General features: G+C 48.8%; 1 protein-coding gene across 3 annotated transcripts; it reads left to right on the top strand.

Annotated features, from left to right (window-relative positions):
* The first annotated feature begins 30,005 nt into the window (after positions 1-30,005).
* Positions 30,006-65,408, top strand: LOC100304403 (uncharacterized). 3 transcript variants are annotated; one of them, XM_008674826.4, is made up of 21 exons: positions 30,006-30,587; positions 30,706-30,768; positions 35,299-35,597; positions 35,704-35,779; positions 35,862-35,939; positions 36,019-36,078; positions 36,155-36,259; positions 48,931-49,044; positions 49,360-49,401; positions 49,556-49,660; positions 49,768-49,955; positions 50,342-50,625; positions 50,697-50,818; positions 50,945-50,987; positions 51,123-51,214; positions 60,635-60,683; positions 62,110-62,186; positions 62,285-62,407; positions 62,925-63,022; positions 63,500-63,545; positions 65,085-65,408. In XM_008674826.4, the coding sequence occupies exons 1-21, from the start codon at positions 30,441-30,443 to the stop codon at positions 65,130-65,132; spliced, it is 2,259 nt and encodes a 752-aa protein (XP_008673048.1). In that variant the 5' UTR covers positions 30,006-30,440; the 3' UTR covers positions 65,133-65,408. The 3 variants fall into 3 exon arrangements, with proteins under 3 accessions (XP_008673048.1, XP_008673047.1, NP_001159311.1); XM_008674825.4 differs by having other exon boundaries at positions 30,017-30,587; positions 49,556-49,669; positions 62,288-62,407; NM_001165839.1 differs by having other exon boundaries at positions 30,074-30,587; positions 49,556-49,669; positions 65,085-65,319.
* The last annotated feature ends 6,681 nt before the right edge of the window (positions 65,409-72,089 follow it).

The raw sequence follows: 72,089 nt of genomic DNA, 5'->3' as shown, positions 1-72,089 counted from the left end.
CGAAACCCAAGTCCATCCTTAATTGAGGGGTGTCTACCAATAGTGTAGGCATCCCTAGCAAACTTTAATTTATCAAAACCACTTTTGCAAGTCTTAAGTTGAGCATTAAGACTTGCCACCTCATCATTCAATTTAGTAATAGCAATAAGATGTTCATTACATGCATCAACATCAAAGTCTTTACATCTATTACAAATAACAACATGCTCTACACATGAACTAGATTTATTAACTTCCTCTAGCTTAGCATTTAATTCATCATTTAAACTCCTTAAACTAGAAATAGATTCATGGCAAGCAAACAACTCAGAGGATAGCACTTCATTTCTTTTAATTTCTAAAGCAAGAGATTTTTTAACACTAATAAATTTGTCATGCTCTTCATACAAAATATCTTCTTGCTTCTCTAGCAATCTATCCTTTTCATTAAGGGCATCAATTAATTCATTAATTTTGTCTACTTTGTTTCTATCTAAGCCTTTAAACAAATCAGTATAGTCTACTTCATCATCAGATGACTCATCATCACTAGAAGAAGTATACTTGGGAGTGTCCCGAATACATACCTTCTTTTCCTTAGCCATAAGGCAAGTATGGCGTTCGTTGGGGAAGAGCGAAGATTTGTCAAAGGCCGAGGCAGCCAATCCTTCATCATCGGAGTCGGATGAAGAGCAGTCAGAATTCCATTCCTTTCCAAGATGCGCCTTGCCCTTCTCCTTCTTTGTAATTCTTCTTCTTCTCTTTCTTCCCATACTTTTCTTGTTCCTGGTCATTATTATTATCGGGGCATTGAGCTATGAAATGACCAGTCTTACCGCATTTGAAGCAGGAGCACTTTCCCCTTGTTTTGTTCTTGTTGGGGGTACTCCTTGCGTCCTTTTAGTGCGGTCTTGAAGCGCTTGATGATTAGGGCCATCTCATCTTTGTTTAGCCCGACAGCCTCAACTTGTGCCACCTTGCTTGGTAGCGCCTCCCTACTGCTTGTTGCTTTGAGAGCAACAGGTTGTGGCTCGTAGACGGGTAGTGGACCATTAAGCGCATCGTCTACGTATCGTGCTTCTTTCACCATCATGCGCCCGCTCACGAATTTTACAAGAATCTCCTCGGGCGTCATCTTGGTGTACCTGGGATTTTCACGAATAAGGTTGACAAGATGGGGGTCAATTACAGTAAATGACCTTAGCATGAGTCAGACGACATCATGATCCGTCCATCTTATGCTTCCGTAGCTTCGGATCTTATTGACCAGGGTCTTGAGCCTGTTGTAGGTCTGAGTTGGCTCCTCTCCCTGATCATCGCGAACCTCCCCAGCTTGCCTTCCACCAGCTCCATTTTGGTAATCATGGTGGCATCGTTTCCCTCATGAGATATCTTGAGGGTGTCCCAGATTTGCTTGGCGTTGTCCAAGTCGCTCACCTTATTATATTCATCCCTGCAAAGAGATGCTAGCAACACAGTAGTGGCTTGGGCATTTTTGTGAATTTGTTCATTTATAATCACATGGTTATCGGTACTATCAAAATGCATCCCATTCTCCACAATTTCCCAAATACTAGGATGAAGAGAAAATAGATGACTACACATTTTATGGCTCCAAAATGAATAGTCTTCTCCATCAAATTGTGGAGGCTTTCCAAGAGGAATTGATAGTAAATGCGCATTTGAATTGTATGGCATGCGAGAATAGTCAAATGAGTAGTTCTGATTAACCGTTTTCTTTTTCAACGAAGAGTCGTCGTCATCATCATCTCTTGGTGAAGAAGAGGATGCATCGCTGTCGTAGTAGATGATCTTCTTGATGCGTCTCTTCTTCTTCCCATCCCTCTTCTTGTGACTCGAGCCTGAGTCAGTGGGCTTGTCGTCTCTTGGCTCGTTGAAGAGGGACTCCTTCTCCTTATCATTGACCACTATCCCCTTACCCTTAGGATCCATCTCTTCGGGCGGTTAGTCCCTAAGATGAAGAGTACGGCTCCGATACCAATTGAGAGCACCTAGAGGGGGGTGAATAGGTGATCCTGTAAAATTCAACACTAAATTCCAACAAGCTTGATTAAAGAGATATTAGCGCAAGTTAACAAGTCTATGAGGCGAGCTCTTGCGAACACAAATAATCACAGAGAGGAGCAACACAAGAGACACACGATTTTTATCCCGTGGTTCGGCCAAGTAACACTTGCCTACTTCCACGTTGTGGCGTCTCAATGGACAAGGATTGCACTCAACCCCTTTCAAGTGATCCAATGATCAACTTGAATATCACGGCTTTCTTACTTATAGTCTTTCTCCCGTTTGCGAGGAATCTCCACAAGTCGGAGCCTCTCGCCCTTACAATAAAAATCACAAAGAAGGCACAAGAGTAAGGATGGGAGAGAAACACACACAACACACAACACACAAGCCAAGACTTGAGCTCGAAACGTAGCGTAGAGAGTTCACAACTCGAACGGAGCTCAAATCACTAACACAATCGATCAAATGCGCGGAGGCGGAGTGTGTGAGTCTTAGAATGCTTAGTGAATGCTTGGGGTTTTCCCTCCATGCGCCTAGGGGTCTCTTTTATAGCCCCAAGGCAGCTAGGAGCCGTTGGAGATCAACATGGAAGGCTATCCTTGCCTTCTGTCGAGTGGCGCACCGGACAGTCCGGTGCGCCACCGGACTGGTCCTGTAGACCGTCCGGTGCGCGATCTCCTTCCAAATTTGGCATATCCGACCGTTGCTCCTCTGGGATGATTGGCGCACCGGACACTGTCCGGTGCACACCGGATAGTTCGGTGCACCAGCTGACCGTTGGAGCAGTCCATGTGTCGCGCGAAGATTGCGCGGCCGACCATTGCTCAGGCGACCGTTGGCTCACCGGATAGTCTGGTGCACCACCGGACAGTCCGGTGAATTTTAGTCGTACGCCGCTGATCCTTTTCCCGAGAACAGTCATTTCACTGGAGACCAGCCTGGCGCACCGGACACTGTCTGGTGCACCACCGGACAGTCCGGTGTGCCAGACTGATCTGAAGTTTGGCTGCACACAGCCAAGTCTTTTGCAATTCCATTCTCTTCTTCTCAGCACTGTTTCTAGCACTTAAATAACCAATGTTAGTTCACGAAAAACAATGTACTAAGTCTAGAAACATACCTTTTACTTTGATTTGCACCTTTCACACATTTAGCACATTAGTACTCAAATAATGTGTTGTGCATCTAATCACCAAAATACTTATAGAAATTTCCCAAGGGCACATTTCCCTTTCAAGGGGTGAGGGGGAGAGTGGATGAGCGGGCATCGCGCGGCCACAACTCCATCTCCGTGCACACAGACCGGGTGGCGGCGCGCACGGGGGCGAGGGAAGATGCGCTAGGTCAAAGTCGAGCCGAGTGGGTCGTGGGCGAGCGCGGGCGGGGGATGCGGCGACATTCGCGGGTGCATCACGCAGAAGATTTTGGCGAGTGGATCGCGCTGGGTCTGGCGGCGAGATTTGGAGATGGCGGCGAACATCAGAGAGGAGAGCGAGGGTGCGGAGATGGTGGCGAGAGAGCGCGTAGATGGCAGGTGAGAGAGACAACAGAGATGAGAGCGGGGTCGGACCTTCCATGGAACCATGCGGACCTTCCCTGGTTGGAGATTCTCCTTCCATGATGGCGGGCGAGAGAGCGGGGGCGCGAGAGAGGAGAGCGGGGGCGGGTCTGGCGGCGACAGACGGCAGAACCGTGCACCAAAAATTGTTGACGCCTACACTAGCGGCTTAAGTAGTAGTAGAGATTTGTTAGCTAGCTAAGGAGTGTTTGAATGCACTAGAGCTAATACTTATTAGTGACTAATGGGGTGTTTGAATGCACTAAAGATAATAGTTAGTGACTAAAATTAGCTAAAGACATCCAAACACCATAGCTAATAGTTTAGCTATTAGCTATTTTTAGTAAATTAGCTACAAGTTAGCTAACTTTTTGATAGCTAGCTAATTCTAATAGTATATTTTTAGCTAACTAACTATTTGAAAGGGAAATGTGCCCTTGGGTCATTTCTATTATATTTTGGTGATTAAGTGACCAACACATAGTGAGTGAGTTATTATGTGCCAAATAAAGAGAGAAGTGCAAATCATGTAACAAGGTACGTTTCTAGACTTAGTACATTGTTTTGAGTACTAATATATGTTGTCTAAGTGCTAGAAATAGAGAAAAGAAAAGAACCAAAAGACTTGGCTCGGTGTAGCCAAAGTCTAGCTCGGTCTGGCACACCAGATTGTCCGGTGTGCACCGGACAGTGTCTGGTGCGCCAAGCTGGACTCCGGTGAACAGGCCACTCTCAGGAGAATTTGGCGGCGTACGACTATAATTCACCAGACTGTTCGGTGGTGCATCGGACTATTTGGTGAGCCAACGGCCGCCAGAGCAACGGTTGGCCGCGCAATCCGCGGGCGACGCGTGGCCCACGCCAACGGTCGGCAGGGGGCACCGGACTGTCCGGTGTGTACCGGACTGTCCGGTGTGCACCGGACAGTGTCCGGTGCGCCAACGGCCATGAATCTGCAACGGTCGGCTGCGCCAGAATTGAAGGAGATCGCGCACCGTACATGAACAGTGGTTGTCCGGTAGTGCACCGGACTGTCCGGTGCGCCACCCGACAGAAGGCAAGGATAGCCTTCCTTGTTGGCCTCCAACGGCTCCTAGCTGCCTTGGGCTACAAAAGGGACCCCTAGGCGCATGGAGGAGTCACCCAAGCACACTCTAAGCATTCCAAGACTTCTAGTCCTCACTTTCACGCAATCGTTCATCCTTCTTGAGATTGGAGCACTTTTCGAGTTGCAAACTCCCCGCGCGTGTTTTGTGTGCTCATCTTCTCACTTGTGTGCGTGTTTGTGGTGTGGATTTAATTCTAGTGTGCGTTGCTCTTCCCAACCTTACTCTGTGCTTTCTTTGTGATCAATCTTGTAAGGGTGAGAGGCTCCAACTTGTGGAGATTTCTCGCAAACGGGGAGAAAACTATAAGGAAGAATACCGTGGTATTCAAGTTGATCATCGGATCACTTGAAAGGGGTTGAGTGCAACCCTCGTCCATTGGGACGCCACAACATGGAGGTAGGCAAGTGTTATACTTGGCTGAACCACGGGATAAACTATTGTGTCTCTTGTGTTGTCTTTCTTTGTGATTATTGTGATTCGCAAGAGCTCGCTCTATAGCCACTTGTTTCTATTGCACTAACATCTTTATAACCAAGCTTGTGGTTATTTAGTATTGAATTTTACAGGATCACCTACTCACCCCCCCCCCCTCTAGGTGCTCTCAATTGGTATCGGAGCCGTTCTCTTCACTTAAGAGACTAATCGCCCGAAGAGATGGATCCTAAGGGAAAGGGGATGGTGGTCAACATAAGGAGAAGGAGTCCATCTTCAACGAGCCAAGGGACGACAAGCCCACTGACTCTGGCTCGAGTCACAAGAAGAAGGACGGGAAGAAGAAGAGGCACATCAAGAAGATCATCTACTACGACAGCGACGAATCTTCTTCTTCACCAAGAGACGACGACGACGCGAAAAAGAAACCGGTTAATTCAAATTTTCCATTTGATTATTCTCGTATTCCTTTCAATTCCAATGCTCATTTGCTTTCAATTCCTCTTGGTAAACCTCCACACTTTGATGGAAAGGACTACTCTTTTTGGAGTCACAAAATGCGTAGTCACTTATTTTCTCTCCATCCTAGTATTTGGGAGATAGTTGAAAATGGAATGCAATTTGATAGTACGGATAACCCTGTATTTATTAACGAGCAAATTCATAAAAATGCACAAGCTACCACTGTTTTGCTAGCATCTTTGTGCAGGGATGAGTACAACAAAGTAAGCGGCTTGGACAACGCCAAGCAAATCTGGGACACCCTCAAAATATCACATCAAGGAAACGACGCCACCATGATCACCAAAATGGAGTTGGTGGAGGGCGAGCTGGGAAGATTCGCGATGATCAGGGGAGAGGAGCCAACACAAACGTACAACAGGCTCAAGACCCTGGTCAACAAGATTAGGAGCTATGGAAGCACAAGATGGATGGACCACGACGTCGTCCGACTTATGCTTAGGTCTTTTACTGTTATTGACCCTCATCTTGTGAACCTCATCCGTGAAAATCCCAGGTACACAAAGATGACGCCCGAGGAGATACTCAGAAAGTTTGTGAGCAGACGCATGATGGTGAAAGAAGCCCGATATGTAGACGACACGCTTAATGGTCCATTACCCGTCTACGAGCCTCAACTCGTTGCTCTCAAAGCAACAAGCAGCAGTGACGCTACCAAGCAAGGTGGCACAAGTTGAGGCGGTCGGGCTAAACGAAGATGAAATGGCTCTAATTGAGAGCACCTAGAGGGGGGTGAATAGGTGATCCTGTAAAACTCGAAATTAAACTCACAAAACTTGATTAGGAGTTAGCACAAATAATGCCAAGTGGCTAGAGAGGGGTCTCAACAAAACACAATAACCATAAGAGATCAATCACAGAGATGGCACAGTGGTTTATCCCGTGGTTCGGCCAAGACCAACGCTTGCCTATTCCATGTTGTGGCGTCCCAACGGACGAGGGTTGCAATCAACCCCTCTCAAGTGATCCAAAGACCCACTTGAATACCACGGTGTTTTGCTTTGCTTTTCTTAATCCCGTTCGCGAGGAATCTCCACAACTTGGAGTCTCTCGCCCTTACACTTACAGTTCACAAAGAAGCACGGAGTAAGGGAGGGATAAGCAACACACTTAAGACAAGAAATCACAGCAACACCACGCACACAAGTCGCAACAAGAGCTCACAACACAACTCAATGAGTTCACAACTCAACTAGAGCTCTAATTGCTATCACAAAGAATCAAAGGCGCGGAATCGATGTCTTAGTGCTTAGGAATGCTTTGAGAATGCTTGGTGTGCTCCTTGATGCGCCTAGGGGTCCCTTTTATAGCCCCAAGGCAGCTAGGAGCCGTTGAGAGCATTCCAGGAAGGCAAATCTTGCCTTCTGTCGCCTGGCGCACCGGACAGTCGGGTGCACACCGGACACTGTCCGGTGCGGATTTCTTTCCTTCTGTGGCGTAGTTGACCGTTGGCGCCTGGGAGCCGTTGGCGCACCGGACACTGTCCGGTGCACACCGGACAGTCCGGTGCCCCCTCCCGACCGTTGTCTCGGCCACGTGTCTTGCGTAGATCGCGCAGCCGACCGTTGGCCCGGCCGACCGTTGGCTCACCAGACAGTCCGGTGCACACCGGACAGTCCGGTGAATTATAGTCGTACGCCGCCGAAGAATTCCCGAGAGCGGCCAGTTCGCTCGAGCCATCCTGGCACACCGGACACTGTCCGGTGCACCACCGGACAGTCCGGTGCTCCCAGACTGAGCATAGTCTTGGCTACTCGAGCCAAGGCATTTCCTATTGTTCTTTTCCTGTTTCCAGCACTTATACACAATACATTAGTCTCTAAAACAATGTACTAAGTCTGAGAAACATACCTTTTGACATGATTTGCACTTTGTCCACCACTTTGCATAGATTAACACAAAAGCACTTGTGTTGGCACTCAATCACCAAAATACTTAGAAATGGCCCAAGGGCACATTTCCCTTTCAATCTCCCCTTTTTGGTGATTTATGCCAACACAACATAAAGCAACTAGAACAAGTGCAATATCAATGCAAATGAAAACTCAAATTTGTTTTGAATCAAATTTGGCATATATGGATCATTCTTTGCCACCACTTGGTTTGTTTTTGCAAATCAACCTCAATTTCCTAACTCTAAGTCAAACACACTTGTAGAGACATAAAGAGAGCTGTTCCAATAGAAATTTATCACAGTATCAAAAACTCCCCCTAAGCAATAAATTGATCACAGTATCAAAAACTCCCCCTATTTCCCATAATCAACCATTCTCCCCACAAGAAACCAACTTTTGACAAAAAGAGCCAATAAGAGTATTTTGACAAAACAAAAGCTCTATTCTATTATTTTCAAAATTCTCAAGTGGTAGCTGATCCATTTATTGCTTTGGCCTTTATTTTCTCCCCCTTTGGCATCAAGCACCAAAACGGGATCAATCTTGGCCCTTTAACCCCATTGCCTCACCAAAATCTTCAACTAAGAGTTAAAAAGGCAATAAGAGTATAGAGATGGACTTGGAGTAAGTTACTCTTTCATCGGAGTGCAGTGGAAGTCTTGCATGATCCAAGTCCACATTTTCCCTTTCAATCCTCCTTAGAGACTAAATCAAGCAAACTCAAGCATATAGTTAGTCTCAAAGGGTCAAGTTGTAACACATCTCCTTGTAAATATGTTCATCACTTTGCAACAGACTTGTGAGGTCCGGGGAGTGCTTGTACAACTTGAGCACCATAAATAAGAAACAAAATGCATAAGGAACATGATCACAGGCATAAACACAAGTATGCTATAAATCAATCCAAGTTCCGCGAATCTAAGACATTTAGCTCACTACGCAACTTGCAAAAGGTCTGCTCATCTAAAGGCTTGGTAAAGATATCGGCTAGCTGGTTCTCGGAGCTAACATGAAACACTTCGATATCTCCCTTTTGCTGGTGGTCTCTCAAAAAGTGATGTCGGATGTCTATGTGCTTTGTGCGGCTGTGTTCAACAGGATTATCCACCATGTGGATAGCACTCTCATTATCACATAGGAGTGGGACTTTGCTCAAATTGTAGCCAAAGTCCCTGAGGGTTTGCCTCATCCAAAGTAGTTGCGCGCAACACTGTCCTGTGGCAACGTACTCGGCCTCAGCGGTAGATAGGGCAACGGAGGTTTGTTTCTTAGAACTCCATGACACCAGGGACCTTCCTAAGAATTGGCACGTCCACGATGTACTCTTCCTATCGACCTTACATCTAGCATAGTCAGAGTTTGAATATCCAGTCAAGTCAAAGGTAGACCCCTTTGGATACCAGATCCCGAAACAAGGCGTATCGACTAAATATCTAAGAATCCGCTTCACAGCCACTAAGTGACACTCCTTAGGATCGGATTGAAATCTAGCACACATGCATACACTAAGCATAATATCCGGTCTACTAGCACACAAATAAAGTAAAGACCCTATCATAGACCGGTATGCTTTTTGATCAACGGACTTACCTCCTTTGTTGAGGTCGGTGTGTTCATCGGTTCCCATCGGAGTCTTTGCGGGCTTGGCGTCCTTCATCCCAAACCTCTTGATCAAATCTTGTGTGTACTTCGTTTGGGAGATGAAGGTTCCATCCTTGAGTTGCCTCACTTGGAACCCAAGGAAGTAGCTTAACTCGCCCATCATCGACATCTCGAATTTCTGAGTCATTACCCTGCTAAACTCTTCACAAGACTTTTGATTAGTAGAACCAAATATTATGTCATCGACATAAATTTGGCACACAAAAAGATCACCATCACAAGTCTTAGTAAAAAGAGTTGGATCGGCTTTCCCAACCTTGAAAGCATTAGCAATCAAAAAGTCTCTAAGGCATTCATACCATGCTCTTGGGGCTTGCTTAAGTCCATAGAGCGCCTTAGAGAGCTTACACACGTGGTCGGGGTACCGTTCATCCTCGAAGCCAGGGGGTTGCTCCACGTACACCTCCTCCTTGATTGGCCCGTTGAGGAAAGCGCTCTTCACATCCATTTGGAACAACCTGAAAGAATGGTGAGCGGCATATGCTAGCAAAATGCGAATGGACTCTAGCCTAGCCACAGGAGCAAAAGTCTCCTCAAAGTCCAAACCTGTGACTTGGGCATAACCTTTTGCCACAAGTCGTGCCTTGTTCCTTGTCACCACCCCGTGCTCGTCTTGTTTGTTGCGGAACACCCACTTGGTTCCCACAACATTTTGCTTGGGACGAGGCACCAGTGTCCAAACTTCATTTCTTTTGAAGTTGTTGAGCTCCTCCTGCATGGCCAACACCCAGTCCGGATCTAGCAAGGCCTCTTCTACCCTGAAAGGCTCAATAGAAGAGACAAAGGAGTAATGCTCACAAAAATTAACTAATCGAGATCGAGTAGTTACTCCCTTGCTAATATCACCCAAAATTTGATCGACAGGATGATCCCTTTGAATCATTGCTCGAACTTGGGTTGGAGGTGCCGGTTGTGCTTCTTCCTCCATTGCAAGATCATCTTGTGCTCCCCCTTGATCACACGTCTCCTCTTGATGAACCTGTTCATCGTCATGAGTTGGGGGATGCACCATTGTTGAGGAAGAAGGTTGATCTCGTTCATCTTGTTCCTGTGGCCGCACATCTCCAATCGCCATGGTGCGTATTGCGACCGTTGGAACTTCTTCTTCATCTACATCATCAAAAACAACAACTTGCTCTCTTGGAGAGCCATTAGTCTCATCAAATACAACGTCGCTAGAGACTTCAACCAAACGCAATGATTTGTTGAAGACTCTATACGCCTTTGTATTTGAGTCATAACCTAACAAAAACCCTTCTACGGCTTTGGGAGCAAATTTGGAATTCCTACCCTTCTTCACTAGAATGTAGCATTTACTCCCAAAAACTCGAAAATACGAAACATTGGGTTTGTTACCGGTTAGTAGCTCATACAATGTCTTCTTGAGGAGGCGATGAAGGTAGACCCTGTTGATGGCGTGGCAAGCCGTGTTCACGGCTTCCGACCAAAAGCGCTCGGGGGTCTTGAACTCTCCAAGCATCGTCCTCGCCATGTCTATAAGCGTCCTGTTCTTCCTCTCTACCACACCATTTTGCTGTGGTGTGTAGGGAGCGGAGAACTCGTGCTTGATCCCTTCCTCCTCAAGGTACTCCTCTACTTGAAGGTTCTTGAACTCGGACCCATTGTCGCTCCTTATCTTCTTCACTTTGAGCTCAAACTCGTTTTGAGCTCTCCTTAGGAAGCGCTTGAGGGTCCCTTGGGTTTCAGATTTATCCTGCAAAAAGAATACCCAAGTGAAGCGGGAAAATTCATCAACTATAACAAGACCATACTTACTTCCTCCTATACTTAGATAGGCGACGGGTCCGAAGAGGTCCATGTGAAGCATCTCCAAAGGTCTTGATGTGGTCATCACATTTTTGGTGTGATGTGCTCCTCCTACTTGTTTACCTGCTTGACAAGCTGCACAAGGTCTATCTTTTTCGAATTGCACATTAGTTAAACCTATCACGTGTTCTCCCTTTAGAAGCTTGTGAAGGTTCTTCATCCCTACATGTGCTAAGCAGCGATGCCACAGCCAGCCCATGCTAGTCTTAGCAATTAAGCATGCATCTAGACCGGCCTCCTCTTTTGCAAAATCAACTAAGTAAAGTTTGTCGTCTAATACACCCTTAAAAGCTAGTGAACCATCACTTCTTCTAAAGACAGACACATCTACATTTGTGAATAGACAATTATATCCCATATTGCATAATTGACTAACAAATAACAAATTATATCCAAGAGACTCAACTAAAAACACATTAGAAATAGAGTGTTCATTTGATATTGCATATTTGCCTAAGCCTTTCACCTTGCCTTGATTTCCATCACCGAATATGATTGAATCTTGGGGATCCTTGTTCTTGACATAGGAGGTGAACATCTTCTTCTCCCCAGTCATGTGGTTTGTGCATCCGCTGTCGATAATCCAGCTTGAACCCCCGGATGCATAAACCTGCAAGGAAAATTTAGGCTTGGGTCTTAGGTACCCAACTCATGTTGGGTCCTACAAGGTTAGCACAAATATCCTTAGAGACCCAAATGCAAGTTTTGTCTCCCTTGCATTTTGCCCCTAATTTTCTAGCAATTATCTTCCTATACTTTCTACAAATAGCAAAGGAAGCATTTAAAGCATGATATATTGTAGAGGGTTCTTTAACTTTCCTAGGAACATTAACAACATTTCTCCTAGGCCTATTAATAAAATATCTCCTAGACATATCTCTACCATGCATATAGGAAGAACTAGAAGCAAACATGGCATGAGAGTCATAAACATGTGAATCAAAAGCATCATAACTTCTATTTGCATTTCTAGCATGTCTCCTATCATGATACATAAAAGCATGGTTCTTTTTAGCACTACTAGCCATAGGGGCCTTCCCTTTCTCCTTGGCGGGGATGGGAGCCTTATGGCTTGTTAAGTTCTTGACTTCCCTCTTGAAGCCAAGACCATCCTTAATTGAGGGGTGTCTACCAATCGTGTAGACATCCCTTGCAAATTTTAGTTTGTCAAATTCACCTTTGCTAGTCTTAAGTTGGGCATTAAGACTAGCCACTTCATCATTTAATTTAGAAATGCAAATTAGGTGTTCACTACAAGCATCAATGTCAAGATCTTTACACCTAGTGCAAATCATAACATGTTCTACATAAGAGTTAGATTTATTTGCTACTTCTAGTTTAGCATTTAAATCATTGTTAATTCTCTTTAAGCTAGAGATAGAGTCATGACATGTAGACACTTCACTAGAAAGCATTTCATTCCTTTTAACTTCTAGAGCAAGTGAATTTTGTGCATTAACAAATTTATCATGCTCTTCATATGAAAGGTCCTCTTATTTCTCTAAAAGTCTATCCTTTTCATTCAAGGCATCAATCAATTCATTAATCTTATCGATTTTAGTTCTATCCAATCCCTTGAACAAACTAGAGTAATCTATTTCTTCATCACTAGACTCATCATCACTAGAGGAATCATAAGTAGTACTATCTCGAGTACATACCTTCTTCTCCTTCGCCATGAGGCATGTGTGATGCTCGTTGGGGAAGAGGGATGACTTGTTGAAGGCGGTGGCAGCGAGTCCTTCATTTTCGGAGTCGGATGACGAACAATCCGAGTCCCACTCCTTGCCAAGGTGTGCCTCGCCCTTAGCCTTCTTGTATGCCTTCTTTTTCTCCCTCTTGCTCCCTTGTTCCTGGTCACTTTCATTATCGGGACAGTTAGCAATAAAATGACCAATCTTACCACATTTGAAGCATGAGCGCTTCCCCTTTGTTTTGGTCTTGCTTGGCTGTCCCTTGCGACCCTTTAGCGTCGTCTTGAAGCGTTTGATGATGAGGGCCATCTCTTCATCATTTAGCCCAGCCGCCTCAACTTGCGCCACCTTGCTAGATAGCGTCTCCTTGCTTCTCGTTGCCTTGAGAGCAATAGGTTGAGGCTCATGGATTGGACCGTTCAACGCGTCGTCCACGTACCTCGCCTCCTTGATCATCATTCGCCCGCTTATGAATTTTCCAAGGACTTCTTCGGGCGACATCTTGGTGTACCTAGGATTTTCACGAATATTGTTCACCAAATGTGGATCAAGAACAGTAAAGGACCTTAGCATTAGGCGGACGACGTCGTGGTCCGTCCATCGCGTGCTTCCGTAGCTCCTTATTTTGTTGATAAGGGTCTTGAGCCGGTTGTATGTTTGGGTTGGCTCCTCTCCCCTGATCATTGCGAATCTTCCAAGCTCGCCCTCCACCAACTCCATTTTGGTGAGCAAGGTGACGTCGTTCCCCTCATGTGAGATCCTGAGGGTGTCCCAGATCTGCTTGGCATTGTCCAAGCCGCTCACCTTATGATACTCGTCCCTGCACAAAGAGGCTAACAACACAGTAGTAGCTTGTGCATTTCTATGAATCTGTTCATTGATAAACATAGGACTATCCGAGCTATCAAATTTCATTCCACTTTCCACAATCTCCCATATGCTCGGATGGAGAGAGAACAGGTGACTACGCATTTTGTGGCTCCAAAATCCGTAGTCCTCTCCATCAAAGTGAGGAGGTTTGCCAAGTGGAATGGAGAGTAAATGAGCATTTGTACTTTGCGGAATACGAGAGTAGTCAAAGGAAAAGTTCGAATTAACCAGTTTCCTTCTCTCGTAGTCGTTGTCGTCGTTGTCCTTTTGGGAAGAAGTGGACTCATCGCTGTCGTCGTAGTAGATGATCTCCTTGATGCGTCTTGTCTTCTTCTTCTTCCCATCTTTGCGTCTGTGGCCCGAGCCCGAGTCGGTAGGCTTGTCATCCTTTGGCTCGTTGACGAAGGACTCCTTCTCCTTGTCGTTGATCACGATTCCCTTCCCCTTAGGATCCATCTCTTCGGGCGGTTAGTCCCTTTCTTGAAGAGAACGGCTCTGATACCAATTGAGAGCACCTAGAGGGGGGTGAATAGGTGATCCTGTAAAACTCGAAATTAAACTCACAAAACTTGATTAGGAGTTAGCACAAATAATGCCAAGTGGCTAGAGAGGAGTCTCAACAAAACACAATAACCACAAGAGATCAATCACAAAGATGGCACAGTGGTTTATCCCGTGGTTCGGCCAAGACCAACGCTTGCCTATTCCATGTTGTGGCGTCCCAACGGACGAGGGTTGCAATCAACCCCTCTCAAGTGATCCAAAGACCCACTTGAATACCACGGTGTTTTGCTTTGCTTTTCTTAATCCCGTTCGCGAGGAATCTCCACAACTTGGAGTCTCTCGCCCTTACACTTAAAGTTCACAAAGAAGCACGGAGTAAGGGAGGGATAAGCAACACACTTAAGACAAGAAATCACAGCAACACCACGCACACAAGTCGCAACAAGAGCTCACAACACAACTCAATGAGTTCACAACTCAACTAGAGCTCTAATTGCTATCGCAATGAATCAAAGGCGCGGAATCGATGTCTTAGTGCTTAGGAATGCTTTGAGAATGCTTGGTGTGCTCCTTGATGCGCCTAGGGGTCCCTTTTATAGCCCCAAGGCAGCTAGGAGCCGTTGAGAGCATTCCAGGAAGGCAAATCTTGCCTTCTGTCGCCTGGCGCACCGGACAGTCCGGTGCACACCAGACACTGTCCGGTGCGGATTTCTTTCCTTCTGTGGCGTAGTTGACCGTTGGCGCCTGGGAGCCGTTGGCGCACCGGACACTGTTCGGTGCACACCGGACAGTCCGGTGCCCCCTCCCGACCGTTGTCTCGGCCACGTGTCTTGCGCAGATCACGCAGCCGACCGTTGGCCCGGCCGACCGTTGGCCCGGCCGACCGTTGGCTCACCGGACAGTCCGGTGCACACCGGACAGTCCGGTGAATTATAGCCGTACGTCGCCGAAGAATTCCCGAGAGCGGCCAGTTCGCTCGAGCCAGTGTCCGGTGCTCCCAGACTGAGCATAGTCTTGGCTGCTCGAGCCAAGGCATTTCCTATTGTTCTTTTCCTGTTTCCAGCACTTATACACAATACATTAGTCTCTAAAACAATGTACTAAGTCTGAGAAACATACCTTTTGACATGATTTGCACTTTGTCCACCACTTTGCATAGATTAACACAAAAGCACTTGTGTTGGCACTCAATCACCAAAATACTTAGAAATGGCCCAAGGGCATATTTCCCTTTCACTAATCATCAAGCGTTTCAAGACCGCGCTAAAAGGACGCAAGGAGTATCCCAACAAGAGCAAAGCAAAGGGAAAACACTCCTGTTTTAAATGTGGTAAGACTGGTCATTTTATAGCACAATGCCCCGATAATAACAATGACCAGGAACAAGAAAAGCATGAGAAGAGGGAGAAGAATAAGGCCTACAAGAAGGCAAAGGGCAAGGCGCACCTTGGCAAATAATGGGATTCAGACTGCTCTTCTTCCGACTCTGACGACAAAGAACTTGTTGTCTCAGCCTTCAACAAGTCCTCTCTCTTCCCCAACGAACGCCACACTTGCCTCATGGTAAAGGAGAAAAAGGTAAGCGTTCGAGAAACCCCTAAGTATACTACTTCAAGCGATGATGATTCTAGTGATGATGAAGTAGATTATATCGATTTATTTAAGGGTTTAGATAGAGCAAAAGTAGATAAAATTAATGAGTTAATTGATGCTCTAAATGAAAAAGATAGATTGCTAGAGAAGCAAGAGGACATTTTATATGAAGAACATGACAAATTTGTTAGTGTACAAAAGTCTCTTGCTTTAGAAACTAAAAGAAATGAAATGTTATCCTCTGAATTGTTTGTGTGCCATGAATCAATCTCTAGTTTAAAGATTTTGAACGATGATTTAAATGCTAAGCTAGAGGTAGCCAATAAATCTAGTTCATGTGTAGAACATGTTGCCATTTGTAATAGGTGTAAGGATTTTGATGTTGATGCTTGCGTTCAACACCTTACTTCTATTACCAAATTGAATGATGAGGTGGCAAGTCTTAATACTCAGCTTAAGACTTGCAAAAATGATTTTGATAAGCTAAAATTCGCTAGGGATGCCTACACCATTGGTAGACACCCCTCAATTAAGGATGGGCTTGGTTTTCGAAAGGAAGCCAAGAACTTAACAAGCCAAAAGGCTCCCATTCTCGCTAAGGAGAAAGGGAAGGCCCCTATGGCTAGTAGCGTTCAAAAGAATCATGCTTTCATGTATAATAGAAAAATTGCTAGTCATAATAGGAGATATGATCATGATGCTTGTGAGTCACATGCTATGTTTGCTTCAAGTTCTAATTTTAATGGTAGGCCTAGGAGAAATTTTGTGTCTCATGCTCCTAGGAAACTGTGTAATAAACCTACTACTGTCTTTCATGCTTGCAACACTACATTTGTGCTTTCATGTAAAAATGAAAAAGTGGTTGCTAGAAAATTGGGATCCAAATGCAAAGGAGACAAGGCTTGCATTTGGGTACCAAAAGCTATTGTGACTAACCTTATAGGACCCAACAAGAGTTGGGTACCTAAAACCCAAGCCTAATTTGCCTTGCAGGTTTATGCATCCGGGGGCTCAAGCTGGATTATCGACAGCGGATGCACAAACCACATCACGGGGGAGAAGAAGATGTTCACCTCCTACGTCAAGAACAAGGATTCCCATGAAACAATCATATTTGGAGATGGGAATCAAGGCAAGGTCAAAGGTTTGGGAAAAATAGCCATCACAAGCGAGCACTCTATTTCCAATGTATTTTTAGTAGAGTCGCTAGGCTATAATCTCCTGTCTGTAAGTCAATTGTGCCACATGGGCTACAATTGTTTGTTTACAACTGTTGATGTATCTGTCTTTAGAAGGAGTGATGGTTCATTAGCGTTTAAGGGTGTACTAGATGGCAAACTCTACTTAGTTGATTTTTCGAAAGAGGAGGCCGATCTAGATGCATGCTTAATCGCTAAGACTAGTATGGGCTGGTTGTGGCATCACCGTCTAGCACATGTTGGGATGAAGAACCTTCACAAACTTCTAAAGGGAGAGCATGTGTTAGGACTAACCAATGTATGTTTCAAAAAAGATAGACCTTGTGCAGCTTGTCAGGCAGGGAAACAGGTGGGAAGCACTCATCACAGCAAGAATGTGGTGACAACATCAAGACCTCTGGAGCTTCTTCACATGGACCTCTTCGAACTCGTCGCCTACCTTAGCATCGGAGGAAGTAAGTATGGTCTAGTAATTGTTGATGATTTTTCCCGCTTCACTTGGGTGTTCTTTTTGCAGGATAAATCAGAAACCCAAGAGACCCTAAAGCGCTTCCTAAGGAGGGCTCAAAACGAGTTTGAGCTCAAGGTGAAAAAGATAAGAAGCAACAACGGGTCCGAATTCAAGAATCTGCAAGTGGAGGAGTAGCTTGAGGAAGAAGGCGTCAAGCATGAGTTCTCCGCTCCCTACACACCACCGCAAAACGGTGTGGTAGAGAGGAAGAACAAGACGCTTATCGACATGGCGAGGACGATGCTTGGAGAGTTCAAAACGCCCGAGCGGTTTTGGTCGGAAGCTGTGAACACAGCTTGCCACGCCATAAACCGGCTCTATCTGCATCGTCTCCTCAAGAAGACCTCCTACGAACTCCTTACCGGTAACAAACCCAATGTATCTTACTTTCGTGTATTTGGGAGCAAATGCTACATTATGGTGAAGAGAGGTAGACATTTCAAATTTGCTCCCAAAGCTGTAGAAGGGTTTTTACTAGGGTATGACTCAAATACAAAGGCGTATAGAGTCTTCAACAAATCATCGGGTTTGGTTGAAGTCTCTAGCGACGTTGTATTTGATGAGACTAATGGCTCTACAAGAGAGCAAGTTGATCTTGATGATATAGATGAAGATGATGTTCCGACGGCTGCAATACGCACCATGGCGATTGGAGATGTGCAACCACAGGAACAACAAGAGCAAGATCAACCTTCTTCCTCAACGATGGTGCATCCCCCAACTCAAGATGATGGACAGGTTCCTCAAGAAGAGGCGTGTGATCAAGGGGGAGCACAAGAAGAACAAGCTATGGAGGAAGAAGCACCACTGGCCCCTCCAACTCAAGTCCGAGCGACGATCCAACGGAATCACCCTGTTGACCAGATTCTAGGTGACATAAGCAAGGGAGTAACTACTCTCGCAAGATTAGCTAACTTTTGTGAGCATTACTCATTTGTCTCTTCTATTGAGCCTTTCAGGGTAGAAGAGGCCTTGCAGGATCCGAACTGGGTGTTGGCCATGCAGGAAGAGCTCAACAACTTCAAGAGAAACGAAGTTTGGAGTCTAGTGCCGCGTCCAAAGCAAAACGTTGTGGGAACCGAATGGGTGTTCCGCAATAAGCAAGACGAGCACGGGGTGGTGACAAGAAACAAGGCTCAACTTGTGGCAAAAGGTTATGCCCAAGTCGCAGGTTTGGATTTCGAGGAGACTTTTGCTCCTGTGGCTAGGCTAGAGTCCATTCGCATTCTATTAGCCTATGTCGCTCACCATTCTTTCAGGTTGTTTCAAATGGATGTGAAGAGCGCTTTCCTCAACGGGCCAATCAAGGAGGAGGTGTACGTGGAACAACCCCCTGGCTTTGAGAATGACAAGTACCCCGACCATGTGTGTAAGCTCTCTAAGGCGCTCTATGGACTTAAGCAAGCCCCAAGAGCATGGTATGAATGCCTTAGAGATTTTTTAATTGCTAATTCTTTCAAGGTTGGGAAAGTCGATCCCACTCTTTTCACTAAGACTTGTGACGGTGACCTTTTTGTGTGCCAAATTTATGTCGATGACATAATATTTGGTTCTACTAACCAAAAGTCTTGTGAGGAGTTTAGCAGGGTAATGACTCAAAAGTTTGAGATGTCAATGATGGGCGAGTTGAACTACTTCCTTGGGATGAAGACGCCAAGCCCGCGAAGACACCGATGGGAACCGACGGGCATGTTGACCTCAACAAAGGAGGTAAGTCCGTTAATCAAAAGGCATACCAGTCTATGATATAGTCTTTACTTTATTTATGTGCTAGTAGACCGGATATTATGCTTAGCGTATGCATGTGTGCTAGATTTCAATCCGACCCAAGGGAATGTCACCTTGTGGCCGTTAAGCGGATTCTTAGATATTTAGTCTCTACGCCTTGCTTCGGGATCTGGTATCCAAAGGGGTCTACCTTTGACTTAATTGGATATTTAGACTCCGATTATGCTGGTTGCAAGGTTGATAGGAAGAGTACATCAGGGATGTGCCAATTCCTAGGAAGGTCCCTAGTGTCTTGGAGTTCTAAGAAACAAACCTCCGTTGCCCTATCCACTGCTGAGGCCGAGTATGTTGCCGCAAGACAGTGTTGCGTGCAAGTACTTTGGATGAGGCAAACCCTCCGGGACTTTGGCTACAATCTGAGCAAAGTCCCACTCCTATGTGACAATGAGAGTGCAATCCGCATGGTGGATAATCCTGTTGAACACAGCCGCACTAAGCACATAGACATCCGGCATCACTTTTTGAGAGACCACCAGCAAAAGGGAGATATCGAAGTGTTCTATATTAGCACCGAGAACCAACTAGTCGATATCTTTACCAAGCCTTTAGATGAGAAAACCTTTTGCAGGCTGCGAAGTGAGCTAAATGTCTTAGATTCGCGTAACTTGGATTGATCTATAGCATACATGTGTTTTATGCCTTTGATCATGTTACTTTGTGCATTTATGAGATTTGTTGTTTATTTATGGTGCTCAAGTTGTGCAAGGGATCCCCAGGCCTCACAAGTCCATGTGTGAGTGATGCACATATTTAGGGGGAGAAGTGCTACAACTTGACCCTTTGAGACTAACCTTGTGTTTAAGTATACTTGATATAGTCTCAAAGGTGAATTGAAAGGGAAAGGTGAACTTGGACCATGCAAAGACTTCCACTGCACTCCGGTATTAGTGTACTCACTTCCAAGTTCATTCTTATGCTCTTATTGCCTTTTTGCTCTTAATTGACAATTTTGGTGAGGCAATGGGGTTACAGGGCCACGAATGATCTCGTTTTGGTGCTTAATGCCAAAGGGGGAGAAATTAAGGCCAAAGCAAATGGATCAGCTACCACTTGAGAATTTTTGAAAACAATAGAGTTAGAACTTTTGATTTGTCAAAATACTCCTATTACAAAATTTGGTCTCTTGTGGGGAGATTTTATGATTATGGGAAAAAGGGGGAGTTTTTGGCACATGATCAATTTTTCCATTAGAATATCTCTCCTGTGCCTAAACAAGTGTGTTTGACTTAGAGATAGGAAAATGAATTTCATTTGCAAAAACAAACCAAGTAGTGGCAAAGAAGAATCCAAATATGCCAAATTAGAATCAAAAACAATTTGGTCTTCAATTTGAATCGATGTTGCATGTTTTGCATTGCTTTTTGATGTGTTGGCATAAATCACCAAAAGGGGGAGATTGAAAGGGAAATGTGCCCTTGGGTCATTTCTATTATATTTTGGTGATTAAGTGACCAACACATAGTGAGTGAATTATTATGTGCCAAATAAAGAGAGAAGTGCAAATCATGTAACAAGGTACGTTTCTAGACTTAGTACATTGTTTTGAGTACTAATATATGTTGTCTAAGTGCTAGAAACAGAGAAAAGAAAAGAACCAAAAGACTTGGCTCGGTGCAGCCAAAGTCCAGCTCGGTCTGGCACACTGGACTGTCCGGTGGTACACCAGACAGTGTCCGGTGCGCTAGGCTGGACTCCGGTGAACAGGCCACTCTCGGGAGAATTTGGCGGCGTACGGCTATAATTCACCGGACTGTCTGGTGGTGCACCGGACTGTCCGGTGAGCCAACGGCCGCAAGCGCAACGGTCGGTCGCGCAATCCGCGGGCGACGCGTGGCCCGCGCCAACAGTCGGCAAGGGGCACCAGACTGTCCGATGTGCACCGGATAGTGTCCGGTGCGCCAATGGCCACGAATCTGCAACGGTCAGCTGCGCCAGAATTGGAAGGAGATCGCGCACCGGACATGAACAGTGGTTGTCCGGTGGGGCATCGGACTGTCCGGTGCGCCACCCGATAGAAGGCAAAGCTAACCTTCCTTGTTGGCCTCCAACGGCTCCTAGCTGCCTTGGGGTAATAAAAGGGACCCCTAGGCGCATGGAGGAGTCACCCAAGCACACTCTAAGTATTCCAAGACTTCTATTCCTCACTTTCACGCAATCGTTCATCGTTCTTGAGATTGGAGCACTTTTCGAGTTGCAAACTCCCCGCGCGTGTTTTGTGTGCTCATCTTCTCACTTGTGTGCGTGTTTGCGGTGTGGATTTAATTCTAGTGTGCGTTGCTCTTCCCAACCTTATTCCGTGCTTTCTTTGTGATCAATCTTGTAAGGGCGAGGGGCTCCAACTTGTGGAAATTCCTCGCAAACGGGAAGAAAACTATAAGGAAGAATATCGTGGTATTCAAGTTGATCATCGGATCACCTGAAAGGGGTTGAGTGCAACCCTCGTCCATTGGGACGCCACAACATGGAGGTAGGCAAGTGTTATACTTGGCCGAACCACGGGATAAACCATTATGTCTCTTGTGTTGTCTTTCTCTGTGATTATTGTGATTCGCAAGAGCTCGCTCTATAGCCACTTGGTTCTATTGCACTAACATCTTTATAACCAAGCTTGTGGCTATTTAGTATTGAATTTTACAGGATCACTATCGGTACACTAAATTAGGGGTACCCTCTTCTACAGCATGAAGACGCCGCACCCATGCGACGTCTCCAGGCCACGCGGAGGCGGCGTCTGACCCCACCGCATGGGCAGGCCAAAGGGCGCCACATGGCAAGAAAAGACAACACATCCCAGTATGTATCGTGGGGTCCGGACCTCCACAGAAGGACACCGGACCCCTATACGTATAAGTCTGGAGCCTCCGAGTAAGGTCCGAACCTTAGCAAGGTCCCGAAACGAGGAGGACCCTGGCATGAGTAGGGGTCCGGTGCTGACACGTGTCCAGGCCTTGCCCTTCACTTCCCTCTCAAACGGAGACCCGCTGCTTGTGGCCCATGACATAAGCCATCGGGCCGAGACTGACGTAAAGTCGTGCAGCGCCTGCATTTATTGAGGAGAGGACATGCCGCCTGCCACTGCGCTGACGGGCGACGTGCCCTCTCAGCATTTAATGTGTCCCGTCCCATCCGCTGGCAAGCGGCGTCAAGGTCATCCAGCAGGCGGCGCGCCTGCTGGGTCTGCTGGTGAACAGTGCGCCCGTGCCAGGCAGCGCACTATGTTATCCCTTCTACAAGAAGCTTCCTCTGCACACCGAAGATACACAGATCTCGGACGACGGGACACAAGGGGATTGCCCCGGCAGCAAATATTTATAGTCTCAAGTGTTATATTCTCTGTGTCCCTGAGCCCACATGTCGGGGCTCAGTACCTTTGTGCATGCCCCCTTCAGCTATAAAAGGGGAGGCATGCGACGTTACAAGACAGATCCAAGCTCAGACTCACAATACATTACACAGTGGAGTATGGTGTTACGCCCCGGCGGCCCGAACCACTCTAAACCCTCGTGTGCTCTCGTGTGTTCATCCACCAACCTCGTAACAAGCAAGACACTTAGGCCCCTCCTCATTTTAGGAATTAGGGCGGGTGCAATCCGCCACCCGGCCGGAGAGATTTACCCTCCAACATTTGGCGCGCCAGGTAGGGGCTAGGCTTGAAGTTTTTGCTTGTTCTCTCGCTCAGCATGATGGTGCGAATCATCGAGCACCGCGCCGAAACTTCGGAAGATTTGGCGATGGAGCAAGAAGTTGCGTCCTCTGCGCCGCGAGTACCCGACCGCCCTGAGTCTAGGGCTGCTGCTGTACACGTCGTGCAACAACACACGCCTGCGCAAGTGTCCCGGACTCCATCGAGGGCAACACCTACGACATTATCTGCCGCCAGGGAGTTGCTACGCCGTCCCCTAGCTCCACGGCTTCACCAGGGGCCATGAAGCAGTGGCGTGATGACGTCGACCGGTTACTCGGTATGGCGCATTCTACCTCGACCAGATCCAGGCCCCGGTCATCCCGGCGCCAACGCGAAGCCACGACGTCTGTGCGCTCACCTTCCGTAAGGGGTGCACAGACTGATGACCTCCGGGCGGAGCTCAACCGCAGGCGTACGGGAGAGGACGCCCGGATCTCCCTGGAAAGGGCGCGCAAGCGCCGCCAAAACATCGAGGGCCGCAACCTCGATCAAGACTTTGCTGCGGCAACACCGCAGACACCAATGGGCACCCGGTCCCAAACGGGTGTTTCCTTGGCCGGCGTGGGCTGCGCCGCCCTCGCGGACCATCTTTGCGCGACATCATGGCCGCCCAAGTTCCGGTCGCACCTGCCAGAAAAATACGATGGGACATCAAACCCGTCGGAGTTCCTGCAGGTGTACGTCACCGCCATCACTGCAGCAGGTGGAAACACTGTTGTGATGGTAACGTATTTCCATGTCGCCTTATCTGGACCTGCCCGGACTTGGCTCATGAACCTCGCCCCAGGATCCATCTACACCTGGGAAGAGCTCTGCGCGCGGTTCGTCGTGAACTTCGCCAGCGCTTACCAACAACACGGCGTGGAGGCCCACCTCCATGCGGTGAGGCAGGAGCCTGGGGAGACTCTCCGGAAGTTCATCTCACGCTTAACCAAGGTACGAGGTACTATACCTCGTATCTCTGATGCCTCCATCATCACGACCTTCCAACAGTGGGTACGTGACAAGAAAATGCTGGAGAAGTTGGTCACACATGACGTGGAAACTGTCCCCACGCTCTTTGCTCTAGCTGACAAGTGTGCCAGAGCCGCCGAGGGCCGTGCATGGCACTCGACACCACAAACCGGGGCTGCCCAGCCGGGCGGCCGAGTGCCGCCCCCCGGGACGAGAAAAAGAAAAAGAAGAAGGATCGCGACTACCAGAAGCCGCGATCCACCGCTCTGGTCGTTGCAGCTACGATCGGGGGCCAGTGCAACCACAGCAAATGCCCACGGCCGCAAAGGGGTAGCGGCGGCTCGTGCCCTGTACACCTCAACTGTCGCCACAGCGCCGCGGAGTGTCGCGAGATCATTGATCTCGCGAAATGCGTCAGCGAACCCATCAGCAAGCGGCGTGAGCAGTCTTCCAAGGACGGCTCCCCACCTCGTCGTCGCCCTGGCAAGGAAAAGGTCGACGACGGCGAGGTAGCCGCGGCTGAGCGGGACCTCAGATACTAGTCACCCGAGGGGGACCTAAAGGACGTCTTCACTAGAGACTCCCACTCCGATGGCGACTAGACGAACCACCGGCAGGACCCCATGTCCCCCGGCCTACGGAGCTAAAGCCTGCCTTCCTCCGGAAACCATTCTGGGCCCCCCACGGGTCCAGACTTCTGACAGGTTTATCCATGAGTGACCAAGGCCAAGGACGGGGGCTCCTTCGTCAAACGCAGATGGAAACCCGGGGTCGGGACCTAATCTTACGGAAGTACCAAACCAAATCAGGGCTCTGCAACACTCCCCAGCTGGGAAGGACCCTTCAAGGTAACGGGAATACTCCGACCCGAGGGCGACTGTCTAGCTACGACTGAAGGAGTACCTCCCCTGGTGCTGGAACATCTCTGTAAGTTCTATCTATAAAGCAGGTCTGAGGGGTCGAGTTGTTTCCCATTTGTAACTAAGTAGCACATACGTGTACGCCAACCCGGTGGGGTCTGTCCCCATAAACCCGGCCTATTGGTCCGCACACATGCATGATAAGTTATAAAGGGAAACTACCCTCTCAGATGCGCCTCTATGATAGTATTGTCCTTCTGCTCCATGGTCTCACCTTGCAGTCTTCTGGATATTATTTTACCTAACCCACCCAAGCAGTTCTCGTTCCATCAAACATAATGACATCCGAATTGGACAGCCATGCTTGCAGGTTAGGACCTCTTCGCGAAAGCAGGAGGGCCCGACAGCCTGGGGGCCGGTTCTAAAGAATGGGAACCCATTCCATGGGGTGGTCCGGAGCCTGTGGCCGCTTAGCCTGGTCCCGTACCCGAAAGCCTGTACACTCCACCGCTCCGTGACAGGTACCCTAGTACTTAGAACTATAAGTCCTGTGAGTCCGACAACCTGGGGTCCGGAACTAGAGAAGAGACACTTATCTCCTGGAGTGGCCCGGAGCCGTGTAGCCGCTCAGCCTGGTCCCGTACCGTGGGCCTGCATGCTCCGCCACTCTGTGGCGGGTGTCCTAGTACCTAGAACCACCATCCAGGGAGTCCGGACGCACAACTTGGCTCCCCCATACTAGACCCTGCAAGTCCCGAGCACGTATCAAAGGATGGCTAGTGTCAGATGACGGGTCCTACGGGTGTATTGCTAACGCTCCTTGGCTAAAAGCTATGTACAGATCCAGGTCTCGGAGAGGCTCCCTCCCAAGAATTGTTGACAACTCTTTCAGAACACGCTGGTATCCAACCTCGACACATCAAGCCTGCATCCCAGACGGGGGGCCAGGTACCAGGGGGACTCAACACCGCAACATCTCGCATAGCAGGAACATGCGATACACAAATAAGTGATAAATACTTCTTAGTAGACAATATTTATTACTTTACAATAATAGGGGAAGGCCTGGGGGCCAGTTCTAAAGAACGGATGCCCGTTCCATAGGGTGGTCCGGAGCCTGTGTGCCCGGTTAGCCTGGTTCCGTACCCAAAATCCTGCACACTCCACCACTCCGTGACGGGTGTCCTAGTATTTAAAACTATAGTCCTGTGCGTCCAACAACCTGGAGGTCTGGCTCTGAAGAACGGGCACTTGTCTCCTAGGGGGGTCCGGAAACCGTGTAGCCGCTCAGCCTGGTCCCGTACCGTGAGCCTGCATACTCCACCGCCCTGCGGCAGGTGTCTTAGTACTTGAAGCCACCATCCAGGGGGTCCGAACACACAAATTGGCTTCCCAGGCTAAAATCCTGCGTACATATGTTATTACATTCTGCTCTCAAGCAAATGTCATTACATTCCTTTACAAGTGGGACCCTAGCTCCATTTCTGCAGGAATGGACTACGCTGCACCAGCAGGAGTCGCGCTGGAAGCTGGCTCCGGACAGCCCCACCAACGGCGGCGACCACCTCTGCATCGACGGACCGCCGGTGACAGCGACCACCTCTGCACCAGCAGTGACAACGACCTCCGCTCCGAGCGACTCGCCAGCAGCAGCGATCACCTCAGGGTGAGCGCTACTACGAATAGGTCCTCGCCCCCGTCTTCCTACGGGGGCGACAACGAGGCCATTAAAGCCAAAGAGCCGGAGGTCCGGCGACGGGTGGCACTGACGGTCTCGCCAGCGGAGGCAACTACCTCTGCAGTGGGGAGCCTCACCAGCGGCGGCGACCACCTCAGCACCGACGACAGCGGCCACCTGCGCACCAGTGCCGTACCGGCAAACGGCGGCCGCCCCAACGCGCGCGCAAAGAGGTCCTCGCTCCCGTCCTCGCTGTGGGAGTGAGGACAAGACCATCCAAGAACGCCGTCGCCACCCCCACGGCGTACGACGTCTTATACGACCCCCCGGGGCGGCCGGCGATGCGGGATAAGCCGTGGGTGTGGCCGACCTGCGCACGGCGTGACCGTCGCCCGTGCGGTGGACGGACAGCCACGCCCCATCCAAACGACAGGAGGCAGCGCCGGAGGCGGCACCAAAGCCCCCAGGCCGAGGAGCCAGACACGCGGCAGCTGACGGCGCCTCAGATGGCTGACCCCGCGTAGCCGAAGTTTGCCTCCTTCGCAAGGCTGGCGAATGCCCTTCTCCCCCGAATGCTGGAGGAAGAAGCAGGCCGCCAGCCCGCGCGAAAGGCGGAGCCCCGACTCAGCTCGCCCTCCTCCCCAGCACGGATGATGACCATCCTTGAAGCTGAGGGCAGGGGGAGGCCGCAGCCCGACTCGCTTCTCTCCACCACAAGGTTGGTAGTCATCCTTGTGGATGACCACCGACCGAAGGTTGCAATCGGGCTGCGTGATGAAAATCCTTGAAGCCGAGCAACGGTGGAAGAGCACCAACCTCCTCGAGGTCGCGCTCCTCTAAACAGCAGCAAGAAGAAGGCAAGACCGCTGGCCCCACCACGGGCGCGAGCTCTCCGGCGGTGAGGTCGCCGGAGGGGGTGGCCCTGACGCGGACCTCTCCAGAAAACACCGGCGCACCACATCTGGAGGCCCGGAAGGCGGAAGGGCACGATGAAGGCGAGAGGAGCAAAGCATGGTTACTGCCCGGGAGATCGATCCCTTTTTATAGGCAGATCTCTCCACTCGCGCCCTGAAGCGTCACGGGCAAAATCTCCCCTGACGTACTCCAAGGTTCCTACCCTATGACACGGGGGCCAGGCCCCACGTGTCATACTGACTGGCCCGAAGCGCGAATAAGGTGAACCACCGCGCGGGGGGCGTGCAACTGCCCCACAGTTATGCGCCCCTTCATTCTCGGGGCAACCAGCGGTCAGGAAGGTGAACCGCCGCACAAAGGAGCATGCAACCGCCCCGCGGTTAAACGCTCCCTCATCTTCGCCGAAACCAGCGGTTGAAAAGTTGAACCGCTACGCGGGAGGTGTGCAACCGCCCCGCGGTTATGCGCCCTCTCAGCTTCACTGCAACCGGCAGTCCAGCATGGGGCCCTAGGCCCACATGTCATGCAACCGGCACGCCGGTCACTGGGTGCGGAAAAGTCGCACCGCCACTCGTGCCAATGACACGACTCCTCGGGGCTGTCGCGGAAAACTGAAAAGATAAGTTTTCAGAACCAGTGCCGCGACTCAAGGCACCCCACGCATGGCCTAGCAGTGCGCGCTAAGCACGAGAGTCACGGGCCGGTCAACCGTGAAAACGGGCATGGCCGTCGGCGTGACCATAAGCGGGCCGACATCAACTGCATCAACAGGCGCAGCAGGCCAACCGCCAATAAGACTCTGGCCCCACCAACAGGATCGTATCCCCTCCTGAGGCGGGCCCGGGGGCCACTGTTGGTACCCTAAATCAGGGGTACCCTCTTCTACAGCATGAAGACGCCGCACCCATGCGACGTCTCCAGGCCACGCGGAGGCGGCGTCTGACCCCACCGCATGGGCAGGCCAAAGGGCACCACATGGCAAGAAAAGACAACGCATCCCAGTATGTATCGTGGGGTCCGGACCTCCATAGAAGGACACCGGACCCCTATACGTATAAGTCCGGAGCCTCCGAGTAAGGTCCGAACCTCAGCAAGGTCCCGGAACGAGGAGGACCCTGATGTGAGTAGAGGTCCGGTGCTAACACGTGTCCAGGCCTTGCCCTTCACTTCCCGCTCAGACAGAGATCCGCTGCTTGTGGCCCATGACATAAGCCATCAGACCGAGCCTGACGTAAAGCCGTGCAGCGCCTGCATTTATTGAGGAGAGGACGCGCCGCCTGCCACTGCGCTGACGGGCGATATGCCCTCTCAGCATTTAATGCGTCTCGTCCCATCCGCTGGCAGGCGGCGTCAAGGTCATCCAACAGGCGGCGTGCCTGCTGGGTCTGCTGGTGAACAGTGCGCCCGTGCCAGGCAGCGCACTGTGTTATCCCTTCTACAACAAGCTTCCCCTGCACACCGAAGATACACAGATCTCGAACGACAGGACACAAGGGGATTGCCCCGGCAACAAATATTTATAGTCCCAAGTGTTATACTCTTTATGTCCCTGAGCCCACATGTCGGGGCTCAGTACCTTTGTGCATGCTCCCCTTCAGCTATAAAAGGGGAGACATGCGACGTTACAAGACAAATCAAAGCTCAGACTCACAATACATTACACAGTGGAGTAGGGTGTTACGCCCCGGCGGCCCGAACCACTCTAAACCCTCGTGTGCTCTCGTGTGTTCATCCACCAACCTCGTAACAAGCAGGATGCTTAGGCCCCTCCTCATTTTAGGAATTAGGGCGGGTGCAATCCGCCACCCGGTCGGAGAGATTTACCCTCCAACAATCACCTATTCACCCCCCTCTAGGTACTCTCACTGTTAGCTCTAGTGCATTCAAACACCCCGTAAATTTAGATGAAATATTCAAACACCCTAGGTAATAGTTCAGCTATTAGCTATTTTTGGTAAATTAGTTAATAATTAGTTAGTTATTAGATAGCCAGCTAATTCCACTAACAATTTTTAGCTAACTAACTATTAGTTCTAGTGCATTCAAACACCCCTAATTCACTAACAATTTTAGCCAACTAACTATTAGTTCTAGTGCATTCAAACACCCCCTAAAATTAGTTGAGACATCCAAACACTCTAGCTAATATTTCAGTTATTACCCATTTTAGTAAATTAGGGGTGTTTGAATGTACTAAAGATAATAGTTAATGACTAAATTAGCTAGAGACATCCAAACACCCTAGCTAGTAGTTCAGCTATTAACTATTGTTAGTAAATTAGCTACTAGTTAGCTAACTATTTGTTAGCTAGCAAATTATACTAGTATATTTTTAGCTAACTAAGACGGTGTTTTCTAGCTAACTAACAAATAGTTAGCTAACTAGTAGCTAATTTACTAAAAATAACTAATAGCTGAACTATTAAATATGATACTATTAGATAGGATGTTTGGATGTATCTAACTAATTTTATCTACTAACTATTATCTCTAGTACATTCAAACACCTCCTAACTATTAGATTTAATATTAGTGAAATTAGCTATCTATTCCATTCAAATACCCCTAAAACTAAACCAGAATTATCTCTCCAAAGATTACGTGAGAAATAGACGTGCCGATTCGGGACTGGACCGATGAAGCCAGCGTGCTCACGGGGAAATGCAAGACCGAGCAAAGCACGGCGACGTGCCGACCAGGCGACAATCATTCCTTGTCATCCCTACACTACACGGCCACGGGCGCATGGAATATGAAAGACTGTTTACATATTCATTGCGTTCGTCATCATGAATCCATGGCGGTCGCGTCATCATCTCCGCCGCGCCTGCGCCTTCCAACCCACACCACTCTTCCCCTCCCCGTCCCTTTCACCACCAAGGTTCCTCCATCCTCCGCGGTGGCTGACCAATTCCACCATTCGGCTCCACGTTTATTTTCTAAATAACTGCTACTCCGGATTCCATACTTCGAATTGATCCCGTCCTCACGCGGCAGCACCTATCCCCCGCGGGTCGCATCGAGTCCACCACCGCTGGCGTCGGTTCCTTCCGCGCAATTCCACCGGCAAAAGCAGAGTATACTACCGACTAGAGAAGAGTTTGGAGTTTGGACCCGCTGCACCCCGAAGTCCCGAACCCTACGCTGGGGGAAGCTCTCACGTCGCGCCCGCCCATGGACCGCCTCGCCGACGGCCTTGCCGCGGCATCCCTTTCCGACCCAGCGGACCAGAGCGCCGCCACCGCTGGTTTGCCTAGCGCCGATTACCTCCTCAGCGTCATGCGCGCCGTAGAGGGCGCCGACGCCACCATCCGCACCCAGGTAACCCGCTCCATCCCCCGTTTCCCCATGTCAATGATTTTTTGTTTGCGTAATGTAATATAATAAAACATAAATACTAGCTTAGTTTGATTTTTCGAGTCGTTTGATTCCATTTCAGTTGGAAGAGAATAGCCGTCTCAAGGAAGAATTGATGAGGAAAACACAACAGCTACAGAGGATGGTAAGTCTGTTTCTGTTCCATGCAGAATTTAAATCCTTTAGGGCTAGTTTGGCAACAAATGGACAAAAAAATCTCGGAAAGTAATCCACCAAGGAGATTTTAAATTACACTTCAATTTCATGGGAGAATTTTTTCCACTTGGGTGTATTTCTCTGTGCCACAGTTTGGCAATCAAGGAGCTAAAAACCTCTCTTGAGACAAAATACTTCAGAAAAATAAGAAAAAACAAAGAAAAACAGGAAATATTTATAAAAATAAAAAACACAATGAAACATAACGAAAAATCTAAAAACATGCCCCAAACATGATCGTCTAATATCCAACAAAGTTAATCTATCCATCATCACATCACATAAGATCATCTCCATTCACACATACAAATAGACAATATAACATAGAAGCATAGTACAAGTCCCTTCATTATGAACTTTGGCACTAGAATAATTATGAGTTTAACTCCTTTTTACAAGCTTCATGTGAACTGTCGTTCCATTTTCCTTCTCCATATAAGCTTCATGTGTTGCTTCCACTTAGCACTCTGCAAGTACCAAGTAACACCAATTGACACACGGTTTAGTTTACACCATGTACCAACATTGTACAACTAGGAAATGACAAAAGCGAAGAAATTTGCAGAAGTATGCCATTAGTTTACAGCCAGGCATGCAGTGCAGAACATATAGATATACACCGTCTTACAGTTCAGAAAAATCACTATGTTCTGGACATGCACTATTGGGCCGCTGAACTCCACCCAGCCGTTTTCGCCTCAGTCCAAAGTGACTGGGTCGCTGGAAATGACAGGGCTGAGTTCGCCCCTCCAGGTGATGTCTAGGCTCAGGCAAAACATTAAAAAAGCATGGTAGAGAAACTAGACAAGTAGACATAGCAAAAACTCCACATCTGCAGTGTCTTATTGTATTTGGACTTAAGCTAATCAATTATTGCAGGCAGCCCACATCTGCAGTGCGATCTGATCTCTTAGGGGATGTTTGGTTTGAGGAATCAATCCATCCAAATTGAGGTGGTGCATCATGAGTTCATTACTCAAATTTGGTGGGATGACCCAATTCCTCATATTAGTACTAACTAACTAACTATGAGGAATAAGGTGATGATGAATCAACTCATTCCATTACACAAACCAAACAAAAAAAATGATGAGTGAGAAGATGATGGACTAGCTCATTCCTCAAACCAAACACCCCATTAATGTACTTCCATCACTTGACTCTGTGTCATTGGGATAAGTCTTCCTCATGGACATCAACATATTGACTTGGAGATACATAATCTGGTTGGTTGTCCAGCCACCAGCCATCCTTCATCACCATTTTGCCCTCTAATTATGTTGTGAAATGCAACGGCCGCAACAACGATCTTGATTTGATTTTCTATGGGATGGAATGTCCCTACTTTTAGAATCGGGAACCTTTTCTTAAGAACAACAATGGCCCTCTCTATATGGTTGCAGAGAATTGCATGGCGATGATTGAACAACTCTTTGTAGTTTGCATAACCACTTTGTGATGAACGATGTCTCCTAAACTGACCGAGATGGTACCGAACTCCTCTGTATGGTGCAATGTATGATGCTGTATTTGCATAGCCACCATCTACCAGATAAAACTTTCCTTCTGGCACACTAAATCCTTTGCTAATAGCAGATCGAAGCACCCATGCGTCTGATGCCGACCCTTCTCATCCACATGAAACAAATGTGAAATTGAGATCGAAGTCGCAGACTACCATAACATTGTGTGAAAGAGTTCCTTTTCTATTTCTATATGGAGGGGCCCTGTCTTCTGTGATAGTGATGGGTACATGTGTGCCGTTAATGGCACCAAGGCAATTCTGCATTAAAGAAACAAATATGGAAATATGTTGAGGACATGTGGCAATTAGCATAGGATAATTGTGTGTTTGTAGTTGTAGCTCACCTGAAAAAAGGGCATGAACCTAGAATCTGTTGCAATCCTAGCATGAGTTTGAATTGAGCTAGGAAGCTTCACAAATCGTTGAGTTAGTATGGGAACTATCTCAAAAACTTCGGATATTTTTCAATGGATAGTCTATCTACTGTGTTAAAAAGCCTTTTGTAGCATTTGGTTACTGGCGTTGTGGGAGAGCATATACATGAACATCCCAAGCTGCTCCTCAACGCTAACTCCTCACGTGTCACGTAGTAAATTCTCTCTTCTAAGAAAATTTGATGTGGCTTTGAATATTTCTTTCTCCATTCTGAACTCAGATTTGCACTAGCTCTCATGCCCTTCAAGAATTTCTTTAACCTTTTTAGCACCGGTGAGGGAGGATGTGTGGATGCGCTTTTTCTCTTCCCGAGAGGTATGGGTTTATAGCAGGGAGAATAACAAAGAACAGTTCATCATCATCTTCTTCCTCCTCCAACAAAAACCGCCTAACGTGCTCCTCCCAAGAACCCATTATCTAGAAACATAAAATTTAATCATGCACTTGTATAGCTGCGCTACCTATCATATAACATACAAAATTGATGCAAATTAAGGAACAAATTGGAACAAAAATATAGTGTCCTTCATGCTACAATTATAATGATGATCAAGAGACCATTCAGTCCGGACTTGTGGTCTTTCCAGTAAGGAAACATGTATTTGATTTATAGAGTACAAACGAAAACAATAGGGCATTACAACAAATCATATCAAGTTATCAACTACTGAATGTAAAGATGTGAAATTTTTATATCAGAATGTGTCTCTTCAAGAAGTTATGACTAAACAATAAAATCAGTTATCAGGCTAGGGAATATAATTAGATTTTTTTCTGGAAGCTCACAGATTGGCAGGAAGAACATTCTAAAGAAGAGAAGATAGTAGCAAACTAGCAGTTTTTTCTGGAAGCTCACAGATTGACAATCATGCATTAGTTGTCCATCTTGTATTTAAAATAAAATAGCTCTTAATCCATACAGGTTATTGTATTCTCCTTGGGTCATCTCCCATTGCATGGAAATCCAAGAAGCAAGTGGCCAAAAAATTAGGGTTTCGTAACCTGCTTTGATACCATGTTACTAACCTTGGGATTGATAATAGATAATTAGTCCCTAAGGACTGTAGGTAATATATATAGCCAGTAGGCTTGGGCCTAATGGGCCTTAACAGACAAGACCAACACCAACTCCTACCGCCACTACTGCAGTGCGGCGAGCGTAACAAGGACATCAACAAACCCTAGCTAGGAAGAGAACTTGCTCTTCCACTGTTACCGACTGGGCATGCTCCAGCATCCGCTCCCTCCCTTCCGTGGGTTGAGAGGAGACGATCGTCCATGGCCTCAGCGTATGGCCGCCACTGGTGGACAGGGTTGGGAGACAGTCGCCTGGAGCGTCGCGGTGACGTTGAGGAGGCTAGATCTACACCGAGTGGATGTGGACGAAGGCCGGAGGGAGCCGTCCTCACCCACGACGGAGAGTAAAAGTGGCCACGCCCACGTTCGTCGCCGTCCAAGGAGCGAGAGCAGAGAAAAAAATCCTAGCAAGACCAAGAAGGTGCGGAAGAAGTGCTGGATTTACCTGATAAAATCTCCGATGGAGGGGTGCGCGGCGACCGGTGGAGTGGTGGCGGCGACCAGCGGAGGGGTGGTGTCCGACTGGCGACCCTGACGAGATGAGGTGAGATGAACAGACTGGGATAGCCACCCGACATCCGAAGGCCGGACTATTTTCCACGCGGAAGTTGGGCTCGCGGTGGACCACTATCCCCGCAGAGCAGGCTTCCAAACAAGATAAAACAGTGGCCTGTGGGAGTTTGGCGCGTGGGCTGCTGTCACAGGGAAAACGCCGGGAACCTGGCGAGGAATTAGGTTGCCAAACCAGCCCTTACCTTTTAGTATTACCAGAGGCATAGTATTCTTCACACCATGATCTCGTTCTGCCATTTCTATCCTACTGAAGTTCAAGCATGTCATGTACCTTCCCTGCTACCTACTTTTTTGTTAGGATTTATGCTCCAAAGGAAATTGTTACCGGCAAAGTTTAGGATGAGATCTGGTAACTTCCAGGATAGGTGAATCTTGACTGGTTTTTACCATGTTTTCTTTTACTGAAACAGTCTTCTCGGTCGGTTGACTGCAAGCTTCTTCTAAGCGTAATAACGTAACGTGGGGGCACAAGGGCAGTCTTTCCCCACTGGCCATGTTTTTTTTATTTTGCCGGAGCAGCAAAACCACGACACTATTCCACACAATGGATTTAAAGGAGCAACCGAAAAACACATCCGATCATTTTTTACCACAATATTTTTTGGATATCGTACTTGCATTTACTAGAGCTATCGATATGTCTATATTTCTGTTTCAAACATACCAATAGATATGTTTTATTTGAAACAATGTCTCTACCCTGTGCTGCAATCAGCTTTGACAGCTTGTATTATTGTATCATGATGAAAAATCACAACTCTTGCTTGACATGTAACAACTAGAATTATACTTCTATGGCATATTTGTGGGCATTAAGTTGTTCTGGAATGTGCTTCCTTTTTTTTTCAGAGGGAAGATGCTACATCCCAAAGTTCTTTCAGTGGACTAGGTCAAGAGCGCAATTCTGTTTCTAATAAAATGGATGGCTCTAGCTCTTCAGTAAATCCTCAAAGTACCTTGATCCATCCTCAGAATGGATGTTGTGAGAGTAGAGAGCATCTGATTGATGAAAGCTCAAAACAAAAATACCTTGACAGTCCCCAGGCAAATGGAGCATTTAAAAGATCATTAGGCGAACAAACTGCTGTTGATAGTGGTGGCCCATCACAATTCTCTACTCCCTCATCTCGGTCCCATTCTCCAAATAGGTAAAGTAGCAGATATATATATATATATATATGTCTATATATATGTCTATGTTTGTGTCTTGGGATGGTATTTTGGTTGCCTTATATTGATATAGATCTGTTGCAGACATAGAAAAGATGGAGATTATGATTCTAGATTATTACCAGTTTCAGAGATGAACTCGAACATATCCTGGAAGCAGGTAAACTAGTTCTTGTTCAGCGTCATCTGCAATTCTGCATACCTATGGTACACCGTTCCTAATAATGATAGGTCCTACACAGGACCTTACTGTTAAGGTCAAAGAAGGGGAAGAAGAGATTGCACAATTAAGAAAACATCTTGCTGATTACTCTGTGAAGGTAAACCATTTACATGTAAAGGTCACCTTACTGTATTTTCCTTTTTGAGCTTCTGTTGACCACAAACAACTCCTGACAGGAAGCTCAAATACTCGATGATAAATACAAGTTAGAAAAACGGATTGCTTATATGCGTATGGTAAGATGTTCATTTTATCGAAAGAGAATAATTCCTTGGAGTGTGTCTATCATCTCATCTTAATAGTTGTTTTCAGGCATTTGACCAGCAGCAGCATGATTTAATTGATGCAGCTTCAAAAGCTTTGTCATACAGGCAAGATATTATTGAGGAAAACATTCGTCTCACGTATGCGTTGCAGGTAGCTTTCGTGCGCTATATGATGGATTTGGTCAATGCATATCGTATCTTCGTTTGATTCAGCTTACAGCCCGAATATCAAATATGCACAAGCTTGATGCTTCTTATGCATGTTTGTCATCTTAATTAAAACATCACGTTTATGTAAAATATCCTTAAATGTGTATGATCATAGCAATATCATGCCTTATGTATGTAGCATGGAAAAATTGTTCTGTTGCCAGAAGTCTATGGATGTTCAATTTCAGTGCTTACTAGAGCTTTTATCGTGGATTGAGCTCACATTTGAAGTTGGAATGTAACACATTCTTTATTTGTATAGTCAAATCTTTATTGCAGTAGCTGAAGATAGTTATGAATATTTGAGTGCTTGTAGCTACTTGACACAAGTGTTTGGTGTAGGAATTCTTTGTGTTGTCTGTCCTCAGTACTGAAGGTAGACTTAATTCCAAATGATCTCTATTGAACAACCGTGGTTTACTATTTCTAACCACCAGGTAGGATAATTCATTGCCATGATTGTGTGTCAATTATAAATACATTATACATTGTGATATCACCATAACATGTACTAGGTTCTGGACCTAGATTTGGCTTGTGCATTATGCTGTGTGCTTCAGTCGTTTCTTATGGAAAATATTATTCAAAACTCCATCCCGTTAATACTAATGTCGAACCATGTGGCCCTAGGTCTTTTTTTTCCTCGAAAATATAGGAGAACTGCGCTTCATTATATTAAGAAGAAAGAGATTAAGGTCCAAGTGGACCGGTACAGACATCAAGAGACCTCCTTATGGTGGCCAAAAACAAGAGTACAAAAGGGTCAATTGACTAAGCTAAGGAAACGACCAAAATAGTAAAAAGAAGCCTACAACCATGAAATAGGGGCTATGAGGAGATACAAGTTATTAGCTCCAGCCATCTCCTACATCTCTCTCTCTCTCCCGCCCAGCTCTTGTGATGATACCTTCTATGTTGGGTCGGCGCTTATCAAAAACAGTAAAACACATCCATTTCTGTGCTTCCATAGAGACCATACACCAAGAATAATAAAGGAATTAAGGCCATCCCTGGCAGGTCCCTGAATTTGGCTGTTGATCAAACTCCAATCCATGAACCGACAACCATCCAGCTGAGGGGCCAAGTTCTGAAGATTAACTTGGCTTAAGACGGCGAAACCAAAATTTCTAGAGCAAAAACACAACCAACCAAAAGGTGGTTCAATGTTTCTTGATCTTGATCATAAAGGGGCATCTCGGCGGGTGATGCTGTAAGAGAATGGACTGCTTTGTTGTATTGCATAGAGGAGGGGTATATATATATATATATATATATGTTAGAATTGTACCCCTGTATTTGTAATGGGCCAGGCCCAACTCAGTCTATTAATATACAAGCCCACCCTAGTGTAGGGTTAGGGTTTCTGTTATTCCAATATGGTATAGAGCCAGTTTTTTTTCTCCCTTCTCCCAGCCGCCGGCACAGGCGCCGCGTCCCCTGCACCAGCGCCGGCCGTCCCCCTGCTCCCTCTCCTCCCCTGCTCCTTCTCCTCCCCTGGTCGCGCCACCCTCTGCTCCTGCTGGTCGCGCCGTCGCCAGGGCCCCAGCGCCGCCACTGCTCCTGCTGGTCGCGCCGCCGCCAGGGCTCCAGCGCCGCCACTGCTCCTGCTGGTCGCGCCGCCGCCAGGGCCCAGCGCCGCCAGCAGAGCTCCTGCGCGCGTCGCCACCAGAGCTCCAGTGCGCGCCGCCGCTCCACCGCCGCCGGCCCATCTCCAGCGCCGCCGTCCGTGCTCCATTGAGCCGCGCCGCCAGCACTCCTCTGCGCGCGCCGCCGACACTCCTCTGCCCGCGCGCCGCCGCTCCTCCTCCGCCGTCCCATTTCTCGCCAGCGCGGACGCGACGGTCCCCAACAGCGGCCACATCCGGTGCTGCATCTGCTACAAGGGCCGCGGCTTCGACTGCTCCACCGCTCGCGCCCTCGACGGCCATGGACCACCTCCACACCGTCGCCCTGCAGACCGTCGGCGCCGGCACGCCCGACGCGGCCGCCCACGCCAGAGCAGCCGTCAATCTGGCTCCTGTTGGCGCTGCCGCGGGTCTAGTCCCTGCTGGCGCTGCCGCAGGTCTACCCACTGCTGGCGCAGCAACCACCGGCGTCGACGCGCGCCTGGCCGCCAGCCTCTACACGCCTAGCGCCACTGCTGCGGCCAGCGCACGCGCTGCTGACCTCGCCCCCTTCGGGCTCGGCCTACCGGGCTACCCGGCGTCTACTGGCGCCCTTACCGGTCTTCTATCGCCGACCCGCCTCCCCAGGCAGCCACCCCCTGGGTTCTCCACCACTCGTCCGCTCGTCGCCGATGCCACCTGGGCTTCCACGACGCTCTCTACCGACTCCACCATGTCATCGCCCATCGTGGCTCTCCAGGCTGCCCTGGCCGCCTCTCAGAAGCGCGAGCGCGCCGCGTCCCGCGCCCTAGAACAGGAGCGCGCGCTGGCCGCCACTCTGACCGCCCAGATGGCCACTGCGCAGCGTCTCGTCATCGGACCTCCTCCGGTCGCCCAGGAGACACCCCCGCTGTCACACCCGGTTTTAGAAGGCAAACCGAATGCGAACCATGTACGTGCCAGGATCAGTTATTCACGTACACAGCAGTTACATAACATGGACATCATCACACAGTGCTCAAAATAGTATTAAGAAGGGAAATAGTAGATTACATCATACGTCTGAGACGTCCATATAGTCCTTACAATAAATCAAAGTGCGGAAAAGAAACATAGATAACCGCGGCCTTCACAGGCAGCCGACTGGGGGTTGCCGCTAACCCACACCTAGAACTCGTCGTAATCTTGGAACTCCTGGAAGTCTCCTTCCACAGCTTTATCTTCGCCTGAGCAGTGGTTGCAATGCTGACAACCTGGGGATGGGGGGGGTTTGGTGTTTAGAGCAATGGTGAGTACACATCAACATACTCAGCAAGTATCCTGTTTGGCTGTAGTGGACTAGCTGTATGTGGGGATAAGTCAAGCAGTTGCTTTTAGTTGGTCAGATTATTACTTACTAGTAGAAAGCCAAGTTTTAGCATTAACCCAAGTTATTAACCCGATGTACCCTTTCCAAACGGAAAGAATACCACTTACCAGCACCATAGTCATAACCGAAACCATCAATCTCATAACCACCTGTACCAAAGTATCTCTGATCAAGTACCACTAATCACTGGAGCTCCCTTGGCCGCTCATAACTGCGAGCACGGCTGATATATCAGTTTTCAAACACTCTGCAGAGGTTGTGCACTTTACCCACAAGCCGTGATTCCCGTTCTGCCCGGAGATCATGACTCTCCATTGATCACTACCAAGGTGACCCAGCAGGGCATCACTACGTAGCCTTTACAAAGATTCCCCGGGGCTGTAGCCACCCGTTAGGTTTCCTAAATGCACCGCACTCCTCCCCAAGGGGCGAACCCAAACTTGGCAGAGCGAGCCGCATACACCGAGCCCCATTGACGGCACGACGGCTAAGTGAACTACACCCCGGATCCTCTAATTATTCAGCTAAGGGCATCCCATTCCACCCTCATGGTTGCACTGTTTTCCCGGGCGGTCATCCATAGAACAGGTCCTTACGGAGAGGCACTCGAGAAACCGCTCGAGCCCCCTTGATGACCACAAGCATAACATCATCATAAGAGAAGGGAAAACAGCGTATCATAGATATTCTCATCATGTTCATTGATTAGAGTTAAGCAATAGCACAAAGCTAAACAGTAATAGTAATAATCCAACCCAAATAGGTAAACAAGGACATGGATAACAGAAGCTAGTCAATCCTTAGGCATAAATGTGTAAAGCGGGAGGTGAATTAAAGAATGAATAGGACATAGATAGGTCAAGGGACACTTGCCTCCACCAACCGACTGCTGCTCAGGGGCTTCTCCTGCGGGTTCCTCGGGCTCTTCAACCGGATCGTTCTCTAAGCGGGTGCAAACATACATACATCCATTCATTGAAATTAGGAAACCAACAGTACACCATACAAGAGAACAAGTAAAGAAAATATGCATAGAACACCACATACGATAATGGATTTACCTTGGTTAGAAAGAAACGAGGGAAGGTCTCGCAGGGGTTGAGGCTTATGCTCGAGGGGCACTACGGGTTGGTGAATAACTAGACGTCACGTGTTCTAGTTCCAATTGGTTCTAACAAAAGAATTAGCTACATGCACTAATGTAAACGTGACCACTTTTAGTAGATTAACATTGAATGAAATAGACGATTGGCTACACAAATTAACTAACGTAAGCAATTTCCAAATTGAGACTCCTACCTTATTAATATAAACGACGTGATTAGCGCATATAGGAGACGGGGGGGGGGGGGGGGGGGGTACACGGGGGGTTAGGGGGTAGACGAGGCACGACGAGTCGTGCCAAGGCACGCGCACTACGCGGGCACGCACGCGAGGCCGCACGCACACGCCACGAACTAACCGTGCGCACGTCGGGGCCGTGCGCTAGCCGAGCTCAAAGCCGCGCGCCTTAGGCACGCTGGGCCGAACTCAAGGCTACGCCGGGGCCGACACGACGCGAGCAAGGCACGGCGGGGCGGGCGGGCAAGCACGCCGGGGCAAGCGAGCGCGAGCGAGCGAGGACGCGGCCGGACGAGGCCGAGCGCGGGGACGGGCGGCCGAGCCGGGGCACGGGGGCGGTTGAACCGGGGGGGGGGGGGGAGGCGGCCGAGCTCGCCGGGGGGGCGGGCGGCCGAGCCGGGGGTGGGCGAGGGCGGCTCGCCGGAGCGGGCGCGAGGGCGGGGCCGAGCGGGCGTGGCCGGGCTCGCCGGGGGCGGGGCTGAGCCGGACACGGGAGGGGGAGGGGCGGCTCGCCGGAGCGGGGGCCGGGCCGAGCGGGACGCCGGAGGCGGGCGGCCGAGCCGGGCGGCGCGGTGGCGCGAGCGGCCGAGCTCGGGGACGGGCGGGGCACGGGCGGGGGCTCGCCGGAGCGCGGGCGGCCGAGCTCGCGGGGCGCGGGGAAGGGCGGGGCGCGGCCGGGAGGGACGCCGGAGGCGGGCGGCCGAGCCGGGCGGCGCGGGGGCGCGAGCGGCCGGGCCGGGGCCGAGCGGGGTCGGGGACGGGCGGCCGAGCCGGGCGGCGCGGGGGCGCGAGCGGCCGGGCCGGGGCCGAGCGGGGTCGGGGACGGGCGGCGCCCATGGCGCGGGGGAGAGGGCGCCGGGGGGGGGGAAGGGGAGGAGAAGGAGGGAGGAGAAGGGGTCTCACCGGAGGGGGGGGGGGGCGGCGCGGGGGAGCGGCGGCGGCGGCTAGGGTTAGGGTTGGGGTGAGAGAGAGAGAGAGAGAGATGACGGGCGGGGCCCGCGGGGGGGATTTTTGGGAAAAAAGAAAAGGGTGGGGGGGGGGGGGCGGCTGGGCCGGATGGGCCCAAAGTGGGGGAAGGGGGGGGGGGGGGCGGCTGGGCCGGCCGGGGGGGGGGGGCCCACGCGGGAGGGGAGGGGGGAGGCGCGGCTGGGCCGCCAGCTGGGCCGGCGCGCAAGGGGGGGGGGGGCGGCTGGGCCGAAATGGGAAAGGGAGGGAGGGAGAGAAAAAGAAAGATTTTTTTTTCTAAAATCTAATTTTCTCGGGGTGAATGCTTTTACATTTTAAACAACCAAAAGTATGCATGGTTCGGCATGGTGCATCACACGAAATAAAGTGTTTTAAGGTTTTGCTTTACACGAGGTCTAAAGCCAAAACCCGCTGCGACTTTGGAAAAGATCAAGGCTTAGCGAGAAGAAAAGGGAAAAGGAAAGAGTAACGCCTGAATTTGGTGAGAGAAAAGAAGAAAAAAATCTACCCCCAAATTCAGGGCGTTACACCCGCCCACCCCAGAGGCTCCCCACGCCTCTGGCCTCGATGCTAACCACATCGCCGCTCTCCACGCCCAGGCGGCCGGACTACAGAACATCCGGTCCCTCGTGTCCGTCGTTCTGGACCCGGCGTCCTCCCACTACCCTCGCTGGAGGGGGCAAGTCCTCCTCACCTTGCGGCGCTACGCCCTCGACGACCACGTCCTCGACGACGTCGCCACCCCGCCGTCCCCAGCCTGGTCCCTGATGGACTCCGTGGTCCTCTCCTGGCTCCACGGAACCATCACCATCGAGCTCCAGGACATCATCCGCGACCAGGCGGACACGGGCCGTCAGGCGTGGCTCGCCCTCGAAGAACAGTTCCTCGGGAACCGGGACGCTCGCGCCCTGCACCTCGACGCCCAGTTCCACCTGTTCTCTCAGGGGGACCTCTCCGTGGACGAGTACTGCCGCCAGATGAAGGGCATGGCGGACTCTCTCCGCGACCTCGGCGAGCCTGTCGCCGACCGGACCTTGGTGTTGAACCTTCTGCGTGGCCTCAGCCCCCGCTATGGTCACCTGAAGGCTCTCATCAAGAGGACCGTTCCCTTTCCCACATTCCATGCCGTCAGGAACGAGCTTCTCCTCGAGGAGCTCACCATGGCGTCTGAGGCCGCTGCTCCGGCTCCGGCGCTCTACAGCGCTCCTCCCGGTGGTCAGGCTCCTTCAGGGGGCCAGGCCCCTCGTCCTCCGTCGACCGGGGCCCCTACCCGCCCCACACCCGCCGTCCCTGTGGCCCCTCGTCAGACGTCCGCCGCCGATGGCGGTCGTCGTTCCCGCAAGGGCGGCCGTGGGGGTGGCGGCTCCTCTCGTGGTGGTCCCCTCGGTCGGGGTGCCGGCCAGGCGTGGCCGTCACTCTATAACCCCTGGACCGGGACCATCGCCATGTGGCCGGGCCAGGCCCCACGTGCCTCCCGTCCCCCGGCGTCGGCTCTCCTGACTGCGCCACCCTACGACATGCCTCCCACGCCTCCCTACGGCGTGCCTGCATTGCCCCCGGGGACCCCCATGACGACTTGGTCCCCGCTGTCTGGAGGCTGGGACAACACCTCCCTCGCCGCCGCTTTCAGCACCATGGCGATGACCCCTCCTTCCTCCGACTGGGTGATCGACTCTGGTGCCTCCTACCACACCACTCCCACTACAGGCACGCTCTCCCGCTCCCATCCCCCCCATCCCTCTCATCCTTCATCGATCGTTGTTGGGAACGGTTCCACTCTGCCCGTCACCTCAGTAGGTGCCTCGGATCTCCCTGGACCATTCTATCTCAACGACGTTCTCGTAGCCCCCCACATCACTCATAATCTCCTCTCTGTTCGTCGTTTCACCACTGACAACTCCTGTTCCATCGAGTTTGACCCCTCTGGTTTTTCTGTGAAGGATCTGGCCACCAGGACTCCCCTCGCCCGCTGTGACAGCTCGGGGCCCCTCTACACGCTCCGGCCCTCCACCTCCGGCGCGTCTCCGCCTCCTGCCCTGGTCTCCACCACCTCCTCCACCACTTGGCATCGTCGTCTCGGACATCCAGGACCTGACGTCATGACCAAGATTACCAGTAGCCTAGATCCTTCATGTAGTAGGGGACATTTTGAGGGTCTATGTCATGCTTGTCAGTTAGGCCGGCATACTCGTCTCCCATTCACCACTTCCTCTTCTCGGGCTGAGCAGGCTTTTGACCTGGTTCATTGTGATCTCTGGACCTCTCCTGTACTCAGTCTTTCTAGTTATAAATACTATTTGGTGATTTTGGATGACTTTTCCCATTTTCTTTGGACTTTTCCTCTTAGATTGAAGTCCGACACGTTCACCACCCTCACACACTTCTTCGCCTGGGTCTCCACCCAGTTTCACCGCCCGGTCCGTGCCCTGCAGTGTGACAACGGCCGCGAGTTCGACAATCATGCCTCCCGCTCTTTCTTTCTCACTCATGGCGTCCAGTTGCGTCTCTCGTGCCCTTACACCTCTGCCCAAAACGGTCGGGCCGAACGCATGATTCGCACCACCACCAATATGATCCGCTGTCTTCTCTTCCAGGCGTCTTTCCCTGCCAGCTACTGGGCAGAGGCCCTGCACACCGCCACCCACCTTCTCAACCGTCTTCCCTCCAAGGCGGTGAGCCACCCTACTCCCTACTTCGCACTGTACGGCACAACCCCCACCTACGACCATCTTCGCGTGTTCGGCTGTGCCTGCTACCCTAACACTTCTGCTACTGCCCCTCATAAGCTCTCTCCTCGCTCCACCCGCTGCCTCTTCCTTGGCTATTCATCTGACCACAAGGGGTATCGGTGTCTGGACCTCGCCTCCCACCGCATCATAATCTCTCGTCACGTCGTCTTCGACGAGGATGTGTTTCCCCTTGCTGGCCCCTCCCCACCCACCGATCTCGACACTCTCCTCGAGTCCGATCCGGTCTCCCCCTCCTCCCAGGCGCCCCGTCTTGCGCCGTTACCCGCACCCCATGCGGCCTCGGCGCCGCGGCTCGCGCCTATTTCCGCGCCACGCACGGCCCCGTCGGTCACGCTTGCGCCACGTGCGGCCCCGCCGACCACGCCTGCGCCACGCGCGGCCCCGTCGACCACGCCTGCGCCACGCGCGGCCCCGTCGACCACGCCTGCGAAACGCGCGGCCCCGCCGACCCCTCCCGCACCATGCGCGGCCCTGTCGACGCCCACGGCTCGCTTCGCCGACGCCGCGCTCGTCTACCGCCGCCGCCACGTCACTACCTCGGCACCTGTCGACCCGGGCCCGTCGACGAGCCCGGTGCGCTTCGCCGACCCCGCCGTCGTCTATCACCGCCGCGAGTCGGCCACGCCCGCGGCCCCCGACGTCCAGGCTGACCGCCCCGAGCCATCGGTGTACCACCCGGTCGCCATCCACCGTGACCCCGGGCACGTCCACCCGATGGTGACCCGGCGTGCCGCCGGCATTCTTCGACCTGTCGACCGGCTGATCTTGGCAGCTGATACGACTACCACTCCACCGGACGCCTCCCCGGTCCCCTCCTCCGTTCGTACCGCTCTCGCCGACCCACACTGGCGACGCGCTATGGAGGAGTACGCGGCCCTCCTGGCCAACCACACCTGGGACCTGGTGCCGTGTCCACCAGGCACCAACGTGGTCACCGGCAAGTGGCTATTTCGCCACAAGCTTACCTCGGACGGCTCCCTCGACCGCTACAAGGCCCGTTGGGTCCTTCGAGGCTTCACCCAACGCCCCGGAGTGGACTACGACGAGACCTTCAGCCCCGTCGTCAAGTTCGCCACTGTTCGCACCGTCCTCTCCCTCGCCCTCTCCCGGGACTGGGCGATCCATCAGCTCGACGTCAAGAATGCCTTCCTCCACGACACTCTGACGGAGACTGTCTAGTGCAGCCAGCCCACCGGCTTCGTCGACGAAGCTCGTCCGGACCTGGTCTGCCGGCTGAACCGCTCCCTCTACGGCCTCAAGCAGGCGCCGCGGGCCTGGTACAATCGCTTCGCTTCCTACTTGGCCTACATCGGCTTCGTCGAGGCCAAGTCGGACACGTCCCTCTTCATCTACCGTCGCGGCGACGACACCGTCTTCCTTCTGCTCTACGTCGACGACATTGTGCTCACGGCATCCACCGCCGACCTTCTACAGCGCACGATCGTTGCCCTGCAGCGGGAGTTCGCGATGAAGGACCTGGGCCCCCTCCACCACTTCCTCGGCATCACCGCCGAGTGCCGGCCCCAGGGTCTCTTCCTCCATCAGCGCCAGTACGCCATCGACATACTGGAGCGGGCTGGCATGTCCGACTGCAAGCCCTGCTCCACGCCTGTCGACACTCAGGCGAAGCTCTCAGAGGACGACGGGCCCCCGGTCGCCGATGCGACGTCCTACCGGAGCCTGACCGGCGCGCTCCAGTACCTCACCTTCTCCAGACCTGACATCGCCTACGCCGTTCAGCAGGTGTGCCTGCATATGCACACCCCGCGGGAGCCTCATCTCACCGCTCTCAAGCGGATCCTGCGCTACCTCCGCGGCTCCCTCGACTATGGCCTCCTACTCCGACCATCCCCGACGTCGGAACTCGTGGTCTACACCGACGCCGACTGGGCTGGCTGTCCAGACACGCGTCGATCCACCTCCGGTTACGCCGTGTTCCTGGGCGCCAACCTCGTCTCCTGGGCCGCCAAGCGGCAGCCCGTCGTCTCTCGCTCCAGTGCTGAGGCCGAATACCGCGCTGTGGCCAACGGCGTGGCAGAGGCCTCCTGGATGCGACAGCTCCTCCATGAGCTCCACAGTCCCCTCCAGCGCGCCACCCTCGTCTACTGCGACAACGTCAGCGCGGTCTACCTCTCCACCAATCCCGTGCAGCATCAACGCACGAAGCACGTGGAGATCGACCTACACTTCGTCCGGGAGCGTGTCGCCGCCGGTGACGTTCGGGTTCTCAGCGTCCCCACCACGCTGCAGTTCGCCGACATCTTCACCAAGGGGTTACCGTCGAGTGTATTTTTAGACTTTCGCTCCAGTCTCAACATCTGTACAGGATAGAGTTGCGACTGCGGGGGGGGGGGGGGGTGTTAGAATTGTACCCCTGTATTTGTAATGGGCCAGGCCCAACTCAGTCTATTAATATACAAGCCCACCCTAGTGTAGGGTTAGGGTTTCTGTTATTCCAATAATATATATATATATATATATATAGACCTAGGAACCCTAACCCTAATGGACCGGTGGCCCAACAGTGGTGCCGACCCACATACATATAGAACACACACTGTCTAACACCCTCCTCAGTCGCAATGGGGGCACCGCACACGATGAGACTAGAGTAGAAGCTGAAGGTAGGAGCCGACAAGGTGAAATCCCGCCGCAGTCGCAGCGTCGTGACTCGTGAGGGTGTGAATGTTGCGGCTAGAGTAGAGACCGGTGTGCACTCCATGTAGATGATATCCCCTAAATGTCGAGGTAGCTGAAGTCGAGGTGTTGCACATCCTCGTTCTTCGAGGGGGGGTCGAAGTTCGAGCGTTAACGGTCGGCGGGGCGACATAGGCAGCAGCAGCCTCAGGGCCTTCTTGCTTCTTTTCACGCCTGGTCGTCGAGGAGCCTTGCCAGGGAGGTCGGCGGCAGCGCATGGGTCTGCGCCGGTTAGGGTGGCTGCGCCCGGGGTAGAATAGGAGGGGTATCGGCGGATCCGGACGGGAAGGCTACGACAGCGACGGGTCCAGCCATGAAGACGGCGATTCGGCCAAGGGGACGTCAGATCCACCCGGAAAAGGCCACAACAACGGTGGATCCGGCTGGGAAGGCCACGACAATGATGGATCCAATGATGGCGGCGATGAAGAAGGGAGAGGGTGACTGGGCGGGTCCAGCCAGGCAGGGGCCTGCGCCGGGCCTAGCAGGGGGGTTTGACGCCAGCGACAGGAGAGGCGCGAAGAAGAGGGAGATGCTGCTGGGGCGTCGGTGCGGGCAGGGAAGAAGGAGCACGATGGCCAGCGCCGCGCCGAGGAGAGCACGACGGCTAGGGCACCGCCGGTCAGAGCAAGCGCAACAGGCACGACCCGGTGGCGGGGGCGCTAGATCTAGGGCGCGGAAGAGAGAGGCCACGAGGGCCATGGACGACGACGCGGCGACAAAGAAGAGGAGGTGGGGCTGCAGCGGCGGTGCTGGCCGGAGGAGTGGCCGCCGCGCCAGGCTGGGGACGGACGACAAAGGGGAGGACGGCGACGTCTGGGCTGGACTTGAGGTGGACGACGCGGGCGCCAGACCTGGGGGTGGTGGACACGCCGCCGGGGAAGGAAGGGGAGGCTCGCTGGCCTAGGATGGGAGGTGCCGCCCCCGGGAGGGAAGGATGAGCCTCCTGGGGACGGCGGCGCATAAGTAAGTGGCAGCTGGATGTGTGCGGCGGCTGTGGGGTTGAGGGAAGAAAGATCTAGCCGATACCATGTAAGAGAATGGACTGCTTTAGATGATAGCGCCTAAATGGTAAGGTAGCTGAAGTCGAGGTGTTGGCGTGTTGCACATCCTCGTTCTTCAGGGGTTGACGTTCGAGCGTCAACGGTCGACGGGGCGACACAGACAACAGCAGCCTCAGGGCCTTCTGATCCAAGCTCTCTTTTGTAGCCTATAAGCTGTCCAAACTCTTCCATGGGCAATCAACCAAAGGAAAAAAAAATCTACACTTAGGGGGAGCCCAAGTTTTCCAAATTCTCTCAAAGGGTTCAAAGGCTGTCGAACCAAGGAAGAACCCCCTCATAAGCTGCCTTCGTGGAATATTTGCCATTAGATGACAATCTGAAAAAAATGAGAATCAGCAGTGCCCGGCCGAAGCTGAATAGTGCTAACAATATCCCAAAGGGTAAAAAAAAAATCAACAAATTCACCTACAGTAAGAGCTCCCTGAATATCTGAAACCCAACTATGATTGGAGAGGGCGCCGAGAACTGTTCGCTTGGTGACCCGTCGCTTAGGGATAGTGGCAAACAATCTCGGTATGTGGTCCTAGGTCTTTCTGTGATAGGTTTAGTTTGGTATGAAAAGTTAAGAAATATTAGGGGTCAAGCCCTCACAGTCCAAACATAGCACCCCCTAGTGAACACTTCTACATGAAAGTAGGATGAAGTGAAAGATAAAGAGGTGCTTTCCATACACATGCTTGGGTTGGTTGTTATAATATTGATGTAAGATTGTCTTTCCTTGACAGTAATAATATCAGTTTTTTTTCTCATGATGTGTTCATTGTTTGGATTTTGTAATAAAAATGGTAAGGATCCTAAGTGTTACTTATGGTACTATCCAGGCAGCCCAACAAGAAAGATCAATTTTCTTATCTTCTTTGCTTCCTCTTCTGTCCGAATATGATGATCTCCAGCCTTCAGTTCTTGATGCTCAGTCAATTGTTAGTAATTTAAAGGTATGTTCTGTTTTTTTGTGTCTGCTGTAGCAAGAGTACTGTCATTAAGCATGCATTGGAATTGTTGGATTTCAAGGGAGAATAAGGTTAACAGATGAAATGAATTTAAGCGCTATACATTTTCTCTTCTTGGCACGAAGTATTCAACAAACATACATGCCATGCGTTTATCATATACAAACCAATCTGAGATCAATTAACTTTTTTTATTACCTGTGACCAAATTATTTCTACATTGTATCTAATATAATTCAATTGAAACCAGTATCTGAGCTAGCCATTTTCTAACGTCGGTCGAGTTTTTTTTCCCTGTAGGTTTTGTTTAAACATTTGCAGGAACGACTTATTGTTACTGAGGTGAGCCATACTAAACTACCAACAATATGCATTTTTTTGCTACGCAAAATGGCATACTGTAGCAGTAATGAGCCTGTCATGTTTTCTGCACATATTACCGATATTTTCTTACAGAACTTTGAATTTGCCTTGTATGCAAACTTGGATGGTGCAGGACAGATTAAGGGAGTCTCGATACCAGATTACTCCATGGCATACTGAATTGTCGAATAATACCAGCAATCCTGTGTCTACTAATCCTCCTGCTGGAAAAGCATTGGTGACTACAGTACGATATGACTCTTTAGTATATACACATTCTTCCATTACTTTGTCAAGTTTTAACACATGATCATGTGCTTCCTACAACTTCTTTGCTTTTTTCAGAGCAAAAGCAGCCTTGATATTGTCTCCCAGATGGTGTATCCTCACGTACAATCCCCAATGTCTTCCCCTGTTCAAGCTAGAGGTGATTGGGGTGCATTTGGTAACAAAAACCATCAAGATATTTCAAATGAGGTTCCTATAAGAAATGCTGGACATGATGACAAGGGAGGGACCTCTCTTTCAAGCAGGTAGCATCTCTTGTAGGAGTCTAAAATAATGTACTTTACTAACTTTTTAGACCAGTGCTGTAGTTTCTTGAGCATGCTACAGACCTACAGCTATGAACACTTTTTGAGTATCTGACATCGTTTCTTTTAGCAAATTTCCCTTTCCCCTTCATATTGTTGTTTCACTATTTTTAAAACATTAAATGTTATTATGAAAGATTTAGGTATCCATTTTGTGTAGTTAATTTTGTGCCATGATTAGAATGCTAAAAGGCTATCCATGTGCCCGAACCTTGACTTGTGGGTTCTGTTGGGTTTTAACTCTAGCCTATCCCAATTTGTTTGAGATTAAAAGGCTTTGTTATTGACTGGAATGCTAATACAATATGAATTCTTATGATTTTCAGAAGCCAATATAGGACTGATGTTCCTCCTCAAGTATCTCAAGGTGATTCCAGTGCTGTCCATTTTGACTTTGAGACTCAGAGTCAAAACCCACCATTCAAGGGTCTTAGCAGAAATGATGTACTGGATGGTTCAGATAGTGCTGAAGCCCAAAACACACAAGAACCTTCTACTCGATGGGGTCTAGGGGACTCATCTAATTTGGCATCTGGCCTTGAGGATGCAAACCCTTCATATCCTTATCTTCCTACAGTTCTTGAGGAACCTGGTTCTTCTTTCTCCGAAGGTAATTATTATTGAATTAAGTTCGTATTGTTTAACACTGCATATTAATGGATGCCTATTATGAACATACAGCTGCAGAGGATGATCCATTGCCAGGCATAGAAGGGCTTCGAATCACAGGTGAACCTTTTCCTGGACAAGAACTTCAAGCAGGTGGATACTCCATCAATGGTACCACAACTTGTAATTTTGAGGTGTGTTTGACTTCTTGTCAATTCACACTCCAAGTAGCGAAATGATTTTTCAAACTCATCACTCAAAATTGTGAGTTGCAAACTTTCAATATGGTTTCACTTCTTGCAAATGATTTGTGCCTGCAGTGGGTGCGCCATTTAGAAGACGGCTCAGTAAATTTCATAGAAGGTATCCTTTCTCTTCTTTTTGTGTGCTGATACATTAACCTAGAGCAGAGCTTATGTTCTGTGACTGTATTACCTAAAACTAGGATGCCATGATGCCGCAATAAAGTTGTTTGCAATTATATTTTTGTTGATGTAGGAGCAAAGCAGCCTAGCTATGTTGTTACTGCCGATGATGTGGACACTTTACTCGCCATTGAAGTCCAGCCCCTAGATGATAGGAAAAGGAAGGTACTTATCTTGTCATATGATTGATAATGATCTTTGTTCTATGATGCGATGCTGTACTTTTTTCCAAACATAATCGTTGCAGTAGACTGCAATAGTATCATGAGAAATGCTCTAACATAATTGCAGGAAGTAGGTCTTAGAAAAGGGACCTTACTGTAAAATTTTAGCTCTTAATCCCATCAATATGAGTAAAAGGCATAAATAAGAAAATATCAAAAAAGAATTGCCTGATCACTTTTGCTATTCCAGTCAATATTCAAGAAGAAAAGGCAGGGATGAGAATGGCGTGTTTGCCCTCTTTAGTGGCTCTGAACAACAAGATACAATTCCTTTTTTATCCTCTGTTCTGCTTTTTTTTCAACATAGAGGCGGTTCTAGCAAACCAAACTAATCACTCAACAATCATAAACCGATCTTAGCACATAGCTAACAGCCACAAATCAAACCAATCCAAACTAGCTGAAAGCAAATGATTAGCTTGGGGTGACCTGGCCATATGTGCTTACGGCGCTGCGAATTTTTGCGAACACCTGTTTCTTGCTCACATAGGTCTTGCTAACAGAATCATTTACAACAAATACCATTGTTTCCATTTTCCCATTGACTTTAGAGCAGAATGCTAATACAATTTGGGCCAACATCGTATCTGCAATTTCTTTCTGCTGAGAATGGACCTGTGTCAATGGTCCAAATGTCTTGCCAAGAGAGATGCTTTTCACATTTGGTGGTGTGAAATAAAGGTTTTCATGGGAGTAATTTTGTTTTCATGTGGGACTCTGTTTCTCAAAAAATATTACATAGAAAGTAGAAACTAATTGAGTATTAGGGGTTGACAAGTCTTGTCTCTCCTATGTTTCTTTTTTCTTCTTAATATAATGACACGCAGCTCTCCTGTGTTTGTTTAAAAAAAAGAATTTTATGTTCGCCATAGCTCTAGGGGTGTAGTGAAAATTGCAGTCAATGTTACAGAGTCATCCTGACATTTGTTATCTGGGTTATTGAATTTCTTTCTCAAATCGGCAGGAGAACTGTGTGTCTGTGTATCATTGCATTAAGAAGGATAGACAAGAGAGAAATATTTACAAGAACACACACAATATCACAGTAAAAGCTTAGATAATCAACGGCCATAACATCAATCAACCTGACCAAAACTACCAGGAGCGACCTCTAGGTGGCAGCAGCCTGAAAACTGCACCAATCCTCTTGACATAAACAAACACTAAAGGTGTCCCTCTTCAAATTTTTTTTCTCAAAACTGCCTGGAGCCCTGGACACTGCAGAATCATTGAACACAACTATTTATATGCTTCCATATTATCCAAGCATCCAAAGTGATCAGTGATTTCAAACCTTGCTTCCAAAAACCTGGACTAAACATTGATCCTCAGCCACCAATCGCAGAAATTCTCATCCTCGACATGTGAAGAGGACTGATAGTCCAACAACAACAAAGACTTTTTGTGCCAAATAAGTTCAGAAGCCACAAATTAAGGTTCAGGCACGTTGATACCTGTTTTTTTCATGTACTCCTATTGAAGGCTAAATCTTTCGATATATTTCATCTTTCAAGTCTCATTTTACTGCCCCTGCCTCTTTTCTCATAACTATCGTGCCTTAGGACCCCATTTCGCTTTGGTGCCTCTGGAGGTGTCTGATGGACATGTCCAAACCATCTTAACCAGCGTTGGACAAGTTTTTCTTCTATTAGTGCTGTTAGCAGATCAGATTCACTACTGTCTTCTTGGGCTCCCAATTAGTCATATATGGCTAGTTAGCTCCTGATTGATTCTGATTGGTTGTTATAAGGATAGCTAGAGATATGAGGGGATCCTGATTGGTTCCATTACTATAGATAGAGATATGAGGAGATCTGATTGGTTCTATGTCTATAAACCACACAGATCTCCTCCCTACATATATGTAACCTCTGTTCTCTCATCTATTCATTCAATACACTGTAGTTCATCTGCTTTCATGGTATCACGAGTCTAGGTTTCACCCTGCTCACTTCCGCTGTCTAGTGCGCCCTCCTGGTGCTGCTCCCACTCCTACTTAGCGCGCCCTCCGGCTCTGCTTTCGCGGCTGCTGCACCTCACGCGCCGCTCATGGCTGGTGAACATTCTTCTCCGGTCCCTCCTGCTCCTGGGGCTGAGCCCCCTCTGGCACACTCGCTGCTGCCCAAGCCATCGCTGTCGAGGCAGAGCGTGCCTAACAGGAAAAGGCTGCCCGCCTCCACTCCCGTGATCTCGCCCTTGCGCGCGCCCGTGAGGCTGAACGTGAGGTGGATGCAGCCGCCAAGGAGCGCGATGCGATGGACGCCGCATCCGCGATGCCCTCGCGGTACCGCCCAGGCCTGCGACGCCGCCGCTCCTCTGGACGATGACGCTCGGGAAGTCTACAACGACATCGTCTCCAACCTCTCCATCCAACGCCTCTCCCGTCCCCACCAAACCCGATGCGATTCTTCTCCATGAAGCTGCTTCGTTGATCAACCTCCACGCTCTGGCGGTTGCTCCGTTGCTGTCCAGAACTTCAGGGCCCTCATCCCTGTCCTCCTCAACATTTCGTCCACCCTCTACACTCGGTGGCACGACGACTTCCTCCTCGTCGTCAGCAAGTACTCCCTGGAGGGCCATGTCCTCAGCGACGACTACGTTCCCTTCTCTCTGGACTGGCTCCGGGTGGACTATGTTGTCAAGTCCTGGATCGTCGACACCAACGCCACCGAGCTTGCTGATGCTGTCCTCGTTCGCAACGCCTCTACTCGTGGTGCTTGGCTCGCCATCGTTTCTTAGTTCCTCGGGAACCGGGAAACTCGTGCCCTGTTCCTCGACGTGGAGTTTCGCAACTTCCGCCAAGGTGATCTCTCCATCACCGTCTACTGCCGCAAGCTCAAGGGGATGGCCGACGCTCTTGGCGATCTTGGCGAGCCTGTCCCTGACCGCACTCTTGTCCTCAACGTCATCCACGACCTCAACGATTGGTTCAGCAGCATTGGTCTTCAGCTTCGACGCGGGCGACCCCTCCCAACCTTCTTGGAGGTGAGAAACGATCTTCTCCTTGAGGAGCTTACGATGCGCATCAATCTTCTACACCGGCCACCCCCTGCTCGCCTCCGCCCCACCCAAGCTGCTGTCCAAGCCAAAGCAGCAGGAACACTAGCAGTCGCGCAGCAAGCGTGCTGGCAAGAAAGGCGGTCGCCAGCAGCACAGTGGGGCGACTCTCGACGCCTCTTTTCTGGGTCCCAACCCGACTCCGGTTCATCTGTGGGTGGACAATGGCCCCCTACAACCCATTGTCTAGGTCCATCCATATGTGGCCCGGACCGCGAGCTCCCAGCGCTACTTCGGCTCCTCATCAAGCAGTTCCTCCACCACAACCGTCGATATAGCTGCCCCAGTCCCTTCTTACCGGCGTTCAGGGGCAGTGGACGTTCAAACTATGACGCTGCAGCCCCCCCCATCCCCCCAGCGGAACGAGTGGTTCTTCGACTCCAACGCTACGACTCATATGTCCTTCGATGCTGGTATTCTCTCCCGATCCACTCCTACACAACAACCTTGTTCCATTATTGTCGTTAAAGAAAACTCTATTCCTGTCACTTCCACTGACCATACTGTTCTTTCCAACTCCCTTCACCTTAATAATGTCCTTGTTGCACCTAACCTTATTAAGAATCTTATTTCTGTGCACCAATTTACTTCCGACAATAACTGCTCTGTTGAATTTGACCCTTTTCGTTGTTCTGTGAAGGATCTTCCCTCTCGGAAAGAGATCGTCCGCCGTGACAGTTCCGGTCTGCTCTACTCGCTGCGGTTTTCAGCTTCCACATTTCATGTTGTTGTTTCTCCATCATTGTGGCATCAACATCTTGGACATCCCGGTCGTGAAGTTATGTCTAAACTAGCGCGCACGCCAGGGCTCCCTTGTAATAAACATGCTGCTAGCGACACTCTGTGTCATGCTTGTCAGTTGGGGCGTCACACCCGTCTTCCTTTTAGTGTGTCATCATCCCGTGCAACTAAGAATTTCCAGTTAATTTATTGTGATCTTTGGACTTCACCTGTCCTCAGTATTTCTGGCTTTAAATATTACCTGGTTATTCTTGATGATTGCTCACATTACTTATGGACTTTTCCCATACAACTCAAGTCTGACACTTTTACAACCCTTGCTCATTTCTTCACCTATGTGCATACCCAGTTTGGTGTTTCCATCAAAGGAGTTTAGTGCGATAACGGTCGTGAGTTTGACAACTCCAGCTCTCGCACTTTCTTCCTCACCAACGACGTTCATCTTTGGATGTCCTGCCCCTACACTTTGCCTCAGAATGGTAAAGCCAAACATATTATTCGCACCATTAATGACACCGTCCGCTCGCTTCTTTTTCAGGACAACGTCCCTCCTTACTGGGCTGAGGCTCTCAACACGACCACTCGTCTTCTGAACATCTTGCCCACCAAGACACTTCACTTCTCCACCCCTCACTACACCCTCTTCAGTGTAGCTCTAGTATATACTCACCTTCGTGTCTTTGGTTGCAAATGTTATCCCAACTTGACTTCCACTACCCCTCACAAACACGCCCCTGTTCTACCTTGTGTGTCTTCCTTGGCTATTCCGATCATCACAAGGGTATAGATGTCTTGATATTCACTCCAACAAGATCACCATTTCTCGCCATGTGGTTGGTCTTCGACGAGTCATCTTTTGATTCTTTTCCCTTTGCCGAGCGGTCTTCTACACCATCTGCTACGAATTTCGAGTTTTTGTTGGATGCTAACACTCCTGTGCCCGCTCCTATTGGATCAACACTTTCTTGTCTTCCTGTAGGTCTTACGGAGGTTCCCACACAGCCATGTGCGGCTCCTGCATCAGCGCCAACGAAGTCTTCCGCACAACCACGTGCGTGCCTGTGCAGCTTCCTGCAGCTGTGTCGGGGCGGTACCCTTGCACCCTGCGACATCCAACGCTATCCCAATAGCCACGGATGGCCGTACCGCGACACCACTTGCCTGCACTGGCGACATGCGTGCTCAGCCATGTCCTCTACCTCACCGAGTTGATGGGTTCGTCTACACCCGTTGTTTTGCTCCAGCCACGACATCAGCCGCTCCGGCTCCTACTGCAGCCTCTTCACCACCAGCAGCACCTGTCGCTGCCACACCGAGTGCTGCTGCTCCTACACCGCTGGCAGCACCTGTCGGTGCCTCTTCACTGGCATCTGCAGTGGCAGCACCTCAACTTCCACCTGGTGCTGTCCCTGTTTCTCCGGTGGTCAATCATCATCGCATGACCACTCGAGCTAAGTTGGGTTCCGACAGCCTGTGCTATTTCATGCGGCACAACTCTCCCCTGTGCCATAGACATATCGAGCTGCCTTTGCTGGCCCTCATTAGCGCCAAGCTATGCATGAGTTCTCAGCTCTTTTGGGGAACCATACTTGGGATCTCGTTCCTCGCCCTTCGTCCGCTAATGTTGTCTCAAGCAAGTGAGTTTTCAAAAATAAGTTTCACGCTGATGGTTCCCTTGAAAGATACAAGGCTCGGTTCTTCGTGGTTTCTCGCAGCGTCTTGGCATTGATTTTGATGAGACTTTCAGTCCTGTTGTGAAGCCTACCACAGTGCGCACTGTTTTGACTCTTGTTCTATCCCACAACTGGCTTGTTTGCCAGCTTGACGTCAAGAATGCCTTCCTTCATGGAACCTGGACAAAAACAATATACTGCTCACAACCGTATGGTTTTGCTGATCCTGATCACCCTGATTTTGTCTGTCGTCTGAATCAGCCCCTATATGGCCTCAAACAAGCGCCCAGGGCATGGTACAACCGCAACAACAATATGTTATGCCCCTATATATCAAAGCCATAACACACCATGCGATCACAGACAAGACGTCGTTTTCAATCGGCCATGGCAGGAAGGCTGACATAGCAATGCCTAACCAAATGAGCCCCACCTCCCAAGGACCGATGGCTTGCCACCAGGCACTATGGAAAAAATTAGGGAAGGAATGTCTGAACTACTTCGAGAAAGGCTCGACGTACTTGTAGCCATATCAAGGCAGTCGTATCGGAAACCTTATATTCACCGATTTGACACAATCCCATATCTGCAAGGGACCAGAATACCTGATTTTTCTAAATTTTCTGGTGAAAGCGGGAAAAGCACGCACGAGCACATAAGCCAGTTCTTAGCGCACCTATGAGAGTTTGCTGATAGGGAAGCCTACCATGTCTGTTTATTCTCGTTGTCCCTTACTGATATCACATTCGCATGGTACGCAGCCCTGCCGCCTAATTCTATCAACTCTTGGGAGGGATTAGAGCAGAAATTCCATGAACACTTTTTCTCAGAGGTTTCGGGACACTAGAAACCGATGCTTCCAAATCCATGTTATGGACAAAAACTAGCAGGGCTGGCTTTTAATGGGTTGCGATCTTGCCTAAGAGAAAAATTTGATGGCACCCAGTTCTTTTCAATAGCGCAGCTACATCGGCAGGCTTTGGCCTATGAAAGCCGAAGTAAATGGATATCAAAATCGGTTGTCCATAATATACATCTAGTGGAGCGCGATAGTTCGGATGATGAATCCGCATATATATGTACCGCTGAACTTGTTTGGCCAACAAAGACCAAACCTTGACCATGTTCTTTTTTGCAGCCGGTTCAAAAGAATCGGCAAGAAGAAGTTAAATTTACTTTTAATGATGCTAAGTGTGATAAAATATTTGACGAACTAGTAAAAAGTTGCAACATTAAAGTAACTCGTACTATTCCTCCTCTAAATGAAATAAAGGGACGTGCTTATTGCAAGTGGCATAATTCTTTTTCCAATGCCACCAATGATCGTAATGATTTTCGTCGGCATATACAATCGACCATAAATGAGGACCGATTGAGTTTTCAGGAGATGCAAGTGGACACACAACCATTTCCTGTCAATGTAATAGAACCAGCAAACAAAAATGTCCTGGTTCGACCGGAAGTGGTCGATAAAGGCAAAGGCAAAAACAATGGCATTGGTGATCCTCGCACGTCGAATATATCACTAGGAGTGATTGCTCAGAAGGCTCCGGACAAGAACACTAACAAGATCGGAGGCGCCGGAGGACAGGTGCGATCGAGCAGTCGATCAAAGTTCCCTGTCTCGCGCACCGCAGACGGTCCGGTGCTCAAGCAGATAGTCTAGCCGACTTAGCCTCCGGTAATGGCCAGAAGCGTCGGCGTCCACACAAAGCAAAAAGGGTACGTAAGGGAAAAACACATAAAGCACATGGTCGGCTGATCAAAGTCGACCCTACTTTTGATCAATCGCTCTCCAAATATGCTAACAAAAAGGTCGTTCTACGTGATCAGCCAGCAAAGAAACCCTGATCACCCGCAAAAGCCATAGGGTCGAATAAAATGGCCCAAAAAGCGACGCAACAAGTGTCGCCTGTTCATCCTTCTCCAGTAATGTCAGGCTACTTTTCACCAGCCTACTCATCGTCGACATATTGTCCTATTCAAATATGGAGTAGTACGATGATGAACCCATACTACATGCATAGTCCCTTCGCTTATTCGGGCTGTGGGGCACCACATTTTTATACCAGCTGACTTATTGATCAAATGGTCATGGTCGAGAAAATTTTTATCCTAAACGACCTTTATGCATTAGAACTCTATAATCATCCTATTAGGTTGAAAAGGCCGATGACTTGCATCGGGTTTAGTTCTTACTTCGAGAACAAAATAGCTTGTGAGAATTATTGTTTCTCGAAGAGCGCTGACAGTGCATATGCTTTTGGTTCAGCAACCTCCACCAAAAGGCAGGAGGCATATGTTGAGCAACAAAGTTGCCAGACGGACGGTCCGAGCGAGCGCATAATCAGTTAGAGTTCGAAATTTCTTGCGGGATTTGTTAGCAAAATCCACAGGATTAACTCGGGTACTGACTTGTAACAGGTCCAGACCTCCCCCTTTTCATAGATGAAGGGGTACAACCGATTGAGCCCCCATAATCGATCCAATCAAACATACTTTTCAAATTTACCTTATTTGCACTGTTGTTTCCATTCCTTAGGAATAGGAGTAATCTAGCCTTAGTTTTAGCCATAGTATTAGTCTTCCTCGACCTATTTCTTCACCTCTCTTCGGCCCATCGTCATCTAGAGTCGTCTTGGGTGGCCTGCCGTCTGTCGACCCCAAGACACACCTAGGATCTCTCTTCGACGGGGTCCCTCCCGGGAGGCGAGATTTGGGTTTCCTGAGAAGACCTCTGCGCCAGTCGCGGACCGTCCGGAAGCGTGCAGGGAGGGAGCAACTCCTGCGCTGAGGTCGCGGACCGTCCGACCCCGTGCTGCGGACCGTCCGCGCTCCCGCAGAGAGCACTGACAGGTGGTTCATCTCTAGTGATTAACGCCCAGATTGGAGCCGATGCAGGAGTCCAAGCTCTAGTGATGGCACTCCTGTCAGTGGCCCACTGTTTACTGGAGCTTCGCCGATGCTCTTCAGTATCTCACCTTCACGAGGCCCGACATTGCATATGTCGTTCAACAGGTTTGCCTGTATATGCATGATCTCCGTGAGCCGCACTTGGGTGCGGTCAAGCAGATACTTCAATATATTCGGGCACTGTCGACTGATCGTCTACACCTACGTCGACTGAAGCGGGTTCCTGGACACCCACCGGTCAACCTTCGACTATTCAGTGTTTCTTGGGGCCAACCTGATCTCTTGGTCCTCCAAGCGTCAGCCTGTGGTCTCTCGCTCCAGTGCTGAGGCTGAGTATCGGGCTATCGCTAATGGGGTGGCTGAGTCGAGCTGACTACACTAGCTTCAAGAGCTTCAAAGCTCCCTCACCAGGAGCACCCTAGTATATTGTGACAATGTACCTCTCCGTTAACCCCGTCCAACATCAGTGCACGGAGCATGTTGACATCGACCTCCCCTTCGTTCGGGAGCATGTTGCTGTCGGGGACGTCCACGTCCACCACATCTCAACAAGCTCGCAGTTTGACGACATTTTCACCAAGGGTTTCCCTCCTCGCTGTTCTCGGAGTTTCGCTCTAGTCTGTAGTCTCAACATCTGCCACGACTAGAGTTCCGACTGCGGGGGGTGTTAGATTAATTGTGTGTTTGCTGTTGTAATGGGCTTTGGCCCAGCCCATGTACTTACCTCTATAATATATATACAATAGCCTACCTTGTTTAGTATATACAATAGCCTACCATTTGCCTCTTTTCTTCCTCCAAAAAAAGGCCCAGTGAATTTCTGCAGAAGTGATTGTTCTGTTAGAATTTCTTTCTTCACCATCACCAATATATACTATATCAAATGAGTTAATATATGCCGCAAGTTAAATGCTTTTAGAAAACCGATTCCCTACATCAATTCTGCTGTTAATACTTCTAGAAATCTTCTGTTGCAGGGAGACTTTATCAAGGTTTATGCTAACGGGCAGAGGAAAATTTCATGTGGTGAGTTTATGGTAACAGTGAACTGTGATTATGTTATTCCCGTTTACACTTTAGTTTTTCTCATAGAAAGTGCAAATGGAGGAAGTTAAACACCTGAGATAATGTGATTCTTTTTTAGCACTTTCCTTAGGACTTAATAATTCTAGAAGACAATTTTGTTGTGCGATCTGCGATCTAACACTGGCTGAGTTAATGTATATTAATCCAATGTGGTGATCCAGTTGATCTGTGTTAAACTATGACAACTAGTGGTGTATTGGCCATGGGCAAAAACTTGAAGGCCTCACCATCACTATGTTTGAAGAGTGGGTAAAGAAACTATTTGATCTTCTTGTATTTCCTTAATTCCCCAGAACAGTGGTATTTCTGTTTTTTTATGTTTTGTAAATATGTGCAACTATGTGATGCCCCTTCTTGGCGTGGTTTTCTAAGTTGAAATTTGATCATAAAATTTCTCTAGTAGTATTACTGCTAGTTACAAAATCATAAACATAGGAATGTAGATGACGGCTGCTTCGACTCTTGGTGGGAGAGGAGTGCAGCTAGGGTGGGCAAGCCATTGTCAGAGGGCTTCAACTCTCTGGTCATCTAGGGTGCATGGTCGATATGGAAGCATATAAATAGATGTGTGTTTGATGGTTGTAACCCAAATGTAGGGGTCACCCTCTCGGCAGCTAGAGAGGAGCTGGTGTGCTGGCGTATGGCTGGTGCTAAAGCTCTTTCTTCCATCTTGAGGAGCTGACTTAGATGAGGTTTTGTTGTGTTGAGGGTCTCTGATGTTGTGTGTTGTGTGTTTTGTGTTTTTTCGCTGTACTTGGTGTTTCTACCCTTTTCTCCTTCTTAATACAAAAATACGCAGATCTCCTGCGTATTCAAGAAAAAAAACATTCAAATATGAATCAAGTACCACTTTTGTGTTAGTGAACACGTGTATAGTCAGGGGGCGTTTGGTTCCCTTGACTAAAGTTTAGTATTATGAGTATTAAATATGGGCTTAATTAAGTTTAATAAATTTGTCTCGTCTTTTAGTCTTCATATGCGTGATTAGTTTTATAATTAGACTATATTTAATACTCTTAATTATCATTCAAACATTTGATGCGACATGAACTAAACTTTAGGGCTAGTTTGGCAACTACATATTCATAAGGGATTCCCATTTTCCTAAGGGAAAATGAACTAATTTCACTTGGGAAAATGGAAATCCCTTAAAATAATGGGGGTGCCAAACTAACCCTTAGTTGGGTGGAACCAGACACCCCCTTAGCATAATTGTTGACCAGAAGTTACTAAGTTAGAAATTTGAAATGTAGGTGTGCCTTATAATTTTGGACGGAGGGAGTACGGAGTACCTATATGCTAGACAATAAGTTATATAGTAGCTGCTTTGCATAATCCGTAATTTGAGCAACCAACTTTGATGCAGATCCTGAAACAAAGGAGCTTATTAAGAGAACCCTTGACATTGGGCATGTGACCTATGAAGTCCAAGTCCAACTGCCTGTATGCTCTGTCATTTGCAATCACACATTCACTCATCAATTCTTATTACTTTCTTCTGATGTCACAACACCGATCTGAACTATTGAATTCCCCAACAGCAGGTCAGATTTTTAGACATATGGGAACCAGCTGTTCTAGCAATAAAGAGGGAAGGTTACAGCATTAAATGTAATGGGCAGCGTGGTGTTCTAATCACAGAGAAGTTTCAGCAAGGAACTGCTGTATGCCACTACTTTTTAGCATACTTTATCTCAGTAACTTGAATGCTTTATATTCTTGTGCTTTAATTTTGCAATAATAATTTAGTTTAGTTTTAACCAGTGTTGTACAGAGGCATCCACGTTGTCACGATCTTCATATGAGTATAAGATCACATATCCCATGAAAACCAGACAAGTGTTGGAAACTTAAAAAAAAATTTGGTCGCTTGGAAAAAAATGAAACTTGGAATATGTCGCAAACTCGCAAAGAGATGCAAATAGTTTTTCTGAAAAATTCATACAAAAATGAGAAAATGACAAACTTCAGGTGCATGTGCACCGGTGACATTTGCCATCTATTGCATATGCACCTGAATTTTTTCATCTTTTGCATTTGAAATCTCTAGTTTGACACCTTGTTTGCCTTTCAACCGTGTCTTTGAAATTGCTTCCATTTCACATAATTGATCTAAGATGTGCATGCATATTGTATATTATGAAGTGTGCCTTATAACAGATCTTGTAATGCCCTATCCAGATTCATATTCCATATGGGCGTCCAACAGAGTTCTCGATTACATCTGCTGCGTCTGCTGATGGTGTCAGTTATAATCTGAAGCCAGTAGAAAATACACTGTGAGTATCAATTGAGGCCTCTGTTTGCTTCTTTATTAACCGGACAGTTTTTGTACTCGCTCCGTTCTTTTTTATTTGTCGTGTTTTAGTTGAAAAATGAACTAGCAGACGACAAATATTTGAGAACGGAGGTAGTGCATTTATATTTTGCTAAACATATTAACAGCAGCAGTCTCTGCTATTGCCTTAAAAATAAAGACAATGTGTCATAACTTCTTTAAATGGCACTGTTGAAATTTGCCTTCCTATGTTTTGTACTATTGAAAGTATGGCGGTCTGGGAACCCCTTTTTAATTAAGATATCCCAAATTTCATTCAGAACCAAGTACTGTGCCCTGGCCTCTGAGTACTCTACTAGATAACCCCTTTATGCTTTAAGTGACTGTATTGTTATGATCTTTATTTTAGAGGAATTTTGATACTATGATGAACATAAATCTTTTACGGCTTATTTTGTTTCATGTTTTAACTTTTCAGATTGCGGGATACCATTGTTCTAGTACTAAGGTTGTTCAAAAATATGGTACGAATCATTTTCTTGTACAAGACATAGCATATTACTAATCCTCATTCAACGACAATAAGTAGGTATCTAGAGCCTGTGACTTCTTGAGCAATATTTCATGATGAAATAAAGTTCATTATCATCCTTGAAATTTGGCCTCCATTTGATTTGAACACTGAAGGGCAGGCCTGGTGTATTGGCGAGAGTTGTCTCATTGAATCACTGGGTCCTAGGTTCGAAGCAGTCTCTTTGTATTTTTGGGTGAAAGCTTGTCTCGGTTTATCCTTTCTCCAGATCCAACTCATGTAGGAGCCTCCGGCATTAGGTCTGTCCTTTTTTTTATTTGATTTGAACTAAAAAAATTCCACTTTGCAACCTCAAAAATCTATTTTTTAAGGATATGAAGGAGAACCACATGTATTTGCATTAAGAAAAAACTCAGTTCGGTCTAGACCACTACGACATGAGTGCTTACAAATGCCTCAACTCGGGTAACACACAACTATCGCCTAAACTCGGTTACACGGTGAGTTAGCCAGCAAGGTAGCAATCACTCATTTCGGTGCCATGCGGGCACTTAGTCAGAAACAACTGCCTTTTATGTGCCTGTGTGTCTGTGAGGTGGACGGTTCTAGACATTTCGGTTCAAGATAGCAAATCGGACAATTTGTATACAGTTGAAAAAACTAACTGGTGCCAGAGATCAGGTTGAACAGTGGTGGTACTTGTTCTAAATTTATTAGCATGTTTGATGGCACCGCACAACATTCACCTCTTCTCTGGAACACTATCAGTAGACAAATATAAAACTATGGACTTGCTGAATTGTTGGTAGTTTGTTCTGTATGATTGAGACTTGTATGCTTTTACCATATATGTTCTTCTAAAAACCTTTTTAAGTTAGGTCACCAAAATCTATTGTCGTGTCGCTTCTTATGTCATTTTGAATGTCATGGGACTCCTGTTGATCTGATCTGCGGCATGACAATTACGTTGTATCTTGGTTAACACCGACAAATATACTATTTAAATAGATGTTTTTTTGTGGGGTGGGCGGTGGAGGCACCCAAAGTGTGCCTCATCTTATATTTATCAAATAAATTGTTCTTTTAATCATCACAGATGGTGTCTAGGAAGCTCCATCATGTGATAAAAAATGCCATTGCCTGTTGTTCCTGAACCTGCATGTTTTTAGAGAATCTGTTCTGCCAGTGTAGAGTGCGTTAGTGTACAAATGGTGACTTGGCACGTATGTGCTTCCACGATCATCCCCTTGTGTCATCCACCCTTTAAAGGCTTGTTCGGTTATTTTCAATCCATATGGATTGGAGGGGATTGATACGGATTAAGAGGGATTTTGATTTACTAGGGATTGAAACCCTCTCAATCCCCCTCAATCCATATGGATTGGGGTAGAACCGAACAAGCCCTAAAGAGATGGAATGGAAAAAAACATGGTGAGCTGATTGCTGATATTGAACTGGTGCATCATGTGCGCATTTATACCTGCCTGCTGTTTCAACACTAAACGTGAAATGTCTACCTTCAATTTCGCAGGCTCTTGAGAGAAGAGGAAGAAGAAAGAAGGGTCTTTTCTTCAAGTAGTTTCAGCTATATTACACTTGTTTCTACGCTGCTTCTAATGTATGTATGTAGCATTTTGGTTGATCGGCGTGGTGCACAAGTGTTCTGTTTCTGTAAAATACTAGACGATTGTGTTGTAAAACTAACCAAAATGCCAAGTACACATGTTAATATTTTCTGCCCCACTCAGAAGAGCTAGAGTTTTGCCATAACGAGTGCAGCTCCGCGTTTGGCTTCCAGGCACAGCTAGATATAGTTCAATAATGTAATCGGGTGAAAAAGAATTGGGCGGCCCCAGAAGATGCTCTTTGAGATTTTATCTTTGCCAGGAGTCGTCCGCCCTACACCTGGTGGGCGGTGTCTGCCTGCCTGGCTTGTGACTTCAAAATTGGCAGCGTGGAGATGATGAGGTCACGGTTCACGCCCGAGAAATAACTAGCATGGCCATGGCCATCGATCCGCTAGGTCTGCGAGTAGGTTTCATACGTGACACTGATACGCCAGAAACAGAATGGACCGGCCTTACATATGTACAAATCACATAGGTATCCACACTGTTCAGAAATCTTATCTTTTGGTGCATGATCTGCTGTTTTGTCGCAGTGTGTGTCACGATCCCTTACCATACACGTTCGGTCCAGTTCACATAGGAGCACACTACAGTGACCGTTGAGCACAACGTGAAATCATCAAATTTGATGAATAGTAAGGTTCGAACAAGTTGAAGAGACAAACCGTCTCGATCTTACAAGATAATACTCCCTCCGTCTCAAAATATAATCCGTTTTAGACTAATCACATATTCATTAAGTAACATATGAATGCAATTTTTATGTATGTCTATATTTATCATCATTTGAATAAATTTGGACGGAAAAAAGTATTCTAGAAAGAACTATATTTCAGAACGGAGTGAGTATAATTATAAGATAATATTGAGTCAAATCAAATAACGGGGCGTTTGGATCCCTTCATTTTAGAGGAATTGGAATTCACTCAATAAAGTAACTTATTTAGTTTGGAATTTGACATTCCACCACTTTCTAAATTTCAGATATAAGCCTATCTTAAATTCATGGGGTGGAGGGTGAGAAATGATTTTATGCATTACTAGAATTGGTTTCTAATCTATAATTTACATGACACTCTTCGTCTCACTTCCCTATAGTAAAAATGTAGCACATAAATATCTCCGACATCTTGCTAATAATAGTATACAAATATATTTTGCATAAAACTGAATTAGCTTAATTGATATATGTCTAAATTACTATTATTAGAATGGAATTCAATTCTAATGATCCAAACGGGCTGTAAGTTTAAATTTAATTAGACTTATAAAAAAAGCAACGATGCTTATATCTACTACTCTCCCTCCATCCTAAAATATAGTTCATTCTAGCCATCTTTTATCTATCCACATTTGAGTGAATAATAATGAATATAGATATGCATATAAACTACATTCATGATTAATTAATTAATATATGTTTAGCCTAAAACGAATTATATTTTGGATGGATGGAGCACTAAATAGGTGTTGTTGTAAGTATTCGTTACGGAAAAGTATCTTTATATAGTGTTGTTACTTGATCCAACTTAGGGTCCATTTAGATGTAGATATTGGAGATGTTAGAATTGAATTGCATCCAATACCAAATCTGTCTAATATTGAAAATGAGTTGTAATACAAATCTATTGTTTGGATGTACCTGGAATTGCAATTCCCGTCAATACAGAGGGTCTAGTCTCTAAATTATGAGAGACAACTTTTAGTCATAGTCCAATGTTGAGGAATTGACTTTAATTACAACTCTAAATTCATTAGCCATCAAACAACAAAATTCAGAAATTATGGTTCTAATTTCCAATTCACGTCCAAACAGGATGTTATACTAATTTGACTCATTTGTTCTAAATTATAAGTTGTTTTTAACTTTTCTAGATACATAGCTTTCACAACGCATCTAAATATATATTGAGCAAAATTTATGCATATAAAAAGGTGAACTTATAGTTTGAGTGAAGGAATAACCCGTAAATAGAGAAAATAAGATGATGGATTAACTTATTCTATTTTATAAATTTTAAAAAGAAGAAAAAAGAGAAATGAGAAGTCGATGGGCTAACTTGTCCCTTAAACCTAACAACCTCTCCGTGGAAAAACTGAGGAGACATCAACATGGAGAGCGTGAAAACTTCTTTCATACTTGAAGCTTCACACAAGACGGTAGGGTTGGATTGTGAGCCAACTCAGCCTGTCTCGTTTTGGCTCACTAACGTAAGGAGTTTGACTTGCTTACTCTTATAAAGAGTCGGTTTTCTTAGTTTCCATCGTTGTTTCTTTTTTAAAAAACTTTCCCACATTTAAATATTCATAAATGGGGATTCGATATGTGCTTGGTGGTTTCAAAACCACATTATTTGACTTATCTAACTAATAGAACATACATATCTCTATGTTTTATACTTTATACTAAAGTATAAATGAAAACCATAGTAATATATTGGCACTTCGCTAGTGTTAAATTAACAAGCAAAAAAGCTAATTCGACTCGGCTCGGTAGCAGGTTGAGCTAGCTCGTTAGGCTAGTGAGCTAGACACCATGTATATTTATTGTTTGCGAATATCTTTCTAATATACAGATATAATACTAGCACAAAAATAAATATGATTATAAAATTATTAAATAATAAAATTTTTACAAGTAAAATTTATTATACAGTTATAGCTACTATCAAGTAAAATTTATTATACGGTTATAAATTTACTATGCATGTCAGCTCGTTTAGCTCACGAATAGCGCGTGACCTGGCTCGAGCTAGCTTGTTATAGATTTAAGCTAAAAAAACCGTTCAGCTTATTATAAATCCTCAAGTTAGAGCTGACGAACCGAGCTAGCTCATGAGCTTGAAGCTTATGGTCCCGCCCTACAGAAGAGCCACGTTAGTTAGATGTCCTCTGCTCATCATCGCAGCAGTCTACATGAGACGACAAACGGAATTAAGAAAGGTGCGTGACGGTTCACATGAATTTTCAGACCGCCTGTCCCTATGCGTGCTGCTGTACCATTGGTGGCTGCTACACTTAAAATCTGATCGACCATGAAGAGAGCACCTCCTACTGGCTACTGCTACATCAAAAGCCCGGTCAGAGAGTAAATTAAAGCTCTCCAAATCAGGGTGGACGAGGAACAGTGGAAGCGACAAAAACCGCTCAAGAGGAAGAAGCGATCGAGAGCGGAGCACAATTTATTTTGAAGCCCAAGAGTCCTTTCTGTCGGGCAAGAAAGTTGGATTGATAGAGATAGGAAGCAATAGGATCGATGATGGAGAAATTAATGAAGCCAAATGGCGCCCCTCCATTCGACTCGAGGAAAATGGTAGGTCCATCCTCGATAAAGCCTGCGCGCTTAGGACATGTATAACCTAGACACTGTTGCACGGTACTCCAAGTATAGGACACAACTAAAACACAATATAATATAGTGAGCATGTCTAAAACATGTGTCTTACCATATTCATTGTACCAATCAGAGCATTCAATAAATTAAAGTGACCAATCAACTAGTCTCATGTCTCGAACATAGAGCTAAGACACTGTGTCTTCGTGAAGATACATGTCTTGAGTTTTTTTACATTCACTCCCCTAGACACACTCGAAGACACAACTCAAAACATTAATTGTACATACCCTTACTTGATAAGCTTATTTTCGAAGTAAAAATTGTTGAAGTACCATGACGTTCAAAAGAGAGCAAATTAAGTTACTTAAAAACTAAATATTCAGCTCCGCAGGGGCCGTGGAAATTGAGGAATAGCTTATGCTTTCGGACAGATTCGTAGATAAGTAAGACGGTGTTTAGTTCTAATTAGGGGTAGTAATGGATTCAAATGTTTTTTTTCAATAAGCTAGGATTCTTAATTAATTTTAGTTAAAAAGTGTCGGCGTTTTGACTCCGGGGGTCCCTGAACCGACGAGTAAATTGTCGCCGCGTGCCCCAGCCCAGATGGGTCGGCGCGAGACGGAGCACGAAGGGGGGAAACAAGGAGACAGGCGTAAAGGGGAACCCGCGGCCTTCGTGTTTGTCCTGCGCCCAGGTCGGGTGCGCTTGCAGTAGGGGATTACAAGCGTCCACGTGGGAGGGGGCGAGAGGCCTGCACGCGCCGTCCCGTCCTCCCGCGCGGCCAACCTTCTCGTACGAGTGCCCTGGGCCTTCCTTTTATAGGCGTAAGGAGAGGGCCCAGGTGTACAATAGAAGATGTAGTAGTGTGCTAACGTGTCTAGCAGAGAGGAGCTAGTGCTCTAAGTACACGCCGTCGTGGCAGCCGGAGAGGTTTTGGCACCCTGTTCATGTGATGTCGTGGCCGTCGGAGGAGCGCTGGAGCCTTGCGGAAGGACAGCTGTCGGGGCTGTCGAGTCCTTGCTGACGTTTCCTTGCTTCCGTAAGAGGCTGAGAGCCGCCGTCGTCATGGAGCACGCGGGGCGCCATCATTATTTGTTTACCGGGGCGAGCCAGATGGGACGCCGGTCTTGTTCCCCGTAGCCTGAGCTAGCTAGGGGTAGGATAATGATGGCCCCCCTGTGACGTGGTCGGTCCGAGCCCTGGGTCGGGCGAGGCGGAGGCTCCTCCGAGGTCGAGGTCGAGTCTGTCTTCCGAGGTCGAGGTCGAGTCCGAGCCCCGGGTCGGGCGAGGCGGAGACCATCGTCTGAGGCCAAAGCTGAGTCCGAGCCCTGGGGTCGGGCGAGGCGGAGTTCGTCGTCTTCCGGGGCCGAGGCTGAGTCCGAGCCCTGGGGTCGGGCGAGGCGGAGTTCGTCGTCTTCCGGGGCCGAGGCCGAGTTCGAGCCCTGGGGTCGGGCGAGGCGGAGTTCGTCGTCTTCCGGGGCCGAGACCGAGTCCGAGCACTGGAGTCGGGCGAGGTGGAGTTCGTCGTCTTCCGGGGCCGAGGCCGAGTCCGAATCCTGGGGTCGGGCAAGGCGGAGCTTCCTATGGCGCCCGAGGCCGGACTTGGCTGCTGTCAGCCTCTCTCTGTCGAGTGGCACAGCAGTCGGAGCGGCGCAGGCGGCGCTGTCTTCTTGTCAGGCCAGTTAGTGGAGCGGCGAAGTGACCGCGGTCACTTCGGCTCTGTCGACTGAAGGGCGCGCGTCAGGATAAGGTGTCAGGCCATCCTTGCATTAAATGCTCCTGCGATACGGTCGGTCGGTGTGGCGATCCGGCCAAGGTTGCTTCTCGGCGAAGATTGGGCCTCGGGCGAGCCGAAGGTGTGTCCATTGCTTGAGGGGGCCCTCGGGCGAGACGTGAATCCTCCGAGGTCGGCTGCCCTTGCCCGAGGCTGGGCTCGGGCGAGGCTAGGTCGTGTCCCTTGAGTGGACCGAGCCTTGACTTAATCGCACCCATCAGGCCTTCGCAGCTTTTGTGCTGATGGGGGTTACCAGCTGAGATTAGGAGTCTTGGGGGTACCCCTAATTATGGTCCCCGCCAGTAGCCCCCGAGCCTCGAGGGGAGTGTTAATACTCGCTTGGAGGCTTTTGTCGCACTTTTTTGCAAGGGGACCGGCCTTTCTCGGTTGCGTTTCGTTCCGGTGGGTGCGCGCGAGCGCACCCGCCGGGTGTAGCCCCCGAGGCCTCAGAGGAATGGTTTGACTCCTTCGAGGTCTTAATGCGTTTCGTGATGCTTCGGCCGGTCTGGTTGTTCCCTCATGCAAACTGGCCGTAGCCCGGGTGCACAGTCGAGTCCCAAGTTCTCGGGCTGGTATGTTGACGTTGTCAACGGTTTGGCCGGAGCCGGGTTTGCGAGAGCAGCCCCTGAGTCTCCGCACAGAGCGAGAGGACGGTCAAGGACAGACTCGACTTTTTTACATACGCCCCTGCGTCGCCTTTCCGCAAGGAGGAGGGGGGAAAGCGCCATGTTGCCCTCGGAGGGCGCTGAACATGGTGTCTCCAGTGAGTTGCTAACGGGTAATCCGAGTGGACGCCCGTGCCCCATTCGTTAGGGGTCGGCTAGTGGCCCGGAGGCGCGCTCCAAAAGTACCTGCGGGTGATTTGCCGGACCCGGTCCCCTTCTGACGGGGTCCGAGGGCTCGATGCCTCCCTATGGTGGGATTCAGTTACAAGATCGTTCCCGTTGGTCTCGGAAATGTCCTAGGGTACCTCGGGAGCGCAGCCCGAGCCTTGGTTATGTATCGAACGTACCCAGGGTCATCCCTCGCTCTGCGTCTGAGGCGGCTGTCGAACCCTTCGAGGGCCAGCCTACGAACCCCTGATCAGTAGTGGGCGCGAAGCCCGAGTGGCCTGAGGCGGCCGTTGAACCCTTCTGAGGGGCCGGCCTTCGAACCTCTGACCAGTAGTGGGCGCGGAGCCCGAGTGCTCTAAGGCGGCTGTTGAACCCTTCCGAGGGGCCAGCTTTCGAACCTCTGATCAGTACGGGGGCGCGGGGCCCGTTTCCTTCGCGGAGAAGGATCCCTTTCGAGGTGTCCCCTTTCCCGGTCCCTGTTGTAAGAGAGAGAAAGAGGAAGAGGAAAAGGATACGAAATCGAACGACGTGGCGCACCTTTTTTGACGCGGTCATTATGGCGGAAGCGAAGCATCGCCTGCTTCTCCTGCCAAAGGTGTCGCCTGTCCTGCCGCAGAGTTAATGCGACGGGACGAGTGGTTCGCGGGGCAGCCGTTGCGCGTGCGCGAGCCGTTCGAGGAACGGAACACGGGCGCGTCGTCTTCACGCCGTGGGAGAGGGTTCTCTCGCTGTCCCAGGAGGGGACGTGAGCTTGGCTGACGACTTGACCGCTGCTTCCGCCCACCTGCCACCGCCATTACTGCCGGCCCATTTCTGGCCGTATCGACCGTCGCGCCTTCTCCCACGGCTGACTGACCCGTGACCGATGTGCTCGGTTGGCACTGTCGGGTCATGCGCAGGGTCGCCTCGAGTCGCGGTACCGGTTCCACAGTCGAGAGGGCGCGGTACTGGCGCAAGTGGCGGT

This window comes from Zea mays, chromosome 3, assembly GCF_902167145.1.
Source record: "Zea mays cultivar B73 chromosome 3, Zm-B73-REFERENCE-NAM-5.0, whole genome shotgun sequence".
In the NCBI taxonomy this organism is placed as follows: domain Eukaryota; kingdom Viridiplantae; phylum Streptophyta; class Magnoliopsida; order Poales; family Poaceae; genus Zea; species Zea mays.
Note: the sequence above shows the minus strand (reverse complement) of the source record. Positions and strands in the feature narration are given on the sequence as shown.

Coding starts and splice junctions, on each gene's coding strand:
- LOC100304403 (NM_001165839.1), top strand. CDS start 30,441: ATGGACCGCCTCGCCGACGGCCTTGCCGCGGCATCCCTTTCCGACCCA. Junction 30,588..30,705: donor ACGCCACCATCCGCACCCAG/GTAACCCGCTCC, acceptor ATTCCATTTCAG/TTGGAAGAGAATAGCCGTCT. Junction 35,780..35,861: donor CGAACATATCCTGGAAGCAG/GTAAACTAGTTC, acceptor GGTCCTACACAG/GACCTTACTGTTAAGGTCAA.